At 42.4% G+C, this 72,089-nt stretch overlaps 1 protein-coding gene across 1 annotated transcript; it reads left to right on the top strand.

The window, feature by feature from the left end:
• The first annotated feature begins 30,494 nt into the window (after positions 1 to 30,494).
• On the top strand, positions 30,495 to 49,512 carry LOC127055392 (keratin, type I cytoskeletal 42-like). Its single transcript, XM_050962289.1, is given in 6 exon segments — positions 30,495 to 30,713; positions 46,030 to 46,112; positions 47,189 to 47,345; positions 47,697 to 47,858; positions 48,137 to 48,262; positions 49,435 to 49,512. Coding segments are annotated over 6 exon segments (825 nt in total).
• The last annotated feature ends 22,577 nt before the right edge of the window (positions 49,513 to 72,089 follow it).

The following is a 72,089-nucleotide window of genomic DNA, read 5'->3' as shown; positions in this document are numbered from 1 at the left end:
CCTGGAGAGATATACAGAAGCAAGCTCCGTGAATCTAAACAGAGGGACTCCACCCTCCCTGTTTCCAGTCCTGGAAAACAGAAGTACCGAGAGCTAATCTCTCTTCCCCCTTCACCCAGAGGGTATGCAAAGTTAGGCTTAGTAAATCTAACACAAAGAGATTTTCCCCCTGACTTCTTCCTCCCACCAATTCCCTGGTGAGCTGCAGACTCAATTCCCTGGAGTCCCCACTAAAGAAAAACTCCAACAGGTCTTAAAAAGAAAGCTTTATATAAAAAGAAAGAAAAGGACATAAAAATGGTCTCTCTGTATTAAGGTGACAAATACAGGGTCAATTGCTTAAAAGAAAAATGAATAAACAGCCTTATCCAAAAAGAATACAATTTAACACATTCCAGCAACTACACACATGTAAATACAAACGAAAACAATATAAACCTATGGTCTTCCTATCTTTGTACTTACAACTTGGAAACAGAAGATTAGAAAGCTAGAGATAGAAAAATCACTCTCATAGCCGAGAGGGTCAGACACAAGACAAAGACAAAGAACTCACACCCAAAACTTCCCTCCACCCAGATTTGAAAAAGTCTTGTTTCCTGATTGGTCCTCTGGTCAGGTGTTTCAGGTTACTCCTTTCCAGGTGAAAGAGACATTAACCCTTAGCTATCTGTTTATGACAGTCCAACTGGTCCCATCTGGTGTCCAATTCAAGTTGGCAGGGCTTTGGATGCCAAACACTACATTTTACAATTCATACTGTTGTTTTAACATCAATGGCTAGTGGCTATTCACATTTGTAACTTGAACTATGGTGAGGCATCTGATTTTGCATTCATTACTGCGACTGATACATGACACTGTAGGACCATTATACCAATTGTCTCTTGACAGGTACACAGTTCAGCATAACCTGATGAGGAAGAAAGGATACCCTGTAGCTGTGCATTGAACTCTACTATAGGCCTTTGAGGGTGACAGTTAAAATGGGAATTTTCACATTTGTGCCTCAAATTTCCTGAGTACATTTTTAATTAATCAATCTAACGTGAACATTACAAAGACTTATTGTTTCATGTTGTCTCAAACACCACATGGATAATAAAACTCTTCAATTGCTCATGATCCATTAGAAGCCATGACAATGATGTGACTATCCCAGCTGGATTCTGGGTCAATGCATAAAGCTGCTCACATCTTATTTTTGGTTTGGGGTTGTAGGTGGAATAAGAATAGTCTCTTTATATAGGCACCATACTATATCCTCCATTTTGAGGTCTATGCTCACGCTCTATTTTTATCATGACAGGGTTTCTATTTTATTGGTCAGCTTTAATGGGCTCCCACTGGCCGTGGTTCACTGCTCCAGGCATGTGTGGGAAGCAGCGCAGGCCAAGGGACATACTGGCTTATATTGGAAGCCGTGATCAGCCGGACCTGCAGACATGGCAGGTAAACAAACCGGCCTGGCCCGACAGGGGCTTTCCCTACACAAGCGGTGTCCCAAGTTTGGGAAACACTGGTTTATGCCACGCTTGTGACAAGTAATGGTTGAAAAACTCTAGGCATTACATATTTTTATTTACCACTACTGTTTCCTGTTTGTTCCAGTTTAGATTTTTAAAGACAGTATAGAATAGCTCTTTTGTGTTTCATTCAAAAGTTATTTTTCTATTGGTTCCAAGTTTTAAATAAAAGAATGAGACTTGAGTTGATAGCCCTTTTGACCAATAATGTTGACAATTTTCCACTTTTAAAAACACGCTTTTCTACTGTCGAAATAAATAATTTATTTCAATGGTAGGAAAATAACACCATTTATTTCCACTGGGAAGGTAAGCTTTCAGTGGTATAAATAACATATCTCTAGATTTCTAAATGAGTCAGAAAATAGATCTGCAGTAAAGCCCATCTAAACTTGGTAAATTTATTTGAAGAACACTTCATTTGGCCTAAAGCTGGAATCTTGGTAGCTCTATCAAACAAAGGTAAGCCTGGCTATAGCATATGCCGTCAGATTACCTTATTTTTAAATATTTTTTTCAGCAAAGAGTTATATAAGGCAGCCTGAAGGCAAAGCTTTCAGCAAATCTCTAGCCACCAGCATGTGCAGTCACATGTTCCCTTAATTGGAGTAGACCACATTTTTTATTAATAGCCTCTAGTGCTTTACCAACATTATCTTTTGATCTAGGGCTTTGCAATCAACTTCCTGAAGATTATTTTATTTTGCAAGCAACATTTTTGTTATTTGTTACTGATTGTTTGCTTGTTAAAATATACTCATTTATATGTGAAATGTAAGAAGCTGAACTTCCCTTCTAGTAATATTTGGTTCATTTTTGATACACGTTGCACCATGATTGGATTTTAAACAATGCATTTTTTTTATCCCTTTGACATAACCCTTCTTCAATTTCTGGAATTCATACCATTTTGGGGGGAACATTCATTTAAACTAGTAGAACATTATACTCCATCAGGTGTATGGGAATTAATTTTTACATTGGCAAGAAACATTTGCTGGACGTAACTGGTAGAACTTAGCAATTCTGATTCCAAGCACTATAGAGTAGCGAGGCACTCACACACCAGACAGTTTAGTACAGTACATTCATCATAAGTACAAAAGTTATTAAAATCACATTTAGCTAGTTTTCAGGAAAAATGACATCTCCCTCCCCATATGGAAATATCACCAGTACTGGTGCATAAAGTGGGAAGTATCAAAGTAAGATAGAAATAAGTTGCTAAATTGAACAAGTTCATTCTAGTCTTCCTTCTAGACCAGGAGTCGGCGGGAAGCGCCATGGGCTGGGGGATGTGCTGGCCACGGCTTCCCGCCTTCTGCATTGGCCTGGAACGGCAAACCGCAGCCAGTGGGAGCTGCGGTCCATTGAACCTGCCGACACGGCAGATAAACAAACTGGCCCGGCCCGCCAGGGTGCTTACCCTGGTTTGCTGTGTGCCAGAGGTTGCCAACCCCTGTTCTAGACCAGCAATTTACTTACATTCAATATGGCCTGCATAGGCTAAACTATCCAAAGTCGGTTTTAATTTAGATGTCCACCATGGCTCACTTTGAAGCTTGCCCTGCTATAGATCATCTAGCCATCAAGTTCTTCCATTTAGGGGATATCCATTTCATCCACATATACCCAGAGTGGTTTCAGTACAGTTACAATGACATAAAAATGGTGGAGTGTAATTGTGAATCAGATCTTTGGAGTCTACTTAGGAAAAATATTAAACTATATTCAACACTTTTTATATATAGATAGATCTATTTCGGTCCTGTAGCTCTTTTGTCACATTTCTGTTTGGCCAGTGGTCCCACATGTCTCCACAACAGAAGTTGGTTTTTCAAGCCAAGTGTCTAGTTCAATAACAGAATAAACATTGCTTCAGCTATGCTATTAATACCCTGAGATGATTTAATTGATCCTTGGGATGCTTCAGAAGCAGTGCAGCTGATTAAATCAGTCCAACAACAATTAATTCATGTCAAAATGCTAGCATGATTAAGATACTAAAAGTAGGAAGTTCCTGTGTTCAAGCCCTGCATCTCTAACTCTAATGTGACTTTCTTTTTGTGTTGGATTCTCTTTAAATGCAGTTTATTACATTTGTGGGAGGAGGGGAAAAAGAGACACTGTTCGGAATTATGCAGTTTTTTTCTGACACCATCTCATCAGTCATTATGTCTTTGCATTTTTTCAGAAAGGATATACTCATTCTTCACACAGTTATCAGTGAGGGAATAGATATAATTAAACAGCAAACACTATTGTAAGAAAATATACATATACATGATATAATTAAAAGTAAAATGTGACTAAACTACATGGGGGTGGTGAGGGAGATAAGAAAACTGGAAAGAAGAATCTGAAGACTATCTGAGCAAATCTAATTAAAAAGGAAATGGTAAAAGGGAATGGTATTGTGTGGGCTGAGGTCTTGTTATGATAGATAATTAAAATCATGCCAGTGAATTCATCATTCGTAACCAAGGTGTCATATATGTTTTGGCTAAACAATACAACTGCATCTCTACCTTGATATAACGCTGTCCTCAGGAGCCAAAACATCTTACTGCGTTATAGGTGAAACCGCGTTATATTGAACTTGCTTGATCGGCAGGAGCGTGCAGTCCCCTCCCCCCCCCCCGCTCCCCCGGACATTGCTTTTCCACATTATATCAGAATTTGTGTTATATTGGGTCGTGTTATATTGGGGTAGAGGTATATATAGATGAATAGGGATTTAGAGTATACATGAATATAATGTAGAAACAGATATTTTAAAGTCATATGTAGTAACTAGCCAGTTTTCTTAAAAACAAAAACTTCTGTGAGAAAGTTTGTTTTTAAAGTAACTTAAATGCTGTGTTGAACAATCTCTCAGCCCTTTCCAAAGTTCCCAGACAGTTCAGACAAAACCATAATCAATGTGACTGTAAGCAGAGTTTGAATGAACTCTCCCTTGACATCTAGTGGTGAGCTGTAGAAAAGGACTTCAGCAGCTGATCTTGTTTGCATGGACACACCCATCCTGCCTAGGTGCTCAGCATGAGGGGATTGCTTGCCCAAATGATCACTTGTGGCTGGTGTTGGATCCCCAGTCTCCTTGTTATTGGGGCAGGAGTAATAAAGAGTTATCCCTGTTGTGTGAACCGAGGGCAGCAGAACTGTACCTGGCATACCCTGATGAAGGGATTCACTCTCAACTGCTCGAGCCGGTTTTGTATTCTATTGTTGAAGAGGAAACCCTAGATACTGAACCTGGCCCTTGTTGCTGCTGGTTCCATGTGGCAGAAGAATTACACAAGTAAACTAAACGTATAAGCAACAGTGTAACCTTTTAAAATATATTATAAAAACAAAAACTAAAATAATAGGACTAATACCTCTGGGACTAGTGTTTACAGAGGAGAGTAATATCTTTCCAATTTCTATGACTACCATTTCTCCAAGTGGTAGGGTAACTAGGCCCACCTTATCAGATCATAATTCACTCATACGTTTTTAACATGTTCATACCGTTTAACATCAGACATCCTTACAATCCTAATGTTTCCTCCCTTCCAGCACACTGAACTCTACCTTTTTAAAGAAACACACTTAAATTTATCTGTTTATTTCAACAATTTGATGCTAAATTATAACAAGAAAAAAATTATATGGCCAAGGTTTTCAAAAGTGGCTATCCATGCCTCAATGTTTAGGTGACTAACTGGAGACAGAACACACACACACATGCACAAGTATATACCTTTGACTGTGCCTGAGGGAGGTATGATAGTGTAGTTTTGGGTAAAGGTTTCACTAAGATGAATTTGGGAACACACAAAAGTAATAGAAATATTCATATTAACCATATAAGTGCCAATAAAAACCTTCTCAAATATGCCCTGAAAAGGGACACCTGATATACTACTTGGATTTAGCATGAAGGCAACAATTTTAGTTAATTAATGTTCCATCAATTTGGGCCATCTTGTTATGATTGTAAATTCTTTGAGGGTGAGATTGTCTGTTTGCTTCATGTCACTATCGTACTTATAACAATAGGCACAAGACTAGATGATCATAATGGTTCCTTCTGGATTTATAATCTATGAATTCTTGACTGAGACTTCCAGATGCTACTGCAATACTAAAACCACTAATAGTGATATTATTCTATTAATTATTATTTGTAATACCATAGTGCCTAAAAGCCCTCGTCTTGGACCAGGACCTCTATGATAGGCATTGTACCAACACAGAACAAAAAGATGGACCTTGCCCCGAGGATCTTATAGTCTAATGATAACAATTTGCCATAAAACAAAGTGTTTGGAGCATTGTAAACTTAGTGTAGAACATTTTGTGAGAAACAATAGTGAAACACACAGGCACACAGTAATCTTTTACTTTACACACAGTATACTGTGCAGTGAGTGAGAAGGGGGGCAGGAAGAGAGAAGGGTGTTGGTACTGGTCATAGTTTGTCTTAATTCTGCCAGATATTATTTTGTTTTAAGTCCTAGTGGTTCGGGGCAGACTGCACCAATGTCCTAAATACATTTTCAGCCACATTTAGACAATGTATTTCACTGTGAACTTAATGAGCATGAAGGAAGAGCATTTGAAGTTTCCACAGATGCTGGAATGCCTTGTTACCAGGATATCAAGGCTCCATTTTGTTCTTGAACAACAGTTCTGGTTTAAGAAACAGTCCCCAACCTGGCCTGATGCAGTTTGAACAGCACTCTCCCACTCCCATCCTACTAGATCTAACCCCTACACATTACCTCTTTCCCAGCACTACCTTACCTTAGCTTTGCTATCTTCTGGAAGCATGGGGGAAGTCAGCATACACTAACTGACTGCTTCTCAGTCTCCCAGCAACTACATGTTAAGCAAGAAAAGCTCTTTAGCCCCTACCTGGTTTTCAGAAATGCTTGCAGCGTTCAAACAGTTCTAGTAAATAAACGAGGGCTTTTTAAAGGATGTTGTGGGGGTACAGAGAACAGCTAGCCCAGTAGCAACAGAGAAGGATTCAAGGAATTCTTTATAAAATTGGAGATGTTCACCCATCAGAGTTCTTATCTCTTCTGAACAGGCCATTTCATCACTACTTAGTACACTGTCCATTTTTCTTCCTCAAGACCATTCAGCTCAAGTTCAATATAAATATCACTGCCATAAACCACTGAACATTATGTGTTACATGGAGTTCTATGAGGCCTGCAATCTCACCAATGGAAGATCATAAACCTTAAACCAAGATCTACAGTAGCATCTGAAAATATAACCTTATCCCAAGAGCTCAGGGCAGGAAGAAGCTAGAGAACATTTATTGATTAACAGAAAAACCAAAGAGATCACAAGCACAGCACTTTCAAAATGACCCTTGACTTCCAAATATTTTCAGAACTTTAGTTGCTATGACAGCTGGAAGCAACTCCCCATTGCCAGGATAACTTGAAAATAATATTTAATTCTTCCAGAAGTTGTGGTATAGTTGGTTAAACCTCAGGAAATAATCAGATAAAATGATGGAAAGAAATAATAATTAGTACAAGCTTCTTTTCTTGTTCTATTAGATACATTTGCTTTATGCTGCAGGCCACTATAATTATTAGTGTTTCCATAACAACATGAAACAAAGCATTGCTGCAGGCTGTTTGCCACATCATTGAATTTATCCTTAATACTAATGGGAGTCATTTTGGACTTTTAGGCAAACCTTGCCAAATGGGATAGCCCAGGTTGCATAAAATATTGCCTTCATCATTGCCTTTAGCAGGGGTCGGCAACCTTTGAGAAGTGCTGTGCCGAGTCTTCATTTATTCACTTTAAGGTTTCGCATGCTAGTAATACATTTTAACATTTTTAGAAGGTCTCTCTCTATAAGTCTATATATTATATAACTAAAGTATTTGAAAACAAGGTTTTCAAAATGTTTAAGAAGCTTCATTTAAAATTAAATTAAAATGCTGATCTTACGCCGCTGGTCTGCTCAGCCCGCTGCCAGCCTGGCAAAGGGTTCTTGGCTGGCAAGGGGCCCGGCAGCCAGAACTCCAGACTGGCAGCGGGCTGAGTGGGACCAGCGGCCAGGACCCCAGACTGGCTGTGGGCTGAGTGGCTCCGCCCACTGCCGCTGAGCCCATTGCCGGTCTAGGGTTCCGTCCACCTGCTCCTGCCAGCCTGGGTCCTGGCTGCTGGCCCCGCTCAGCCTGCTGTTGGTCTGGGGTCCCAGCCCTGCCCACATACAGTGGGTACCTACCTTCTCCCTGGTTTTAGCCCATTCTCTTCCTCTCTCTCTGCACTGAGGTGAGTGTGGGAGTGCACTGAGCACAGGGCCAGGGGTGAAGGAGCAAGCTGGTGGTTGGGGTGTAGGGTTTGCCAGGAGCTAGAATGAGGGAGAGGGCTCAGGGTTGGGGCAGGATGTTTGAATGTGGAGCGCTTACCTGGGCAGCTTTCATTTTGTGTGAAGAGTACAGATGGGAATGTGGAGTGTGTGTGCAGGAGTTTCTGTTTGGTGCTCAGGGTGGGGGTTGGGATGTGGGGGTGCAAGAATCAGGGCATGGGGGTGCTGGGTATGTGTGGGGGGTGCAGGAGTCAGGGCAGAGGGCCAGAAGCATGTGAGGGGGGTGCAGGAGTCAGGGCTGGAGTCTTAGGGGGGTGCAGGGATCAGGGCATGTGTGAGGGGGCTACAGGGCTCAGGGCAGAGGGCTGGGTGTGTGTGCGGAGTTCAGGAGTCAGGGCAGAGGGCTGAGGGTGTGAGCTGGAGTTATAGGCATGCTCCCAGCCCCCTGCCCTGAGTGGCTCACGGCAGGGGGCTGGAGAGGATATGCCCTGATTCCACCCTTCTTCCCCAAGGTCCTGTTATGGCTGCAGTTCCAGCTTCACTTCTCCCCCTCCCTCTCCAGGGCCATCCGCTGTCCGGCTGAAGGGAGGGAGAGGAGGAGGGGCAGGAACCCAGCACGCTGGGGGAAGAGGCTAGGGAGGAGGGAGCTTGGCTGCCAGCGGAGGCTGCCCTGCAGCAGCACCTGGCAGGACCAAGTTTCTGCCCCCTGCCCCCGCAGGAGAGAGCAGTGGGCGGGGGGCAAAGAAGAGCATGCTGGGCTGGGCAGAATTTTTAATGGCATGCTTCTGCCCACCGGGTCCCAGCTGCCAGCCCCGTCCAGGCCACTGCCGGCCTGGGTTTGGCAGCAGGCTAAGCGGGACCAGCGGCCGGGACCTCAGCAGGCAGCAGCGTGCCATTAAAAATTGGCTCGCATGCTGTCTTTGGCACGCATGCCATAGGTTGCCGACCCCTGGCCTATAATTTTCTCAGGTATATCTCCCAAACTAAATCTCTCTTCTAGAATTGCTGCATGTTCAATAGGTCATTTATATTCAACACACAATTTAACTTGTATACTTTTGTCTTAAGATGTAAAGAAAGATAAAAACAACAAATACCTCAACTTCAGGCTTTGGTCTGGATCTCTTTTATGCACTGTAAACAGACTTATAGTCTGAATCTTCCTTAATATTTTTTGCACCTTTTGGAGAATACAAATTTTACTGGTTCAACCTGGTAAAATAAGGAAAATGATTTGATTGTACTGTGGTGTACATTTGCAATTTTGTACTAGACACAAAGGGGCATTATAAATAATAAATAGATGAGTTATTCCCTTGACTTAATAAAACACACATAATTGTTGAAGTTACAACACGCAGAATGCTTACAAACACTAGTTTCATCAATACTGCAGATTCCAAGTAACTCCTGGTTGAAGCCACAATGCTATCAACATGGAGTAAACAATCTGAGACCTTGTCTACACTACAGAGAAAAGGTGATCTAAGCTACACAATTCGAGTTACGTGAATAGTGTAACTCAAGTCGACGTAGCTTGGATGTACTTAATGCGGGGTCACACTATGTGATGTCTATGGGAGATGCTCTCCCGTCGACTCCCCTTTCTCTTCTCAATCTGGTGGAGTACAGGATTTGATGGGAGAGTGATCTGTAGTTGACATAGCGGGTCTTCACTAGACTCACTAAATCGACTGCCGATGCATCGATCACTGTGTGTCAATCCCCAGGTAAGTGTAGACAAGCCCCGTCAATATATTTTGAAATGTCTTTCACATTCACTCAGTTTCTTTTCTAAAGTTCTTCCTCTATCTTGGTGGGTCCTACACTTACTGGCAGATTTGCTCACCTCGCAGATTCACCCTGTGGGTCAGGAAACAGCCCAGACACCTTCCCCTCTGGTGGAAGCAACAGTCCAGGTCAATTCCTCCTGTGTTTGATCAGGACTTGGGAGATTTGGGGGAAACCTGGGCCCGCCCTCTACTCCAGGTTCCAGCCTATGGTCCTGTGGACTGCAGCTGTCTAGACTGCGTCCTGTACAGTTGCGTGACAACTACAACTCCCTGGGCTACTTCCCCATGGCCTCCTCCCAACACCTTCTTTGGTCCTCACCACCGGACCTTCCTTTTGATGTCTGATAACACTTGTACTTCACAGTCCTCCAGCACTATGCCTACTCACTCTCAGCTTCTTGCATGCCTCTTGCTCCCAGTTCCTCACACACACTTCCTCTCCTCTGGCTTCCTGGGTCCTTTTGGCCTGACTGGCGTGAGCCCTTTTATAGCATCAGAGGGGCCTTAATTAGAGTCAGGTGCTTAACATCCTCACCTGACTCTTAACAGGTTAATTGGAGTCATGTGTTCTCATTAGCCTGGAGCAGCCCCTGCTCTGGTCACTCAGGGAACAGAAAACTGCTTATCCAGTGGCCAGTATATCTCCCTTCTACTACTCCGCTGTTCCCAACTGACCTTGGTCCAAGGTCGGCTTTAGGAAGTGCGGGGCCCAATTCGAACAGTTTCGGCGAGACCTTGGCAGGGATGACTTAAAAAAAAATGTAAAAAAAAAAACGTGGGTCTTGTACTCACCAGGCGGTGCTCCGAGTCTTCGGCGCCACTTCAGCAGCGGCTCCTTCACTTGCTCCAGGTATTCAGTGGCACTGAAGGATCCACCACCAAAGTGCCACCAAAGACCCAGAGCAAGCAAAGGACCCGCCGCCGAAGTGCTGCTGAAGACCCGGAGTGCCACCAGGTGAGTAAAAATTAAAAAGGCACCTCTAGCCAGGGAAGGGATTCTCACTGGGTGCGGGGCCCTCTTAGCCGCGGGGCCCGATTCAGGGGAATTGGTGGAATAGTCCTAAAGCTGGACCTGCCTGGGTCTATCACAATACACACACACACACACACACACACACACACACACACACAGAGTTTGCACAAACAATCAGTTCAGATGGAGTTTGGTCAGGATTCTGAAACATCTCATGCTTACAGCCCTGAAGCTATTACCTTAATTACTGTCCCACACATATTATCACTCCCTTAGTTCTAACATGTCCCATAAGGGCTACACAGAAACTATCTTTTTGTCCCCCTTTTGCTACTATACTTTAATTCTTCCAGGACAGAGCAAAATTTTAAAAGAATGCACAGTGCTCTTAATGTATAGCTGGTTGAGAAGGCATTTCAAAATCTGTTGACCAATTGCATGTTAACATAGTCATATATTATTTTAAAGCACAGCTCCTATGGACTTTGGCTCAGGACCCCGGGCTTCAGCCCCATGAGGTGGAGCTTCCACTTTCTGGCCAGGGCCTCAGTGAGACCCCCTGAAACCTGCTCATGGCCCAAAGGAGGCTACAGACCCCTGGCTGAGAACCACTGCTCTATCTTCCTCTAATCACTTGCCTCACTCAGTACATGCCTTCACCTTCTGAAACAAATTTTCCTACAGACAACAGTCTCACCTTGACTAGGCAACCCTGATTCAAACCCAGAGCAGGTCCAGACTCTCTACTGAGTGAGGCTGGGGTCATGTGGAAAAAATAGTATGTAATCATGTAATTAAAGACTTTATTTTAATCTATATATCAAGGGGGACAAATTAAGGTTACAAATGCCATCTTAATTGTGGCCTTTCCTAACTTTTGAGTGCTTGACTTTGCAACCTGCATAATATTTTTTTTCATTTTTATTTGTGTGTCTGCACGCACACACACACACACACACGTATAGAATTTCAGTGTTTTTTTAATGTAATCCTGCCTCCCCCCCCCAAAAAAAAACCACTCCATCATGTGGCATCACGTTGACATCCACATGGATTATCAGCCAGGTTGAAACCACAGCATGCCCAGTGCAGGGAGAATCTTCAGCTACTCTAGTCACTAAACTCTAACACATCTCTACTCAACCTGTGAAAACTGTGCTTATAACTTGATCAATTTTTTGCAGATTTTCATGAGCATAGCAAAAGGCACACCCTGACACAAAGGCCACCTCTCTTCCAAATGTCAAGTCCAATAAAAGAAATTCCCTCACCCTTTTGTCTCTTCAATAACCCTTGAGCAGTCTCTTCCAAACACTAGTTGTTTGATTATACTAAGTTGCTTTAATCAGCTGATTTAATAAATTGCTAACTTGTGTAGGGTATTTAAAGTATTTGATCCTTCCAGACCCACCTGGAGGATGAGGGCTATAGTCCCTTCCCCAAGAAATTTTCAGTATAAGTCTTAACTTTAAATGCTTCCTTCTGAATCTAAATACTTAATCAAAAAGGCAAAGCTCTTTTTAGAATTAGTGCTAAAAGTCAATTTGTTTGCATACAAAAACAAAGTTATTTTAAAAAAGCTATTTTAAAAAGTTATTTAAAAAAGAGAAACTTATTTACAGTGTTATTACAATATGTGTAGGTACTTTTTCTGGTCATATGTTCACTGGAGTGCTTGTTACACATCTCATCAATTAAAGGAATTAGTTCAGTTGCATGTCCTGCTCAGTTCATGACTAACGGGATCAGGTGATAGGTTCAGTTCATTTTGGTCAATGATGCTGTCATTCATTTATAAACCATCACTCTTAGGAATAAGACATTTATTTCTTCATGAGAAACATAATTTTGCTGAATTGCAATGCAGAGAACCAGAGTCTGTTACCAGCTACTTATACTTTCTTGTGCTGTAATATTGTGTTTACCCTTCCATGAGGATGAAGCACTGCAGTGAAATTGAAGCAATTATAACTAAACTTATGAATAGAGATTTTGCTGTTCTTCTCCCTCTACTTACACTTGACTAGTTCCACACTTACACTGTGAACAGCCACTTCATAGTCATAAAAGACCTTTAGAAGAAGCTTTTATTCTGCTTAAATATAGGAAATAGCTTTTCATGATGCAGTTGTACAGTGAAGCCTGATTTAGTCATTGGTGATAATCATGCCTAAATTACTATTATATATAAATCTTTGCAGCATTACTGATTTTCATAATGCGGGGGGGAACAACCCCCCTCCCAACAACTATGAAACATAGCAATCTGATTGAAGAACTGAATTGTCTTTGATGATTGGGAAACTGAAAAACGGGAATGCATCTGAGCAGCTTTCAGAAAATAAACTATTAATATTCACTTCACATATTGAAATCTACATTACTGTCTGATCCAGCAATGACTGAAGTCAGTGAATCCCAGTGGAAAGACTTTTAAGCAGAGACCTGCGAGATGTATTGAATCTTGTGTCACTCCAATCTAGAGAGAGCACAAGGTTTGCCAAAGTTATACTCTCAGATGTTAATTCATGTTTTATCTTATTTATTACTATTTGTATTACTGTAGTACCTAGAAGTCCCAGTCATAGGCCAAGACCCCATTGTGCAGAACAAAAAGGTGGTCCCTGCCCCCAAAGAGTTTACAATCAAAGCCTACTTGCCTTATGGAGAATTATTAATTTAGAGATATTCCCCCATTCTGAACACTAGATAAGTTTGGTGATAGGATAATTATATATTTATTACCACAATGTTATCATCTTGCAATAGCAAGACCATAGTTAAGACTGCATGAGAATTTTCTGTTTTATGGGATCTGTATCTCATCTAGTTTTGGAACCTTGCTTTGTAAATGTTTCAAAATCCCCATAGCATAAACTTCAGTCACTAATTAATATGTGCGGGGAATGTTCTCCAGTATTTATGATGTTTGTTGTTGGTTTTTTAAAGGAAATGTAGAGAAACAAACACCAGAAAAGCCTTTTTTTGCCCCCCATACAGTGTACATTTACTTCCTCTGCTGCTGCCTGAGCAGTAACATTGTGACATCAGAGAAAACCAGAAGTCACTCATCATCATTCGGTCTCTCCAGTTCACTTGCATACTCTGGGGGAGTCAGTATTGCCCTGGTTCTCATGGGAACGGCTTCCTTTGCTAATTGAATTACCTCAGATGACCATGATAGCATTACAAAGAAGGGCCCCACGAGGAGCTGTAATGAAAGCTGACTCGGTTTAGATAAGATCCTTCTGTGCTCTCATGGGTTTGTCCTGGGTAATTTACTATTTCTTTTCAAAAGGTAATTGATTATTACTTTCCTCAAAAAGTGTTACATGAAAATAAGATACAAAATTCCAACTCCTTTTCCTGTATATTGTCGGCTGTAAAAGTGAGAAATATACATGAGTCCAGACTCAGTTTTATGTTACACATTTTTAAATAAATAAATAAATAAATAATAATAATAATAATTAGTAATTTAGAAGTTGTAGTCTTTTTACGACATTAAAACTTTCCCCCCAAATAGAGGAAGATATATTGAATTCATGCTGACTTGTTTACATGATATGTCAACATTCTATAACTATTACTGTTACAACTTCATTAATGTCATATAAAACATTGTTGGACTACATTCTTTTATAACATATACATTCATATATAAAATATTTCTGTTACAAAACTAAGGAAATTGACAAAAAAAATAACCATCATTTAACAGTAGTTAAGTTTGTCTTCATCAATAAACTAAACCCTTAACAAAAATATGAAATACAAAGGTTTAAAAATTTACAAGCCAAGTATGCTCAAATGTTAGAAAGTGCCAGAATGAAATTTGCCCATACAACCTTAACTCAGCCCTCTTGTGTATATTCATTACCATCCAGCCTTTAACTACCTGCAGAAATGATTGCCTGTGAAAAGTTTGGTGTAAGTCACTTGCCCAGCATCACATAGGAACTCTGTGGTAGAGCCAGGGATAGAATCCAATGTCCAGAGCAGTGGTAATTAAAGACTACATCATAATGCATATTCACAAGGGGCCAGGCTCATCCTGCCTCTGGATTCCAGGCCACTGACCCTGTTATTAAATTGCAAAGACCTATTCCTTAAAAACCCTTGCTTCTTCCTACCTCCTCCATCCACATGTACCTTTTCCAGGACTACAACTTTCAATCCTCTCTCTCTGGAAGTCCGACTCCATGTGTGGCTTCCTACCAACCTGTTGCTGAGGAGCCTCCTTTTGGCAGTTCCCAGCCTTTCTGGTGACTGCCTAGAGCCCCTTCACTCCTGTTGTCCTTGCCCTGTAGGGCCAGTAAAAGATCCCTACTGGACAGCTCCTCTTTCAATCCTCTCCTATTGGCTCAGCAGTTGTTCCTTTACAGAACCCACCGTCTAGTTTTCCCCAGGTGGGTGTAATCCTTAATTAGCTGTCTCCCCTTTAAGTGTCAGAATGGGCTAATTGACTTCTCTGGCTTCCCTTAACCTTGTCCCTGCCATCATGGCTTTAGCCTAATATCCTTTTACTTTTCTCTTGATTCAGCTACTAATATAGCATCAAATCCAGTCACCCTCACTTAGACAAAGTAACAATTGATAATTCCTTTTTATGCTATCCTGAGGTTTTTAACACATCCAACTTTCATCTGAGGTTGTTATAAGCCCATTAATTATATCAATTCTAGCCACTTTATGTTATTATGTAATCATTCATTGGGTACCCTCTCTCCATTATGGTCTGATATTAAAAACATTTACGGCTTTTTAGCACTAAATGTTCACTTTGGATCAGCACAAAGCTATTTAGACAGGCGGCTTCTGTGATATTCCAGCATCCACTGGAAAAAAAAGTCACAAAGTTCCATCTGTGCAGTTTAGGGATTTAAGAACAAATTATTTCCTGTGCCAAGAAGAACACAGCACAAAGGTTGGTGAAGAGGACAGCAGTCCTGGCTCCAATTCTCATGATGTAGTTATTGTGATTCTGATCTCAGCGTAAATTATAGCATCCTAGAAGTTGCTTTCACTCATGACAACTATCTATGCTTTCTAAGGAACTATATGCCATGAGAATTGGCAGAGCCCCTCATGGCAGCTGAGACCCTTCAGCAGTTCAGTTCTTCTACTGTTGATACTTAAAGGAATAGTCTGTGTTCTGAGACAGAACTCAGAGCCTCTTTCACCAAAAAGTATAGACTGTACTCTCTGAGCTATGAGAAAAACTTGTATCTCATATCAGTATAGAGCCTATGGTACTAAACACAGCAGTTCTCATTCTATTCAACAGAGGGCAGTGATTCGCACACTAAACAGTTTGTTACAGCACATTTACTATAAAATTATCACCAACTTATTATGGATGTGTTACATCACTCAGAACATTCCATTATACACAAAGTTGTCTCTTTCATGATCTCAATGGGATGAAAGGGAAACATAGCCCATAAATATCTGTAAGCCTTTCATCAATAAAAGATAAAATAATTAAGTGAAGATATAGTAATCAATGTAGTAATTATTACTATATATATAGTATATAAATATAAATTCACCATGAACACCTGCATTCAGAGATAAAAACATTATGGCATCAGCATGATTAGATTTTCATTCAGTCACAGTCGCATAGTTTTCACCCGAACACTTGCAATTTACACCTAGGGAAAGATGCCAGCATTCATGGAAAAAAAGGGGGCACACTTTGGCTCAAACACTGTAGCTTTGTACAAATATACTGTGATGTATTTCATTCTAAATCCTCTTTTTCAAACCTTAGGAATACAACTAGATAAACCAAGGAACATGCATCATGAATACGCATAAGTGGGTCTTCTTGAGCCTGTATGCTAGGGTACATGTTTTGAATCATCACCCTGTATGTTAATTATCGACTGCTTCAACATAAAGGTAGAAGTGTCAGTCTGTGGTCCATTGAACACTGCTAATTTTCCTAATATATCACAATTACAGAAACACCTAGGCTAAGTAACTATGCTGATCATTGCTCAGAGAATGTACAATACTGAACAGCCTTCAAAAATCTCATTCCTTTTTAATTCAGGTCATTTTTTATGTCACACTTCCTGCAAGGCACAACAATGTTTCTTTATGTAGCTATGTTTACTTTTTAAAATTCATTTTTAGCTACTTATGAAAAAGCATAGTCATTGGTTCAAGTTATTTTCTTACATAAACATTGAAGAGAGGATAACAGATACAAGGGATAGGGATATGTAGCAGATTTCATGTAGTATAGGTTGGGGTTAGAGTAAATATACATATTATAAAAAGTTATATAAAGTATACTTTTAATCAGTACTCTAATTTGTAGTTAATTTTTTTAGTAATATTAGCAAAATATCAAATATTGAAAAACACAAAAAAACTTTGCAAACATCTGCATGATTTTTTTCTCCTTTTGTTGTCCAGCATTCTATCCATCTTTGTTTCATTGAATCAAATCAGTACATTCCCTAATAGAATTGGAATTTGAGGGAAACTGTCCCTGTTATCTTAAAATGTTATTTTAACATATTAAAAGGAGGAATTGTGTCTTGAAGAATCTACTATTCTAAGTGTTAAATCACGGTCAGTCCATTCTAAGTTCACTGGGATAGAAGGAATATGTGTGGACCTTCCTTTTACCCCATTTCAATTCTTCACCACATTCATTTGCTTGTATACCATCTTCCCATATCCTACACTTCCTCCATTTGAGTCTTTTAGATTGTAAAGTCTCCAGGGTAGTGACTCCATCTTCCATCAGTACAATGCTCAATGCAATCCCATTTGGAGTCTTTGGGCACTGCCATAATATAAATATTTATTATATCTTGTGCTCATCAAGGCAGGAAGAATGGTTCCACTAATTCTTATGAGTGCTTGAGAAAGGAAGTTTCGTTGGACAGCAATGCCAGTCTGAGCAGTGATACTCCACAGTACCCAACTGTGGGTATTTTGTGGGTATTCTCAGAGCCCTAATCTTTACCTCACTCCCAACACATATATGCCTCCTTACTAGCATCCAGCAAGAAGAAAAATGCACATTGTAACTTTTTAAGAGAGCAGTGTCATTGCTGAGCATTCTTTTCCAGTATCTCCATGATATCCTGCTCATTTATGCCCTCTGCAGGCAGAATACCTCAGAGTAACTTCACTTGTCTGCTACATCTCTGGCACCCTGTGCATTCCCATGATTCTGCCAGTAGAAATGCCAGGATATTCCCCTACGAGTGCACAGAACTCATGCCAGTCCCACACTGCAGCCAAATGATTAGCTGCATGGTTAATCAGCTCACACTGACAGTTCACACTGGTCTTTTTGAAGGGCATTAGAATAGTCACCCCTATACTTCTTTCTTGTATCTGCAGTACTGTATTTATAAAGCAATCTGTGGAACTTGCAAGCACTTGAATTCCATCTTACAACAAATTTAGTGGACGCTGTGGCAATATATAAATAAAGCACTCTCTCAGTTTCAACTTTTCTATTGTCATCATTTTTGGAACCACGTGTTACACAAAACAAAGTTAACAAATAAATAATTAGCAATTAGTGTTTTTCTTTGAGGTGTTTGAGGGTTAATGAAATACAAATACCTGTCTGTTTTCAGAATCATAGGCCAAATTTCAATCAAACTTTTGTGAAGTGCTGGTCAATACTATTGATATCCCTTGCTTTCATTTTATCTTTAGAGGACCAACCAATAACTTTAACTGATACGAATTAGATGTTAGGACTTGCTTGGGTTGCTTGAAGAATTGTCTCCTGTGTAGCAGTTCTGTAACATTACATTTGTTAAAGGTGATTAAGCCTAGCTAAGAGAAATCATTGTTATCATAGAGAAAGGTGTTTATTGAAAATTGTCCCAATAGGTACAGACTGGGAAAAGATATATTGTACTGAGAACTGTGCCTTCAAGGCCTGAACTTCCCAGACAGAGAGTTTGGGAGGAGCACTGTGAAGTTCCTGTTAAGAACAGCCAGTTGGATCTGGACACAGAATAAAGCAAATCTTCTGCAAGCACCTTAAGCATTGAACTGTCACTGGACACCACAGATACCAGACTTCATCTACTCATTGTTTTGTACTGTGTGTTCATTGTGTCATGATTTTGTGCCTTGTCTGGCCCTTTACACCTTGGCAAAGTGGGTCTAAATCGCGACCCTGATTTAATTAGATTTTACACCTACTTTGCAGAGGTGTATATGACTGCACAAAAAGAAAGATAAGCCTATTGGGATTCACATCACTTGAGCAAAAACATTTGGGAAAGATTTTCAAAGAAAAAAAAGGAGTTAGATGCCTAAATCCCATTGAAAGTCAATGGGAGCTGGGGGACTACCTTGGCCTTGTGCCTTTGAAAATCTCCCACCTTTCATTTTAATTGCAATTTTAAATAAGAAAAAAAAATATTAGCCTGCATGGTGACAAAAGCAATGTTTGATCTCAATACCAATCACAAAGAAATAAGTTAGACAGAATTTTAAAAAATCTCATCAAGAGGCATGCCATACTTATCACTGTAAGCAGCACTATGGAGAAATCAGCAAACATGTCAATGAAGGAATACAGATAAAAGAAAAGTGAGTTTGCTCATGAGATGAATGAACTACCTATACAAGTATGAATCAATAAAATGAAGCCCCCCCGCCCTTCCCCACACACGCACTCTCCTGTCACAGCACCCAATGGTAAAATAGGCATTTTGGGAGATCCTGATAGAGGTATATAGAAGAATAGAGTCTTTAAATGAGGAGATGAGTTCACAAATCTGGCATCCAGCATAGAAAATTTCTGTACAATTGTTGATAAGGGTAGAAAAATAAAGCAAATTTGCTTGATTATTCCTGTCTTTTAATGTAAAACTGCACTTAAGTGCTATTTAATAAAATAGTTTTTATAAACAAAGAGTATTACAAATAAAACCAAACCAGACTGCCTATTATATGAATTTCAGTAAAATCTGAGTGTTCTAAGAGCTTAGGTACAGAGAACACATCATTCTTTTTTCTTCCAACAACTTCTAATAAACTCTCCAGAGGTAAACAAATTCAATCATTCACCTCATCTAAGAGCTAAAACACACAGGGACAATTCAACCTGTCATTTCCATGGCTAGAAAGTTTAAAGTTTACAAAATTAGGGCAAAGTTCTGCTTCTCAGAACTGCATGGTGGCTTTCATCTCTGATATTTTGCTCACCCTATTGAAATCAGTAGGAGATCTGCCAGCGTAGGGAGAATATGTAAGAGTTCAGATACATCATGTGCATCTGAGAGGAAAATCTTGTCTTAAAGTTCTTCCTAATTATTTTTCCCCTCATACCCCAAGAATATATTGGATTTCTGCATAAAAGATTAAAGCTCCACACTCAGAACCCTCAGGGAAAAAAAATTCAGAACCTAATTCTCTCGTACAGTCTCTTTCAGTTCCTTGTTCTGAAGCTTACTCATTCAATTTGATTTAAATAGTTTGAGTCTCATTTACACTACTAGATACTTCACACTACTCTGATGACAGGATCCTTAAAATAGGTGTAAACATAATTTACACAGAACTAATGTCCCCTTTATGCTACCAATGTGGTATAAAGTGCCCTTACTCTCAATGAGAATATGTTCAAAATATTCATTATGAACTAAAACTGGAAATGACCCCAAATTGAAGGCAGCCCTTGGACAAGAAAGGCTGAGAGAACAAGGAGTACTTTAAAATAGAATCAAACAGTATAAACTGGTGATACAGAAAAAACAGACCCAGTGATACTATTGCCTTAAGATGAGTGTAAAATCAATAAAAATCCAATTTTTGTTGTGACTTTTTAAAAAAAATCTAATTAATCTCTCCAGTACTGATACATCTGACTTTTTGTTATTCCGTACCTGCACCAGGTTTTACACTATCAGAAACTAGCGTAGTAGCAATCGCTGAGCTGAATCTGGCTCCAATACTATGTTCAAAGAGTGCAATGTGGTTCACTGTTAATTGGTGTGAAATCTTGGGTTTTACTAGTAGAATTGGGTGAATAGGTGGCTTTTTGGTTTTGAAAAATACAAAAAAAATGTTTTAGGTCTAATTGAATCTGATTTTTTTCAGAATTTTCTTCAAATCAAATGTTTGTTTTGCGTCTAATTAAAACGTGTTTATAAGCATTTTTACCATGCTAGATTTACAGAATATTAGGAGGACGAGGAGATATTGTCCCATCTTACTTGAGAGACACAGTTTTGAATCCTCACTCCAGAACAGGGATCAGATCATAGGCCCTTTCAGTACCCTAACCAACAAGTTACGGAGGCTATTTCTCTCGCTGTACTAATATCTTTCAACTATTTGACACAAAAAGTGTTATAATTGCAACAAGAGAGACTGAAAGAATCTCACCACCCATAGAATAGCCCCAGGGCCTCAAACTCAAATGACCATGATTGCCACATGATGACTAATACATTGGCCCGAGAGCCACATTTTTGACACATCCCCACCCCCATCCTTGGCCACAACACCACACCACTCCTTCCTTGAGGCCTCGCCCCTGCCCCACCTCTTCCCACCCCTTCCCTGCCCCCACCCCAACTCCGCCCCCTCCCTGCGCCCAGGGGGTGTAGGAGAGGTGTGGGTTATGGCAGAGGCTCAGGGCAGGGATTTGGGGTGTGGAGTACCGGAGGGATGAGGGGTGTGTCAGGGGGCTCAGAGCAGGTGGTCAGGGTGCAGGGTATGGCAGGGGATCAGGATGCAGCAGTGGGTTGGGCTGCAGGAAGGGTGTGGCAGGGGGTTGGGGTTAAGGGTGCGGCAAGGGGCTCAGGGCAGAGAGTTTGACTGCAGGAGGCGGGTGGGCTCTGGCCCGGCAAGCACCAGGGGCAGGGCAGGCTCCCTGCTTATCTGCCCTGCCCCAGCATCACTCCAGGAAGTGGCAGGAACATGGGGGAGGAGAGGCGCAAGGGTGTGTGTTGCTGTTGCTTCAAGCACCGCCTCCAGCATTTCCCATTGGCCGGAAATGGGGAACTGCTGCCAATGGGAGCTGCTGGGGGAGGTGCCTGAAGCAACATCAACACACACCCCTGTGCCTCTCCTCCCCCAGGTTTTTTCCACTTCCTGGAGCGGCGCAGGGGCAGGGCGGGCAGGCAGGCAGGGAGTCTGCCGTGCCCCCGGTGCGCGTCAGGCCAGAGCCACTCTAGGTAAACACTGGGGGAGGGCGGAGGAGCCATGAGGAGCTCACAGGCCACAGAAAATAACCCTGCGGGCCGCGTGTTTGAGACCCCTGGAATAGCCCATAGCCTAGTGGTTAGGGAAACACCTGGGTTCAAGTCCACTTCCCAGGGATTTGAACCTTGGTCTCTGACATCCTGGGTGTGCGTGTGTGTTTCTTCCCCCAAAGCTGTTTGGCAACTTCATGTCAAATAGTGTCAGGTTGACCGACACTGCATTTTTTGGCAAATACACTATTTGCCTTAAAAAAAAATGCACCCAGTATTTACTACCAAGCTTTTAGACATTAGACTCAGTTATCATCAAGAATCATGTAGGAACCACGAGATACAGTATTGTCAGACATCTTTACTGCAGTTGCCCAGAGAAATGACAACAAATAAAAAAAGCACATCAAAATCAACATTTAGGGCCTTATTCTGTCTCCATACTTACAATGAGAAGTACAGTGGGAACCTCCACTTGTGTATGTGTTACTCACAGAAGCAAGGTCTGCAGAAATTAACCCTTACTGAATTTATTTAAAAATTAGCTGAATACTAACAATGGACATTAAACTGTTTAAATTTTCTACTTTGCAATATCTATATATATATTAAATATAACATTTGTAATGGACTAAAACTAGGAAATACTACAGTAATATCAACCTACTGCACATGAATAATCTCCAGTTTTAACGTCATGCATGATTAATTACAAAGAAGTAGCAGCAGAAAAAGTTCCACAATCTATTACACAGACCTGGAAACTGCTGTGAAAAATATGGCAATTTCCTTCAATATCTGTGGGTGATCTCGCTGTATTAACTGAATGTATCATTGTGGACCTGGGATTGTGTGTAATTCAACAAGGAAGCCACTCTAGGAATTAAGAAGAGTAGAGGTGATTAAGTAAATTCACTCAGGGGTAACACCTCCTGAGAGGTACCACCAGTTGGAGGGGTTTGCATATACTGGTTCAGACATGGATTCTCCAGAGACCAGCAAAGAAAGAATTTTTGGATGAACAGTCTGAATTTAAACTGACTCAAGACCTTCTTTCTGATCCAGCAAATGGACAGAACCTCCTGTCCAACAGGGGGAACCAGTGCTTCCTGGGAATGGTTAGAACTGTGGCTTACTAAGATTCAATAAGACTGATGGGTGACCTCCTGTAATCTTTTCACATGCATATGGGAACTTTTATTGTTTTAATAGGTTTTCTCTGTAATGCTTTCACCTTAAGAATAAATGGGCTGTGTGGTAAAAAGTGCTGGCAAATATGCTGTTCATAAGTCTTCAAAGAATTATCAAAACATAGACGCTTCCTGGTTAGGAATTACATAATGTAGGCTGGTTACTGTGCAGGCTGGAAAAATTGTGGTTAGGAGGCAGAAAGACTAGGTCTCTGTTGAAGAGTGAAGGTAGCTGGGGATCTAGAAACCTAAAAGTGCGTGCCTTTGCTGGACCACAGAAGGACAATACAGGACCAATTGTCCTGAACTGTGGCCTGGTCTACACTACGCGTTTATACCAAATTTAGCAGTGTTAAACCCATTTAACCCCTCCACCCATCCATACAACGAAGCCCTTTATATGATATAAAGGGCTCTTAAAACTGATTTCTGTACTCCTCCTCGACGAGGGGAGTAGCGCTCAAATCGGTATTGCCATGTCAGATTAGGGTTAGTGTGGCCGCAATTCGACAGTATTGGCCTCCGGGCAGTATCCCACAGTGTACCATTGTGACCGCTCTGTAAAGCCATCTGAACTCAGCTTCACTGGCCAGGTAGACAGGAAAAACCCCGCGAAATTTTGAATTTCATTTCCTGTTTGGCCAGCGTGGAGAGCTCACCAGCACAGATGACCACACAGAGCACATCAGCACAGGTAACAATGCAGTCTCCTGAGAATCAAAAAAGAGCTCCAGTATGGACTGCACGGGAGGTACTGGATCTGATCACTGTATGGGGAGAGGATTCCGTGCTAACAGAACTCCGTTCCAAAAGACGAAATGAAAAAACATTTGAAAAAATTTCCAAGGCCATGATGGAGATAGGCCGTAGCAGGGACTCAGTACAGTGCCTTGTGAAAGTTAAGGATCTCAGACAAGCCTACCAGAAAACCAAAGAAGCAAACGGAAGGTCTGGGGCAGGGCCGAAAACATGCCGCTTCTACGCTCAGCTGCTTGCTATTCTAGAGGGGTCCACCACCACTACCCCATCTCTGTCTGTGGATTCCGACGTGGGGGTGGTAATCTCAGCCATGCCTGAGGATTCTGCGGACAGGGAAGATGAGGAGGAAGAAGAGGAGGACGAACTTACAGAGAGCACACAGCACTTCATTCTGCCCAACAGCCAGGAGCTTTTTCTCACCCAGACGGAATTACCCTCCCAGCCCTCCCAAGCCACTATCCCAGACAACGAAGCCATGGAAGGGACCTTTGGTGAGTGTACCTTTGTAAATACAAAACATGGTTTAAAAGCAAACTTTTTTAACGATTAATTTGCCCTGAAGACTTCGGATGCATTCGCAGCCAGTAAAGTTACTGGAAAAGTCTGTTAATATGTCTGGGGATGGAGCGGAAATCTTCCAGGGACATCTCCATGAAGATCTCCTGGATGTACTCCAAAAGCCTTTGCAGAGGGTTTCTGGGCAGGGCAGCCTTATTCCGTCCTCCATGGTAGGACACTTGACCACACTATGCATGTAGCAAGTAATCTGGTATCATTGCATGACAAACCCTAGCTGCGTATGGTCCCAGTGTTTGCTGGCATTCAGGCAACATCCGTTCTTTATCTCACTGTGTTATCCTCAGGACAGTGATATCGTTCATGGTAACCTGGTTGAAATTTAATTAAGGGGACAGAGATGGTTGGGCTGTTTGCCTGTGGCTTAAAAGAAATCCTTCTCTGCATTTAGCCAAGTGGGAGGGTGGGGGTGATTGGCACTGAGCTTTTTCACGTTTGGCTAGCTGGAATCTTCCCTGCTACCAGCCACGCGGTGATGGGGAGGGTGGCTAGCAATGATCTTCCATGATACCAGACACGCGATGGGGGGAGGGGTAAAGCGATCATCCCCTAGAATTGGATGGGGGAAGTTCTGGTGCGGCACATTAACAGGAAAGAAGCAGCACTCAACAGACTTTGCTTGCTATTTGGGAAAGGAGGGCGCTGTATATATGAAGGCTGCAGAAGCCGAAAGACAATGTCTTACCATGGCCACATGCAAGTCGAATTCTGAGGCCCGTACCTGCATCTGTGATCTCTTAACACCAAAGCTGCAGGCACTCAATACTAAGATGCAAAATGCCACCTTGTAGCGAGATCACATGTGCTATGTAAGGTGAATAGTGTTGTTCACCGTGAAAGAGTATAAACATTGTTCTGTAAAATGTATCTTTTTAAATACTTCTCTCCCTTTTTTCCATCTCTCCTGCAGCTGCAAATTTTTCAAGTCTCCCTCCTCCATCCCGAACGCTATCTCAGATAAGACAGTGGGAAAAAAAGACGTGAGAAGAAATGTTCTCGTAAATCATGGAAGTGACCCGTAATGAAAGAGCTCATCTGAATGAGTGGAAAGACGTGGTATCAAAGTACAGGAAAGATGCCAGTGACCGTGAGGAAAGGAGGGACGAATGTGAGGAGAGGAGAGACGCTCGAGATGAGAGATGGTGGCAGGAAAATCTGAGGTGTCGGGATGCAACACTGGGGCTGCTGTGTGATCAAATGGACATGTTCTGGCATCTGGTGGAGCTTCAGGAATGGCAGCAGGATCACAGAGTGCCACTGCAGACCCTGTATAACTGCCCTCCCCCATCACCATGTTCCTTGGCCTCCTCACCCACTGGATGACAAAGAACGCATGGGGGGAGGCTCCGTGCACCTGCCCATTCCACCCCAGTGGACAGCGCAACCAAAAGGCTGTCATTATTTTGAAATTTTTTAGTGGCCTTTTCCTTCTCTCCTATCCTCCTCCCAAACCCAACCCGGGCTACTTTGTCAGTTCTCCCCCTCTTTTTATAATTAATTAATAAAGAATACATAACTTCTAAACAAGAGTGATTTTATTTCCTTAGGAAGCAAGCGGTAATCGAAGGGGGAGGGTGGGCGGCTTACAGGGAATGAGTCAATCAAGGGAGAGGGGAGTTTCATCAAGGGGAAACAAACACAGCAGTCAGACTGTACCCTGGCCCATGATGAAACTGGTTTTCCAAGCTTCTCTGGTATGCACTGCTTCCTGATGTGCTCTTCTAATTGCCCTGGTGTCTGGCTGCGCATAATCAGTGGCCAGGTGTTTTGCCTGAGCCTCCCACCCCGCCATAAAGGTCTCCCCCTTACTCTCACAGAGATTGTGGAGCACACAGCAAGCAGCAATAGCAATGGAGACATTGGTTTGGCTGAGATCTGAGTGAGTCAGTAATGTGCGCCAGCGCACCTTTAAATGGCCAAATGCACATTCTACCACCATTCTGCACTTGCTCAGCCTGTAGTTGAACAACTCCTGACTACTGTCCAGGCTGTCTGTGTATGGCTTCATGAGCCATGGCATCAAGGGGTAGGCTGGGTCCCACAGGATAACTACAGGCATTTCAACATCCCCAACTGTTAATTTCTGGTCTGGGAAGTAATTCCCTTGCTGCAGCTGTTTAAACAGAGTAGTGTTCCTGAATACGTGAGCGTCATGAACCCTTCCCGGCCATCGTACGTGGATGTTGGTGAAATGTCCCTTGTGATCCACCAGTGCTTGCAGCACCATGGAAAAGTACCCCTTTCAGTTTATGTACTGGGTGCCCTGGTGCTCGGGTGCCAAGATAGGGATATGGGTTCCATCTATCACCCCACCACAGTTAGGGAATCCCATTGCAGCAAAGCCTTCCATTACGACCTGGACATTTCCCAGAGTCACAACCTTTCGTAGCAGCAGCTTAATGATTACTTTGGCTATTTGCATCACAGCAGCCCCCACAGTAGATTTGCCCACTCCAAACTGATTCCCGACTGATTGGTAGCTGTCTGGCGTTGCAAGCTTCCAGAGGGCTATCACCACTCACTTCTCAACTGTGAGGGCTGCTCCCATCTTGGTATTCTGGCATTTCAAGGGGAAAGCAAGTCACAAAGTTCCATGGAAGTGCCCTTATGCATGCGAAAGTTTCGCAGCCACTGGGAATCATCCCACACCTGCAACACTATGTGGTCCCACCAGTCTGTGCTTTTTTCCCGGGCCCAAAATTGACGTTAAATGGCTAGAACCTGCCCCATTACCAGCATGATCTCCAAAGTGCAGGGGCTCGCGGTTTGAGAGAATTCTGTATCCATATCCTCATCATTCTCGTCGCCGCGCTGCCGTAGCTGCCTCCTCCTCGCCTGGTTTTGCAGGTCCTGGTTCAGCATTGACTGCACGAGAATGCGCTAGGTGTTTACAACGTCCACGATTGCTGTCTTGAGCTGAGCAGAGTCCATGCTTGCCATGCTATGGCGTCTGCACAGTTCACCCAGGGAAAAAGGTGCGAAACGGTTGTCTGCTACTTGCACGGAGGGAGGGGTGAGGCTGTACCCAGAACCACCCGTGACAATGTTTTTTGCCCCATCAGGCACTGGGATCTCAACCCAGAATTCCAATGGGCGGGGGAGACTGTGGGAACTATGGGATAGCTACCCACAGTGCAATGCTCTGGAAATCGACACTAGCCTTGGTATATGGATGCACACCGCCGAATTAATGTGCTTAGTGTGGCCGCGTGCACTCGACTTTATACAATCTGTTTTAAAAAACTGGTTTCTGTAAAATCAGAATAATCTCGTAGTGTAGACATACTCTGTGACAATTGCTATCAGAATTCAGAGAAATATCCAATCAAGTATAATATACTGTCTGTTTCTCACCTTCTTCTGTGTCTTCCTTTCTATTCCTTGTCAATTATTTGTATTATTATTATTGATTTAAATAAAGACCCCCCCACCCAAAGAGTCTAATGACTATAAATGTGAGCACAATAATATTTCATTGGTGATGGGTCCTGGCATAGAGAAAAGCTATTCTGTTTCACATCAAAGAGATTCTGATGAAGACTTTGTTCAATTTGAACAAACATGACTTTGTAGATCCCTCCCTGATTTTTGCTTTAATGAACATGAAATATCAAAATGTAATTAAGTCAATACAGCCATGTTTTGTCTGCTTTTGTGCCAAAACCAGAAGCAAATGTTAATTTCATATGAGTGATACACAAAACCCTCTCCACACAGACCTCAGCTGAAACAATCTGTGTAAATGTGTTATGGGAAACAAATCGAAAATAGGGCAATGACTAATACAGGCACAGAACAAACACAACACAACACACTAATTTATAGCAAAGGCACACATATTATTCAGGGAAACTAGATGAACAATGAGAAATCACTTCACTTGAGAGAGATCCTAGATCCGATCTACAACCACCTACCACTCTACTTGCTAGTGGCAAAAAGCCAGGACAACATAACTGACTTCAGTCTCTCACTTTCATACTAGCTGTTAGATGACACTTATCACCCTGACGGGGTCATTTCAAACCCTTGGTACAGTAGGGTTTGAAAGAGCCATATTTAATTCCAAGGACCATCCTTCCTGGGCCATTATATAGAAGGGAAAATACACCCATACCTAACAAAGGCTACAGTATACCTCTTCTATCACTAGGTATTTAGTCTTTCATCTGATGCAGTCTGTTCCTGCACTTACTTGTAGTCTTTTAAATCTTGGGTAAGTAAGCATGTACCTGAGATCAGAGGATATCTGTGCCCATGACAAAATACAGCTGATTGTAGAAATCCCAAAAGTACAATGAATACTCCTTAATTCCAAATCTCTCATTATAGGATATATTTTATATGTTTTCAAAAGTATCGTTTTTTCCCTACAACACAAGTATTCACACCAAGAAATAGAGAACCAGCTCAGACCCTGTACCCTCCAATCAATGTTGCCACTTCACAGCAGCCCTCCCATATAGGCTGTCTATCATTGGGCTGAGGCTCTTCTGTAACATTCAGTCTTGGTTGGTGGAGGCTTGTGAACCCTCAGATTACTGCCAGACCTATCATACATTTATAAGCATTGAACAAGGTCAAGCAGCATGTGAAGTACAGTATGGTACCTAACACTAAATGCCTATTTGGGAATTACTGATTTCACAAACATTACTTTGCATGAACTTGATAACAGCACACAGAGTTTAGGCCATGAGTTATAATGTAGTTTTGTTTATTTCAGGGGGCACATGCAGCGTCCAGATATAAAAAACTGTATGCAGGGCTAAAACTAGTATATTTTCAGTGAGAATGATGAAAATCTTTCAATCATTTTGTATTATTATGTGACAAAGCCCTCCGTTTAATACAACTATGGAGAAAGCTAAACGTTGGCAAGGAAGAATTTCCTTTTTACTATTATGTTCACAAAACGTATTCCAGAAATGATTTTGCTGATATTATTAATTATTATTATTAACTCTTATAAGGCCCTATTTATCTGTAATTATCTAATAGTCTTACATCATGGATTATGGCTAATTGGCAACATGACTAGTTTAGTAGAAAAATCTGTTCAGAAATAGATTTTATTTTACTTTTATATGTTGAGGATTTGCTGATCTGTGGGGAGGAGAGAGCTCTACAGTCTTGTCCCTGTGAAGATTGTTATGGCCTGTTCATCAGGAGAGATGGGAGGGTGCTGAAACACCATAAACCCTAATGTAACAACAGTGAAGGCTGAGACTTCAACACTCATATGTATCATCAGAAATGACAGCAATTCTTTTGTCTCATTACTGTTCTTAAACAAATAGAAAAAAACAAAGTCAGAAGGAGAAGGAATAGTAAGCAAACAGAAGAAAGATGATGATTTTACTAGCAGCTCAGTACAATGACCACAAAATCAGTGACAGAGAATAGTCCAGGATAATACAGACATTTCAAACACTATAAAAATTGTTGGAGGTGCATGAACCAGTCTGGGTAGACAATGACATTTGCAAGCTCTTTCCCCACCTAAACCTTCATCCAAAGCTCAAATCTTTATTAAGTTTCCAAAAAGTTTGCTTAACTTTTGAGTATTATTCATCTATGGCTTTTCTCTGAGATTGGGCTTTGGTCAGGATAAGTGCTGAAATATTTCAAGAAACAAGTTTCTGTGGTAGTTTTGGCCCAATAACAAGTAGGAAGTACTGGTATCTCACAAGTATGGTTAAAGGTTTGCAGCCCAGCTCTGCAGATCAGAAATTTAGAGAATCATCTCAGCTTCCAGAGCTTATCTGAACAGAACAAATCCTTTAAGTCTGCCAATAATTAGTTTATCTGTGACTTCTCTTTATGATATCACTTGCAAAATATTGCACGTCTGACTAAATTAGCATCCTGTAGAGTCAGAAAATTGCACAGGGGCCAGAAGTTAGATTCTAAACCAACTGGAAACAATTTAAACAGGATGATGGGCCTAAATTCTGGTTAAATTTTAAAGAAACATTTGGAGATTTTCAACAACCCAGTAGCCTAAGGGCCATATTTTAAAAAGTATTTAGGACCCTAACTCTCTATCTACCTTTAAATATCTAGCCCTGCATCTTGGAATAAGAGAGGATGCCTGACTTGTGACTCCCCACCCTGGGGTTCACAGTGGGGTTATCTTCTACCAACGATGTCTCCAGAATCCACCCCTTCAGATATTGGCTCCTCTTTCAGAAAGATCCACAGGACTTCATTTTCTTCCCCAAAAGGACCACCAGTCCTCTACACCTCTCACATACTTACAGAAAAACTTCAGTGCTCTTTGGAGTCTTCTCTGAAAGAATTTTATAGTCCACTTCTCATCTTCAAGTTTTTTGTGACCTGCAGTTATCTTGGTTTTCAAGAGGAGGTATCCAGAAGGTACTCCACAAATCTTCCAGGTAACAGCAACATTTCAGGAGCGGGCTAATGCCCCATCCCCTCAGTTGCGAGACACCGTTAGCTCAATCTAAAACAGGCAAAGGGTAACATGTACATTTATGGCTTGGGTCTGAGAAACACTACCAGGAGTCCTTTGATAATCATAGTGACAACACACTAGTGATTGTGATGAGCATCTCAGCTCCTAGCAGCAGAAACATGTTGTCTGTTGCCTCCTCTGGAATATGGTGTGAGAGCCAGAATCCTGTCCTACTCCCCTTCCAGATACACTTTTATGACTGAAGGTGGTGACTTTATGGGGAGAACCCTCTTGCAGATGAGCATCTAGTCTGAAGACCAGGGAGATGCAGAAAAGGTTACCATAACTTTAGGAGTGGAAGTAGGAATAGATGAACTGGGATGCCCAAAAGACATTGGAAATTAAGATGAACAAATCCAGAGAAAAAGGAGATGGAGATGGATTCTAGTCCCTTTAAAGGAGAAGGAGGGCAGGTATTGGAGGCTAGGAAAGGAGTGGCTATGGTGGAAGTAGATGAGGTTTCCCTTAGATAACTGAGTTTTCACTATGCGTAGATTCCCACTTATCAGGCAATGGATATAGCTGTGAGGCTTATATCTTATGAAATTCATGGTTATCACACTGTATGTATTGCTGAAAAATGTATACTGAAAGTCTGTAAATATATAACACATATGTAGGAAAGGAAAGAAGTTGGTAAAGTACAGATAGGCAACTGTGAGGAACAGTTAAACATAAAAGATTCTCATTTAAATATAACACAAAGGCAAGCAACTGAATATTGATAAAATGTACAAGTGCTTATATACAAATGCTAGAAAAATAAATATTTAGATGGGTGAACAGGAGTGCCTGATATTTAATGATATAACAGAAATCATGAAAACATGGAAGAATGGCAATAATCAATAGGATACCAAGGTACAAAATACCTAGGAATGACAGAGTAGGTCCTGCTTTTGCGGGAGTTGTACTACATGTGAAAGAAACCATACAGTCAAATAAAGCAATACTCTTAAATGAATCTGACTGTACCATAGAATTTCTATGGACAGAAATTCCATGCTTGAACAATAAAAGTATAGCGGTAGGAATATACTTCCAACCATTTGATAAGGATGGTGATGGTGATTGTGAAGTTTGCAATGAGATAAATAAGGCTGTAAAAGGCAGAAAATGCAACTGTAATGGGGGATTTCAACTTTTCTCATATTGAATGAGTGTACATCACCTCAAGAAGAGATGCAGAGAGAAAATTTCTACACCCAGTAAATGATTGCTTCTTGGATCAGCAAGTCCTGGAACCCAGAAGAGGAAAGGCAATTCTTGATTTTGTTCTAAGTGGAGCACAGGATCTGGTCCAAGAGGTGAATATAGCTGAGCTGCTCGGTAATAGCTGCCATAAAATAATGAAATTTAACATAGCTGTAAGCAGAAAAATGCCAAAGAATCCCACCACAGTAGCATTTAACTTCAAAAAGGGAACTACACACAAATGAGGAAATTACTTTAATGAGAATTAAAAGAAACAGTCACAATGCTGCAAACTGCATAGAGACTACCTTAAAACACCATAACAGAGGCTCAAACTAGAGGTATTATGCCCCCGCCCCCCAAAAAAAATCAGTAAGAAAACCAAAAAATGTAATTATGGCTAAACAGCAGAGTAAAAGAAAGTGGTAAGAAGCAAAAAATCATTCTTTAAACAATGGAGTCAAATCCTAGTGAGGAAAATAGAAACGAGCATTAACTCTGACAAATCAAGTGCAAAAGTATAATTAGGAAGGCCAAAAAGAATTTGAAGAGCAATTACCCAGAGACTCAAAAATGAAAGAACATTTTTTTAATTACTCAGACTCATAGACTCTAGGACTGGAAGGGACCTCGAGAGGTCATCGAGTCCAGTCCCCTGCCCTCATGGCAGGACCAAATACTGTCTAGACCATCCCTGATAGACATTTATCTAACCTACTCTTAAATATCTCCAGAGATGGAGATTCCACAACTTCCCTAGGCAATCTATTCCAGTGTTTAACTACCCTGACAGTTAGAAACTTTTTCCTAATGTCCAACCTAAATCTCCCTTGCTGCAGTTTAAGCCCATTGCTTCTTGTTCTATCATTGGAGGCTAAGGTGAACAAGTTTTCTAACTCCTCCTGATGACACCCTTTTAGATACCTGAAAACTGCTATCATGTCCCCTCTCAGTCTTCTCTTTTCCAAACTAAACAAACCCAATTCCTTCAGCCTTCCTTCATAGGTCATGTTCTCAAGACCTTTAATCATTCTCGTTGCTCTTCTCTGGACCCTCTCCAGTTTCTCCACATCTTTCTTGAAATGCAGTGCCCAGAACTGGACACAATACTCCAGTTGAGGCCTAACCAGCGCAGAGTAAAGCGGAAGAATGACTTCTCGTGTCTTGTTTACAACACACCTGTTAATGCATCCCAGAATCACATTTGCTTTTTTTGCAACGGTATCACACTGTTGACTCATATTAAGCTTGTGGTCCACTATGACCCCTAGATCTCTTTGTGCCATACTCCTTCCTAGACAGTCTCCTCCCATTCTGTATGTGTGAAACTGATTGTTCCTTCCTAAGTGGAGCACTTTGCATTTATCTTTACTGAACTTCATCCTGTTTACCTCAGACCATTTCTCCAATTTGTCCAGATCGTTTTGAATTTTGACCCTGTCCTCCAAAGCAGTTGCAATCCCTCCCAGTTTGGTATCATCCGCAAACTTAATAAGCGTACTTTCTATGTCAACATCTAAATCGTTGATGAAGATATTGAACAGAGCCGGTCCCAAAACAGACCCTGCGGAACCCCACTTGTTATACCTTTCCAGCAGGATTGGGAGCCATTAATAACTACTCTCTGAGTACGGTTATCCAGCCAGTTATGCACCCACCTTATAGTAGCCCCATCTAAATTGTACTTTCCTAGTTTATCTATAAGAATATCATGCGAGACCGTATCAAATGCCATACTAAAGTCTAGGTATATCACATCCACCGCTTCTCCCTTATCCACAAGGCTCGTTATCCTATCAAAGAACGATATCAGATTAGTTTGACACGATTTGTTCTTTACAAACCTATGCTGGCTATTCCCTATCAGCTTACCACCTTCCAAGTGTTTGCAGATGATTTCTTTAATTATCTGCTCCATTATCTTCCCTGGCACAGAAGTTAAACTAACTGGTCTGTAGTTTCCTGGGTTGTTTTTATTTCCCTTTTTATAGATGGGCACTATATTTGCTCCCTTCCAGTCTTCTGGAATCTCCCCCCGTCTCCCATGATTTCCCAAAGATAATAGCTAGAGGCTCAGATACCTCCTCTATTAACTCCTTGAGTATTCTAGGATGCATTTCATCAGGCCCTGGTGACTTGCAGGCATCTAACTTTTCTAAGTGATTTTTTACTTGTTCTTTTTTTATTTTATCTTCTAAACCTACCCTCTTCCCGTAAGCATTCACTATATTAGACATTCCTTCAGACTTCTCAGTGAAGACCGAAATAAAGAAGTCATTAAGCATCTCTGCCATTTCCAAGTCTCCCATTACTGTTTCTCCCTTCTCACTGAGCAGTGGTCCTACCTTGTCCTTGGTCTTCCTCTTGGTTCTAATGTATTGATAAAAAGTCTTCTTGTTTCCCTTTATTCCCATAGCTAGTTTGAGCTCATTTTGTGCCTTTGCCTTTCTAATCTTGCCTCTGCATTCCTGTGTTATTTGCCTATATTCATCCTTTGTAATCTGACCTAGTTTCCATTTTTTATATGACACCTTTTTATTTTGTAGGTCACGCAAGATCTCGTGGTTAAGCCAAGGTGGTCTTTTGCCACATTTTCTATCTTTCCTAACCATCGGAATAGCTTGCTTTTGGGCCCTTAATAGCGTCCCTTTGAAAAACTGCCAACTCTCCTCAGTTGTTTTTCCCCTCAGTCTTGATTCCCATGGGACCTTACCTATCAGCTCTCTGAGCTTACCAAAATCCGCCTTCCTGAAATCCATTGTCTCTATTTTGCTATACTCCCTTCTACCCTTCCTTAGAATTGCAAACTCTATTATTTCATGATCACTTTCACCCAAGCTTCCTTCTACTTTCAAATTCTCAACAAGTTCTTCCCTGTTTGTTAAAATCAAGTCTAGAACAGCTTCCCCCCTAGTAGCTTCTTCAACTTTCTGAAATAAAAAGTTGTCTGCAATGCAGTCCAGGAACTTATTGGAGAGTCTGTGCCTCGCGGTGTTATTTTCCCAGCATATATCTGGATAGTTGAAGTCCCCCATCACCACCAAATCTTGGGCTTTGGATGATTTTGTTAGTTGTTTGAAAAAAGCCTCATCCACCTCTTCCACCTGATTAGGTGGCCTGTAGTAGACTCCCAGCACGACATCATCCGTGTTTTTTACCCCTTTTAGCCTAACCCAGAGACTCTCAACACTCCCATCTCCTATGTCCATCTCTACCTCAGTCCAAGTGAGTACATTTTTAATATATAAGGCAACACCTCCTCCCTTTTTCCCCTGTCTATCCTTCCTGAGCAAACTATACCCATCCACACCAACATTCTAGTCGTGTGTATTATCCCACCAAGTTTCAGTAATGCCAACAATGTCATAGTTGTATTTATTTATTAGCACTTCCAATTCTTCCTGCTTATTACCCATACTTCTTGCATTTGTATATAGGCATCTAAGATACTGGTTTGATCTTGCCTCCCAGCGTTGCCCTGACCCTCCTTTCTCTCTGCCATTATAGCCCGTGCTCCCTCCTGTTTCCAACCCATCTCCCAGGTCTTGTTCCCCACTTACCTGTGGGCTTTGCTCACCTGTCCCCGTCGAACCTAGTTTAAAGCCCTCCTTACTAGGTTAGCCAGTCTGTGCGCAAATAAGGCCTTTCCCCTCCTCGAAAGGTGAACACCATCTGTGCCTAGCAGTCCTTCCTCGAATAGCATCCCGTGGTCGAGGAAGCCAAAGCCCTCCTGACGACACCATCTTCGCAGCCAGGCATTCAACTCCACGATGCATCTGTCTCTGCCCGGGTCCCTACCTTCGACAGGAAGAATCGAAGAGAATACCACCTGCGCTCCAAACTCCTTAACTCGTACTCCCAGAGCCCTGTAGTCACTCTTGATCTGCTCAGTGTCACACCTCACAGTATCATTTGTGCCCACATGGATGAGTAGCATGGGGTAGTAGTCAGAAGGCCGGATAATCTTCGACAATGCCTCTGTAACATCTCGGATACGGGCCCCTGGCAGGCAGCATATCTCCCAGGATGAACGGTCAGGGCGACAGATGGGTGTCTCCGTCCCCCATCAGAAGCAAGAAGCCTGCCAGTCAGTCATTGAAGCTACTGGATGCTGAAGGTGCTGAAGGAGCACTCAAGGAACACAAAGCCATTGCAGAAAAGCTAAAATGATTTTTTTGCATTGATCTTCACTGCAGAGGATGTGAGAGAGGTTCACATATCTGAGCCATTCTTTTAGGTGACAAATTTGAGGAACTGTCCCAGATTGAGGTGTCAATAAAGGAAGTTTTGGAATAAATTCATAAATTAAACAGTAATAAGTCACCAGGACCAGATGGAATTCAATTATGAAATTGCAGAACTACTATCTATGGTACATAATATATCAGCTGCTGTACCAGATGACTAGAGGGTAGCTACCATAACGCCTTAATTAATTAATTAACTAAAAACCAAGGCGCTCCAGAGGTGATCCTGGCAATTACAAGACAATAAGTCCAACTTCAGTACCATGCATATTGATTGAAACTATAGTAAAGAACAAAATTATCAAACACAGGCAAACATATGTTGGGAAAGAGTAAACATGGCTTTAGTAAAGGGAAATCATGCCTCACCAAACTGTTAGAATTCTTCGAGGGAGTCGACAAGCATGTGGACAAGGGTGATCCAGTCAATAAAGTGTACTTAGTCTTTCAGAAATCCTTTGACAAGGACGCTTAAGCTAACTACGCTGTAATAGGAAAAGAGGGAAGGTCCTCTCGTGGACTGGAAACTGGTTAAAAGATAGGAAACAAAGCGTAGGAAAAAATTATTAGTTTTCACAATACAGAGAGGTAAAATGTAGTGGCCCCCAAGGATCTGCACTGAGATCTGTACTGTTCTACTTATTCATAAATTATCAGGAAAAAGGCGTACTCAGGAAGTTGGCAGCATTTGCAGCCTATACAAAATTACTCAAGATAGTTAACTCCAAAGCCGACTGTGAAGAATTGTAAAGAACTCTCACAACACTGGGTCACTGGATGACAAAATGGCAGATGAAATTCAGTGTCGCTAAATACAAAGTAATGTAAATTGGAAAAAATAATCATACAAAATGGTGGTATAAATTAGATGTTACCACTCAAAAAAGAGATCTTCAGGGTTCATTGTGGACAGTTCTTTGAAAACATCTGCTCAATGTGAAATGAGAGTCAAAAAAGCTAACAGAATGTTAGGAACTGTTAGGAAGGGGATAGATAATAGGATAGAAAATAATGTCACTATATAAATCACAGGGTATGCGCACTCCATGAATAGTATAAGCAGTTCTGGTTGCCTCATCATAAAGAAAATATATTAGATGTGGAAAAGGTGCACAGAAGTGCAATAAACATGATTAGGGTTATGGAACAACTTCCATACAAAGAGAGATTAAAAGGACTGGGACTGTATAGCTTGGAAAAGTGATGACAAAGGGGGATATGACAGAGGTCTATAAACTCATGAATGGTACGACGTAAGTGTTATTTATCCCTTCACATAACACAAGAACAAGGGGTCATCCAATTAAACTAATAGGCAGAAAGTTTAAAACAAACAAAAGGCAGTACATCTTCACACAACATACAGTCAAACTGTGGAACTCATTGCCACAGGATGTTTTGAAATCCAAAATAACAACTGGACTCAAAAAAAAAAGAATTAGATAAGATCATGGAGGATATTTCATTCACATTGACTAATAACCATCATAGCCCAGGGTGCAACCCCATGCTCCAGATATCCCTAAACTTCCAATTGCCAGAAGCTGGAACTGGACAACAGGATATTGGGTTAGACGGTCCATTGGCCTGATGAAGTATGTACATTCTTACACTCTTATGTTCAGAATATGAAATTGCCAGGGGAAGTGAAATATTAATATGTTCAAATTGACATTTTCCAGTACTGCAGCCTGATGGTGAGAGTTGCTGATCCTTTGCAGATCCTGTTGGCTGCAATTGAAATTGGAAGTGTTCAGCAGTTTTCAGGATCAGGTCCTTGCTTTACTCAGACAGTGATCTTCAGAGAATAGAGGGTAAGGAAAAGGATAAAAATCTCTCTTTCATGAATACCTTTGCAAAAGATTGATGGCCAAAATTATGACCATCCACAGCCCTCAGTAACGTAAAACTTGTATCCATTAAAACGAAGGCTCTGTGAGGTGTTCTGTGTGGGCAGAGTGGTGTGTCTGCAAACAACATCTGGCAGGCTTGGAGCTTAAATAATTGCAATCCTCTATTTTCTGGAGTTCTAATATAGATACTGGCTGACTCGCTCATTCCCTTATTAAGCTTAGGTGGTTTAGGATGGGTTTTTATTATTGTGTTCCCTTTTTTACAGTTAAAGCATTTTCTGTGTCTATCTGTTATAGAATTTCCCAGGAGATTGTTCATTAGATTTTTTAGCTTTATCAGGTAAAGCAAGGACCTGATCCTGAAAACTGCTGAACACTTCCAATAACAAAAAATTGAATGGATGCGATTGAGGGTATCTTCTCTTCCTTTAATACTGCAAGTATATGTGACTCTTAGAAAATTGTGATCTATAATTACCTCCTTTACTTGTTTTAAAGGTTTTTTTATTTTGTTTTTTCTTCATGATCTTTATATTTTTGCATATTTATTATCATTGATTATATATAACAGAACTGTAGTCAACTCAAGTGCTCATATTCATTATTTGCAGTGTAATGACACAGTATCCTCAATGGCCAGTTATAATCACTTCTGCAAGTATGCCTTCCTTGCAAAATAATACCAAAGAAAAAGACACACACACAGGAACAGTGCCAGGGTTTCTGGCGCCATAGGCAGAATTCAGGGGTCGGCATTTTGTGCGCTCCCCATGGGGCGCGCGGGAGCTTCCCTCCACCGAAATGCTGCAGGCGACAGCGGCAGTCATTGAGCTGCTCAATTGCCTGCCACTGTTTTCCGTGGCACGTCGGCAGAAGGTCCTTCTTTGGTGGCACAACAGGAGCGGAACCAGAAGTTCCGTGCGCCCCGCGGGGAGCACACAAAATGCCGCTCCCCGAATCCTGGTGCCCTAGGCGACTGCATAGGGTCACCTAATGGAAACGCCGGCCCTGCACATACACAAAGTCTGTTAAAATATGGCAGAACAGTAATGTAAGAGACAAACAAGTACATTTTTAATTGAATGAGTACTCACAGTATTACCAAAGTTATTGGTTCATTACAAGATGTAAATGGTAGAATTATCAATTATAATGCAGAAAAGGTGGAAGTGTTCAATAAATATTTCTGTTCTGTAATTGGTGAAAAAACAGGTGATATAATCTCATCACATGGTAATGATAAGACTTTCCTTTCTATTACTATATCTCAGGAGAATGTAAAAACACAGCTACTAAAGTTAGTCATTTTTAATCAACAGTTCCAGAAAACTTGCATCCAAGGAGTTTTAAAAAGAACCACCTGAGGAGTTCGCTGGACCATTAATGCTGATTTTCAATAAGTCTTGGAGAACTGGGGAACTTCCAGAAGACTGTAAGGAAGCTAATGTTGTGTCTGTTTTTAACAAGGGTCAACAGGATGACCCAGGTAATTATAGGCCTGTCAGCCTAACATTGATCCCAGGCAAAATAATGGGGTGGCTGATATGGGACTCTATTAATAAAGAATTAAAATAGGGTAACATAATGGATTTATCAAAAATAGATCCTGTCAAACTAACTTGATATCTTTTTTATGAGATTACAAGTTTAGTTGATAAAGGTAACAGTGTTGATATAATATAATTAGATAGCTGTAAGGTATTTAGTTACATACCTCACAACATTTTGATTACAAAACTAGAATAATATAAAATTAACATGGCACATATTAAATTGATTAAAAACTAGCTCATTTGTAGTCTCACAATGTAGTTGTAAATGGGGAATCCTCATCAAATGGTGTGTTTCCTGCAGGGATCAGGTCTTGGCCCTACGCTATTTAACATTTTTATCAATGACCTAGAAGAAAGCATAAAATCATCACAGACAAAGACACAAACAATGAGGAGCGGTAAATGATGAGAACGATACTTCACTGATTCAAAGTGATCTGGATTGCTTAGTAAACTAGGAACAAACAATACCTCAATGCGGGTCACTGTCTGCTGGAGGATGTGGCACCACTGGGGATGGTTGGTGGCTTTCTCTTCCCAACTTGTGATGTCCACATCAGTTTTCTTAAGATATGCTTTCAGTGTGTCTATCGGACTCTCTTCTGCCTGGTCCACTGTTGAGGACTTGGGGGATTGGACCATTCTTTGTCTGGGACCTCTCCTCAGACCTGTTCACCTTGGGAGACCATATCAGGAACATAAAGCTCTTGACAACTTAGCTCTGAGTTCATTGGAGCACGCAAGCCCTTTCACCAAAACCAGGTGACGATCTCCAAAGAAGACATAGGGAACAAAATAATAATAATGGGCTTTTCAATCTAGCAGACAAAGGTATAACAAGATCCAGTGTATGGAAATTGAAACTGGACAGATTGACTAGAAATAAGGCACATATTTTTAACAGCGGGGGTAATTAACCATTAGAACAATTTATAAAGGGTGCTGGTGGATTTTCCATCACTGGACATTTTTAAATCAAGATTGGATTTTTCTTCTAAAAAACATGTTCTAGTGCAGACAGGACAGTATGCCTATAACCAGTGTTATGCAGGAAAGTTGACTAAATGATCACAGTTGTCTCTTCTGGCTTTATAATGTATAATCTTCCTTAGGAATAGTCTGCGCGGGACTATTTTTTTAATCCTGCCCCACAATACCCACTCCCACCCACTACCATATTGTTTCATGCATTTTTATCCCACTCCCACCTGCAAAACTTTAGATCCCGCAAATCCCACAAGAGAGACAGATTCCGCCATTCTACTAACCTCTCCCGCTGCCACACACACAATGGTTCATTAATATATTATATATACAAATGGAATTCAGACACAATTTTTACCACTAAACGAATAAAACAAATCTTGTTTCAACCATGTACAAAATATTTAACTCAAACAAAATAATTGGCAATTCTCTGAATAGTTACTATTGGTAAATTGCTGAGAGAGATTTAGTGTTTTCTCACAAATAACTGCAGTTTTGTTTTTTTGCACACTCAATCCCGCCTGCAACAAAGTACATTTTACCTGCTTCCATGATTATGGCAGTAGGTCCTGCAGGATCCCAGTCCCTGAGGAACACCTTCCTCTGAAGCTAGCACAGGGCCAATTCTTCGAGGTTCCTGAAAGAGTCAGGGGGCTCTGGATCTGCTGTGGAGACACACAACCTCCATCCAGATGGCCTGATATCTGTAGGCTAACTTGGAAGATCAAACAGGATACTTGGAATAGGGGGATGGGGCAAGAGAGGGGCAGGAAGGAGCCTCTAGCTTGGTTTTCAATAGAGCAAATCCTGCATCCCCAATGGAAGCTGCCATGGTAAATTAAATGTCCCACTAAAGTCTGGTGTAATTTAAATCTAGTGAAGGGAGAGCCAAATCCTGTTCCATCTCACCCACCCTGGTGTAAAAGACAAGAAAAATAGTGGGAGAGCTGCAGTTCTTCTGTATGTTGTAAAAGTCATGCAGAGAGACATATTCAATGCTGAACATTAAATTGTTCTTCATTATCTGGAAACCTATCGATTACTATTTCATAAAAAGCTGGTTCACTTAATGATGTGATCCATTATTTTCTGCTGCTTTAGGTTTTGAGACTAATGTATAGTGTTCTTTTTCTTTTATGCCGTCATAATACTGAAATGTAGCCATAGCAGACACACTTTAGGTAACATGTAGTTTAAACACATATTTAGTAAGTACAGTTCAATAATAAAAAAACATGGCCAGTTTTCACTAGTACCCACCCCACCCCCAGCCCCCAACCTCCAGCCAAACAGGGCTGTCAGTCCATCCATGGTATCCAGAAATCTGGAAACTGTCTCTGTTCTCAGGTCTGCCCAGAGGGTTGGTAAGGGAATTTAGGCCCACACACCACTGGATTCCAGCTCGAGGCCTTCAGCCTAAACAAGGAGAGACAGAGTTTACTGACTCTGACAGTGGCCTGAGCTCCTACTAGGGTTTAGGATTGGCCTGGAGTCTCCAGGAATTAAAGATTATGTCATGTGATGAAATCTCCAGGAATACAGCCAACCAAAATTGGCAACCCTAGCTCCTACCTACCTTCCCTCAGGCATCTGCAGGCTCTTCAGCCTGTTGGTCTGTTTGTCCCTTGTTTGGGTGTTGTCCCTTGGCGGCTCTCTAGCAATCTGTTGATAGGAGCACCTCTCTCCTGCCTGCTCACTCCTCTGTTAGACATCCAACCCTTTTGCTTCCCACTCCTTTTATCCGCCCAGCTTCTGTTAGACTGCCAATCAACAGGGGCTGGCAGGGCCTGTATTAACCCTTTTGTTGCTGGGCTAGAATGGAGTACATACACCCCATGACACACGCACATTTATTATTATTTATTACTATTATTTAAGCATACACACAAGCCTCTGGAATCTTAAGAAAAGTGGGGCTTATCTACTTACCTTTTGCTAATATGTAAAAAATCATGAAATCTTTATCTAAAATCTGTATTCTTCTGGATCAGTTCCATATGTATATATATATACATATATCATCTGTTCCACATGAATAAATATCATGACATCTGTTGAACTAAAAAAAAAATCACATGCCTTTTTTTTTCTATTTTAAGCATGAAAAATTAAGGTTCATTAATCATTGCTCATTTATCTGCCTTCCAGAACAGAATAATTCTGATCTACTTGAGCCATTCATTCATCTCTAAATACCCATGCCATCATGTTCACTGCATGCAAGTCATTAAAATGGCATGTATATGGAGGTTTATTGCTAGATAAGAAGCATTCAGAGACCATAGTACAAACATTTGAATGGCACTAAGCCATTTACTACAGAGCAAGTGCACATTTCTAATAGACAAAACTATGCTGTAATAAACAATTTAAGCTTTAGTCATTTATGGTTAATAGAAGTGTAGCCTTAAAAAGAAAACACTTTAAATAGTGATATAAAATGACCTGAAACAAATGACAGAATAGATACTCAGTTGGTGTAAATCAGTCTGCCCCTATTTAAGCAATGGAACTAGGTTGCTTTACACCAACTGGGGATCTACATTATTAAGTGTACTTGTTAGCGTCTCCTTATTACTAAGTTTCAAGAAACACTGTCATTGTAAAGAAAACTGATGCTACTCTTAGTCTCTGACTGTGGATATGCTTTTCAGATAAGATAAAGACCTCTGCAAGGTAAACTGCCCACCATTAAATTTATACTCTGGTTATTGCAAAAAGATACCTAGAGAAATGTTTCTATTCCCCATTGACCTTGTCCAATGTCCTCAATCCTTACACTCCACCAGCTTCTCTCTCAGCTTGAATTATTCCCTTGTGATCTTCTCTGCTATTCCTAATTGGTGGGGTGGGGGTAGCTTCGCTATGGGTGACATTCATCTAAAGACCTTTGAAGGAATCTTTATTATCTGTTGCGTGATTTCAAAGGCCCACATACGGGAAAGTATTACGCACATGCTTAATGGTAAGCATATACTCAAGTCTAACTGGCTTCTATGGAACCTAAGCATGTACTTAAAGTTAAGCACATATTAAGTGGTTTCATGAGTAAGAGGCAAAATGATTTTTTGCTTTGTTTTGCAATTTTGGTTGTCTTTTGTTTGGCTGGGGTTTTTTTTGTGAGGGGGAGGGTTGTTTTTTCTAACAAACCATATTTTATAGTTTTTCAAGAGCACTGACAAAAATGTATGTTATGTAACAAAATATGTTCCTCATTTGATTTTAGGAATATTTTTGTAGATTTTCTTAAGCAAGCACACACTTTGGCTCTTTATTATGCACTGTGACACAGACTAGTTGGCATTCACCATCCCTAAATTATGTTCATGTGCCTGAACCCATTCTCCTATGAAATTCATGAAGGGCCTAGGAATACATTATGCTAAGCAGTTCCTAGGAACTAATGGACATCCTCAACTCCTTAAATGAAAGTGTTGAGGGTGCTCACCACAGTTTGGACGCCATTTAGCATAGGTTTGAACCTCCTCCTATGTTTCTACATGACATAAGAGACAGAATGCGGAAAGGCTTCCACTGATTTGAGTGGGCATTGACTTGGACCTATGAAGGCAGTTCAGTTTCAGCAGCTACAGATTGTTGTGACAAAGGATATAGTTCTTTCCTGGTAAGTGTTAAGGAAACTCATGCAATCATGATGAAAGGGGCTGACTTCATGGTAGGCAAAAGTCCCACTGACTTAATCTACTCCATTTAAGAACTAGAATATTTGATTTTAGGGGGAAAAAACACACTAGCAATATATTAGGTTCATCCCATTTCTCACAAGAATTCAGGAATATAATTGGCACTTAGCTTTTTTAGAAAAACAACAGAAATGAGTGAATACAGGTTGAAGTGCAAAGACTAGAAACATTGATTTCAGTTGAGAATTAGCTATAGCTACTAAATATCAGGATCAACCTGGAAATAAATATGAGGGTGATCAGCAGGGTGAGAATAGTCAAATTAGTGACAGAGTAATGACTCAGCCACTGGACAATCTGATGGCAATCAGAGATTTTTGAATGGAGAAAAAAAATTTTCTGAGTAGCACCAAAAATTTATAATTAATTGTAGAAAGGTCAGAAAATAATGCAAAACTCTGAGTGAGTGAGACAGGAAATATAAATAGCATGAAAAGAAACAGCATAACAGAAAAAATATAAGCACAAAGGAAAATTTAGTAGAATAATTTAGTATATTATGAAAGGGATATATGGATAAGCAGAAAGGAACAATGGAACTTTACACATTCAGCTGATTTGCTGGTTCTCTGTGCGGTACACATAATGCCCTGCCTTGTAATATCAATTAATAAATACAGACAACTGACCAAACACACACACACACACATACACATACACACAGAGTAATGGGAGTGAATTTCCCAGACCTCAACTCATGTAGATGGAATATAAATGTCTTCAATCACACATAAGTTCAATGAAAGCCTCCCCCTATGAAAAAACAAACGAACAAACAAACAAAACCAGAATACCTTCCCATTAAACCAACCTGCTGTGATTTTATTCATTTAGTTACAACTGGCCATGTTTTGATCTAAAAAAAAAAGTTACAGAAAAGAACGATTGTGTTCACAGAATCACAGATTATTAGGGTTGGAAGGGACCTCCAGAGATCATCTAGTCCAACCCCCTGCTCAAAGCAGGACCAATCCCCAAATGGCCCCCTCAAGGATTGAACTCACAGCCCTGGGTTTAGCAGGCCAATGCTCAAAATTAGGAAGCTAATCTTCCCATTGTGACTCCGGTGTGGCTGGTGCAGAGACACCAGCCTGAGCCATGTTTGGCCTCAGCCAATAGCTCTGAGTGGTGTGAACTGTTGCTGTTTATCTCAGAGGGGTGTGGACTCTGAACCCTAATAATAGTAATTCAATGATCAGCAGCATTCACTATTTCTCTGCTGAAATAGGGACCAACATTTTGTACTAGTGTGAAAAATGAATGCAGCTCAGCAATAGAAAGCAGGAGCATTCAGATTGTCTGAATCCTTCCCTGACAGGGGTAGGGGTGTGTGTGTGTGTGTGTGTGTGTGTGTGTGCGCGCGTGTGTGCGCGCGCGCGCGCGCGTGTGTGTGTGTGTGTGTGTGAGGGGTTATGATGGCAGATGGTAATTTCTCCTCATTCTGATTCCCATCATGCTCATATTTCCACTTCAACTGCAATGGGATTTTAAGAGCCACTATTCTGAGATCTGCTGGGGCTGACAACCCGCCCTACAGCACTATACAGCTGAGAGCTGGAGTGTGGCACACATAACAGCAGAGGGTAGCCAACAGGCCACTGACTGGACCTGACCTACCCGGCTGTCATCCAGTAAAGCAACAGCAGCACCGTTCCCTCCTTCTGCAGCTCCAGGCAGCGTCAACGAGCAACGCCTAGCTGATCCTGCAGATTGATAACGCCACCCTAGCTGCTGATGACTTCAGAGTGAAGTAAGGGGTCGTCACTGGGCACCCTTCCTCCTCCTCCTCCGCCTTTTTCTTTAAGGACAAAATTTTCAGAGCAGCCTCTGAAATGGCCCCAGTGACATTTGCAAGCACGTCCTCAGCAGGCAAGACAGACATTTGCGCAAAGGAGGTCGGTGCACTGGCAGGTGTTATTTATTTAGGGTTGCTACCCGGCCAGGTTTTGGCTTCTATGTCCTGCCATGCCCCACCAGCCCCTAACCCCCACCAGCCCCTGCCTGCAGGTAGGAGGCAGCCCCGGCAGAGCAGAGGCTGGTGGGGTTGGCAACCTGGCTCCCCTCCCCTCTCCAGGCAACCAGGCCCCTGGTCAGGTACCATTTTGGGCTGCCAGGTTCTTGGTTTTCAACTGGAAAGTCTGGTCAAAAAGGGACCTTGGCAACCCTAAATGGCACCCGACCAAAAGCCCGGCCACCCGGAGCAGGGAGAGGAGCCAGGCCATCAACTCCCACCAACCCCTGCTCTGCCAGGGCCGCCTCCCACCTGCAGGCAGGCTCCTTGAGATGATCCAGTAAGTGACGGGGTGAGGGGGCAGAGGCGCAAGCGATGGGAGCGGGACCTGGGGGGAAAGGCGGAAAAGGGGTGGAGCCTCCAGGGAAGAGGTGGAGTGGGGGTTGGGCCATGAGAGAAGAGATGGGGCAGGGGTGTGGGGCCTTGGGGATCTGGTTACCAGCAACTCTCTATTTATGATGATTTGTTTTGTGCTAGTGTCTAAAGGCCTGAGTGTGGGTGGAGGCTGCATGGTGCTGGGAGCTGTACACACGTGCTCCCTGCCCCAAAGGGCTCACGATCATGACAGCTGCTTTGAAAACCCAGCTGAGGTGAATGTTTTCCTGGCTGCAGCCACCCATGCACTCTACTCAGCCCCAGGCACAGGGGCTGGCTGATGGCGTCTGCGTGAGGGTCCCAGAGCAGGGGCCATTGGGTCGGTAGCACTCCTAGGACAAACCTGGCCGGGTTTCCATGCTCAGCCAGCAGGGTCCCTGCGGGTGTCCAGGACCCACGTAGCGGGGACTGGGTCACTGAGACGCAGCTTCTCCATAAAGGTTTGACTCGGAGCTGGCCATCCGGCGGGGCAGGGAGAGCAACATCACCGCCTTGCGCAAGGTCCTGGACGAGCTGACCCTGAGCAAAGCCAGTCTGCCGGAGGAGCTGGAAAGCCTGGAGGAGGAGCTGGCTCAACTCCAGAAGAACCATGGGGAAGTGCGGTCACTCGGGGGCCTACAAAAGGAAGACTGAGAAGCTGTGTGTGATTCAGTAACAATTCCCCTCACTCCCCACACTCAGCGTCACAAACGCACCTCATGCCCGACCCGCAGCCCCTTCTCCTGTTCCAGCCCTGGGCCTCTCACGTACCCAGCTTGGTCTGCCAATCCTGCCATATGGGATGTTGCATCCATGACCTGGACAAACATCCTCTGGGGATTAACTAAACTCCTTCCTTCCCCTTCCCTTGGCTAAGTCACCCACCCACTGCGCTGTCTGGCTCCCCGCCGCCCACTGCCCAGCCTCCTGCTCCTTCTCACAGGGACTGGCTCCCATTACATCCTGCAGGAAACGGCTGCTCTCCGAGGTCACCTGGGAGGCTCGGTCAGTGTGGAGGTGGATTCTGCTCCCGGTGTCGACCTGGTGAAAACCCTGGCAGAGATCCGGGACCAATACGAGGACGTCATTGAGAGGAACCACAGAGAGGCTGTGGCCTGGCACAAGGAGCAGGTAGGGGCCTCTCAGCAACAAGCCACAAGATGGTCCGTGCCTGCCCTGTGGCGGATGGTTTGCTCTGCTACTGCTCATCTCTGGCACGTGGTCCCATTCCTGCGCATCGCGGGAGGTTTGGTGGTGGGTGGCTGCACTGACCCGGGTCACACATCCCCACGGTCCAGGTGTCTCTCTCCATCCCATGCCAGAGAGGATGCAAAATATCCCCTGAGCCATGGGATGGCACCTGCCATTGCTAGTGCCCCCAGCCCCTGAGGCTCTTCTCTTCTGTGCAGTGTGAGATGGTCGCCCAGGAGGTGGCCACCAGCGCAGAGGCCACCCAGGGAGCCAGGACGAAGATCACGGAGCTGAGGCGCGTAGTCCAGGGCCTGGAGATTGAGCTGCAGTCACTCCACAGCATGGTGGGTACACAGGCCTCTTGCCACCAAGGCTGGGGTCAGAGCGGCAATTCTTTCTTGTTTTTTCTTGTTATTTCTCAAGAAAAGGGGAAAATACCAGTCTAAATTCTATCTGTGAATCTTACGGGTCCAACTCTGCAACCCTTATTTATGCTGACTAGGACTTATGAGAATAATCTCATTGGACTCAGTGAGGCTAATTGCATGGAAAATGTAACGTACTGTTACCACATAATGTTTTGTTTCCTTGTATGGGTGTGCTATGTAGGCAGCAGTAATGCTTATGAACAAGAATTCACAGAGAGAGAGAGAGAGAGAGAGAGAGAGATTTGGGCACAACAGACTTTACTGATATACGGAGCATTTTAAAAAGACCTGGACTACAGCAGACAGTAAATACGTTCCTATAAGCCAACCACTTATGCATTCAGAAAAACCCGACAAGCAAGACCATTTAAAATAGTACCAACATACCAATTCCGAGTGATGTTATAAATAGAGCAGTGAGGAGCATAGAAGTCCATTTCACAAAAGATTTTGAGATTTCAAGATCTGGCTCCATTCAAAATGGAGCGAAAGAATAGGAATAAGTGCTTAATACTTTCCCCCCTGAGTCATATTGGCAGAGACCCTGAGGGATTTTTTGCTTTCCTCTGCAACATGGAGCATGGGTAACTTGCAGGTTTAAACTAGTGTAAATGGTGGATTCTCTGTAACTTGAAGTCTTTAAATCAATATGTGAGGACTTCAATAACCCAACCACAGCTTATGAATCTATTACAGGAGTGAGTTGGAGAGGATCTGTGCTCTGCAATGTGCAGGAGGTCAAACTAGAGGATCATGATGGTCTCTTCTGACCTTAGAATCTATGAGTATATGCTTAATTAGATACGTTTTTTAAATCTACAAATATTTGATGTATCTATTTGTTAATTGTGAAAGATCTGACTGTAAGCAAGTTTTTATGTAAATCTTTGAATCTTAAATGATATCAATAGAACATGCAAAAAGGAAGAGAAAATGAGGTCAGTAATAACTACATTATAAATAGATTATTATCCCTAAATATTGTGCACTGAAACCAGTCCAGGTGAAGCCAATAAAGACAAGATGTTCACTATTATTCAAGTGATGAGTAAAAATTACTTAGAAACTTCACTATGTTAATATTGCAGGTGCAGAACATATTTCTAACTGAAAAACACAGATCAGATAGATTCAGTGTTCCTCAGTATTACAGACAAGAATATTAGGATTATGGACTAGATTAAACTCCCAAGTCAAAGAGTTTTTCCATTCATGTTAGAGAAAGTTGGGTCAGACCACATACACCCCACAAAAATATATTATTTTACCCTTCTATTTTCCTTGCAGTAGACCAGCCATTATTACCACCTCCTCAGTCAAACTGAGCTTAAACTTACAGAGAAATCCCTTGGAAATAAGGGATACCCATACCATTTCTGTTGCAAAAATGATCATTTCAAAGCAAATAATTCCAGATATTACATATCTTGAATTTTATATATATATATATATATATATATATATATATATATATATATATATATATATATATATATATATATATATATATATATAGGCCAGATGGCTACAGTAAAGTACTGAGGAACAGGTATGTTAGCCCCAGGCTAAACAAATCCCTAGTACCATGGTAACCAAATGGCAGTTGCTCCAGGTAAATCAAGGCACCTGGGGCCAATTAAGATCTTTCCAGAAGACAGTGGAGATAGCTACTTTGATTAGAACACCTGCAGCCAATCAAGACAGGCTAATCAGGGCACCTGGGTTTAAAAAGGAGCTCACTCTAGTCAGGCAGGGAGGAGCCAGAGGAGAAGGAGTGCATGTGAGGAGCTGGGAGCAAGAGGCACAAGGAGCTGAGACTGAGAGGGTGTGCCACTGGAGGATTGAGGAATTATCAAACAATCAAGCATTATCAGAAAGCAGGAGGAAGGTCCTGTGGTGAGAATAAAGAAGATGTTTGGAGGAGGCCATGGGGAAGTAGCCCAGGGAGTTGTAGATGTCTTGCAGCTGTTACAGGAGACACTATAGACAGCTGCAATCCACAGGGCCCTCGGCTGGAACCCAGAGTAGAGGGCGGGCCCAGGTTCCCCGCAAAACCTCGCAATTCCTGATCAAACACAGGAGGAGTTGACCCAGACTGTGGGTTCCACGAGAGGGGAAGATCACTGAGGTGAGCAAATCCACCAATAAGCGCAGGACCCACCAAGATAGAGGAGGAACTTTGTCACAACTGGTGTCAAAGGTGGGATTTTTGGTGTGCACAGCGCGGCGGAAGACAGAGGGTGATTTAAAAAAAAAGAGAGAGGGTTAACTTTTTTTGTCACTACAATGGATGACATAGTGTGGGCACTGATACAAGCCACGGCGGCCCAGCAGGAGGCTACCCGCGTCCAGGCACCCGCCCAGCAAGAAGCAGTGCAGCTGCAGCAAGAGACTAATTGCCTGCTGATGGACCAAGCTGCTCAAGACCAAGCTATGTTGTGGGAACTGGTAAATGAGGTAAAGACCCTTACAGAGCTGAACCATGGCCATGATGGGATGCGGCTCATACGGGCTAGCCATTTGCTGCAGAAAATGACACGGGAGGATGATGTAGAGGCATACCTTCTGGTCTTTGAGAGGACAGCCCTACGGGAGGCCTGGCCTCGAGATCAGTGGTCTGGCATCCTTGCCCCATTCCTGTGTGGGGAGGCCCAGAAGGCCTACCATGATTTGCCTGAAGAGGCTGCAGCAGACTACTCCCAGCTGAAGGCAGAGATCCTCCCCCTCCCCGCCCAAGAGTTCATCCCGATGAGACTACTCACATGCTTAAAGTTCAGCATGTCCGTAAATGCTTTGCTAGATCAGGGCCTAAGGCTAGATCTCAGAACCTCTGACAACTTATGATTTCATAATGTGAAGCATATATTTTAAAACTTGCCCTCAGGCTGTTCAAAGTGGGTCACTGGCAAATCAAAGTACATATATCATTGTGGAGATGTATGAGACACTTTGACTGACATTTCAAGTCCTCTACACTCCAACAGTCTCAGAAGCACATCTCTACAGGTTTGAGCATTTTTGCAGCTCATCAGAAAATATCTAGTTACCACTATACACTAAGAACTGAACTATGTCAATTTTTTAAAAGTTGCTTATATGGACTTTCATGTCCAAAAATGTAACTAAAGTAAGATAATGGTTTTAGTTTACACTATTCAATAAAAATAAAATCCCACATCCAACCATCTTTATTCCAATTTTCAGCCCTTCATTAATCTGAAGATATCAAATCACATCTCAAAGAAAGAGTTTATAACAAAAAGCTTGCTGGGCCTTTAATGCTAGCATCGTGACCATGTCACTGTAATAAATTTACCTCACAAGTTCTGCTCTATTAGTCCACATCTAATACATTTTGCTTCTAGTGGACTATGTGTTAACTCATTTTGCAAGTGCGCTATGTCTTGTCATGACCTGAAAATTCTTTATTCTTCTCTGAATCATTAATCTCTGTCTTACTTTCTCAGAATACAGCAGATCATGTTTTATGCCTGTATTATGTAATATGCAACATTCCAGGTATATGTTACATACTCAGAAATGGTAGCACAGCAAAACAGAGTATCACTGGATTTACTCACCTCTCTCTTTTTCAGTATGCTAAAATCCCTATGCATGTCCTCTAGTCAATACACAGGAATTACTATCCTTTAATTTTGCAGAAATAGGAGGTGCTCAATTTATTGTTGGTTAGTGCTAGATGTTTAACTGTGAAGATACTTATTATAAATATTTATTAAATAACCAAAATGCCCCTCAGGATAAGTTCATTATGGATACTATCCAATGATCACATGCCTCTGCCTCATTTTTACCTAAGCATTACACATTGATAGAGGTGATTGAAAAATACATGGACAATTTCTGAAAATTTGGCTGATTTTCTTTCTTTCCTTTTAAAAATGTTGATATTTCATCCAAATTTCAAGAATTTTGGGGAAAAAAGTAAACTGCTCATTGACACATATTGCGACTGTGTTATGTGACATTGTATTTGTCTTTAATTGAAAATTCCTTCTTTTGTCCCTGCATGTGATAAACATACATGCTGAAGGGCTAAAGCTGGTTACTCTTTTAAGCTTATATGGCATACAAAAACTAGGTGGTTTTAATTGTCATAAAATTTGAGATCTTTTTTAAAAATCCAACCACATAGTATGAATCTTGATGACTTTCTATGGCAGTGAATTCAACAGGCTAAGTAAAAAGTAAAAGAAAAAGAAAGTAAGACTTACAGGTATGGAGGCCAACTCTGGCCCCGGGAAGAAGCGGGGTCTTGGGCGGAAAGGGTGGGGCCTCACATCAGCGTCTCCCAGCCAGCCCTTCCATGCTGCCTGGCCTACGCCACCTAGGGCTCCAGCAGCAATTTAAAGGGCCCGGGGCTCCAGCTGCCGCTACCACAGCAGCTGCTCCTTCTGCTCCTTCTCTGTCAGCAGCTGGGGGGGTGGAAATGGGCAAAGCCATTAAAGTGCTGCTGTGGAAGCACTTTAAGCAGGGTCCTTTGCTGCGGCAGTGCTTTAAAGTCAACTGGGTATGGGCCAGTACTGACTGCCACTTTTTACCGGTACTCTGTACCGGCCCGTACTGGCTTACTTTCACTCATGACTACACATAATAATATCACACTTTACTGGTTCTAAGTATATTGGCATTTAATTTCAATGTGTCTCTCCTTTCCTTGTATTATTAGATAGAGTGAAAAAGAGTGACTGAGTTTTCAGCAGGCCCTTCAGAATTTTGAATATCATAGTTGAGTAAATAATCCTGTTTTTTTGCAATCTCTCATCAGACCATATATAATTGAATGTGTCTATGCTATATTTTAATCTTCCTTTCTGTCCTTTACTATCTTTCTAATTCATCACTACACTTTTTTTTATTAGTATTATTTGGATTGCATTTTGATTGTTTCTAAATATTGTCAGAACAATCCCAAATTCTAAGAATCAGAGTAGGTTGCTGGGTTTTTTTGAAGTGCAGGTGAAGAATGTGATGTTTCTTTCAGCTATTAGACAGTGTCTAACTTATTTATGCAAAATTTCTATCACTTTAACTATACCAGTATAAGTAAAGTGGTACAATCACCCTGGTGTGGACTCATGGAACCTGGTATGGAACTACTTAAACTGATATAGCTTGTTCCAATATGGGAAGAGCGACCCCCCAGTATAAGCACTTGTATACAGCTGTTGTTGTTCATCCTTCGAGTTCAAAGATGATCATAACATCATTGTTTGGTTTTGTTTCTGTGAACATGTGAGGGACTGATCAGACTAACTTGAACTTTGAACTGTCTGTGGCACACTGAACAAGAGATACCACTATGGGTTATTGATTAAAAGTGGACATGCTACTTTTGCGAGATTTATGCTGCTGGTGGTTCTGCTCTGCCTCAGCAGTTCTCCTCTGCTCATACATTATAGCTCCTGTATGGATGAGGCTTCACCAGATAGAACAATCATGAGTGAGATCTTCCCAAAACCCTGGCTCAGTGTTGAAATGCCTAAAGGATAACTTGAAGGAGTACTTGAAACATTTCTTATGGCCTCCCTGAGAGTGCTTTTCCTCCTTTAGCTCTCCACAAAAGATCTTCTTCGGCAGTCACTTATCTGACATTCTGGTGACATGGCCTGTCCATCTCATCTGTGATTTCATCAACAGAATATGAATGCTTGGAATGCCTGCCCATATGAGAACCTCAGTATCTGGAATTTTGTCTTGACCTCTTTTCCACATCAGTTTCCTCAAACAGCGTGAAAATGATTCAGCTTCATAGCATGGTGTCTGTACATCATCCAGGTTTCAAATGCATACATCCAAGTTGGCAACACAATGGCCTTGTAGACCTTCAGTTTGTTTATTGAACCTCTATGCTCCCAAATATTTGCATGTAGTCTGCCAAAGACCACACTTGCTTTGGCAATTCTGGCATTGCTTTCACCATTGATGTGAACTGCAAGACAGTGTAATGCTGAAGTAGTGAACTTGTCCACTATCTGAAGTGTTTGGCTATTCACTGTGATAGTATGTTCTACGTAAGATTTTCCTGACGCAGTTACAGCTGTATACAGCTATAACTGCATCCATGCTAGGGGTTGTACCGGTGTAACTATTTCCATAAAAAAAAATCACCCTGTCATAAACAGATGGTTAAGAGTTAATGCCTCTTTTACCTGTAAAGAGTTAAAAAGTTCACCAAGCCTAGCTAACACCTGACCAGAGGAACCAATGGGAGAACAAGATGTTTCAAAAGGAAAGAGGGAAGTTTTTCCTTTGTTTAGAGTTTCAGTCGGAGTGAAAAAGATCAAGGAACCAGCCTCTGATCAGAGTAGTAAGTTTTAGAAAGGAATAAATAGGTTTATGTTTACTTCTTTGTGGTCTGTCTTATGCAAATTGAGGTAGAGTCAAATTAGGTATTTGAGTATTTTTTTTTGTGTAACTAAATTTGTGCCCAGGGGAACATCGTCTGTATTTTGAATCTGTTGTCTGTGAGAGTAGCTGGTATGCTAATCTCTCCCAGAGGATTTTCTTTTACCTTTCTTTTCTTTAATTAAAAGCCTTTTCTCTTAATACCTGATTGATTTTTTCCTTCTTTTTAGATCCAAAGGGATTGGATCTGGACTCACCAGGGATTGGTGGGGGGAAAGAAGGGGGGATGGTTAATTTCTCCTTTTTTTAAGATCCAAGGGATTTGTTTCTGTGTTCACCAGGGAATTGGTGAAGTCCCTCAAGACTACCCAGGGAAAAAGGGGGTTCTTGGGGGTGGTGGCAGCGATACCAGATCTAAGCTAGTAATTAAGCTTAGAAGTGTCCATGCAGGTCCCCACATCTGTGCCCTAAAGTTCAGAATGAGGAAGGAACCTTGACACCCCCTCACAAAATTACTTATACTGGTACAAACAAACATATGCTTGTTGACCAGACCTAAGTTTCTTCCAAATACAGTATACAATGCTTAGAATGTTGGGGTCTGATTCTCTATTGCTCTGAATGTTATGCAGCCATCTATACCAGAACAAACTGAACATAAAATGCTTCTAGATCAGAATGGCAGCATTTTATACCTACTTTGCTCATATGTAAATAACTACGTGGGGTATAGGGCAATGGAAAACGTGATATATGATCTACACTTTTTTTCAGGCAATTGCTAGAATATTTCAAGGATGATATTCTTCTTCATCAAGGCATGCTGGTGAAGAAAAATAATTATAGCTTGTTATTTGTGCGTGGCAGTTTCCACAATGGACCATGTGTCTACAAGTCACCAATTTAATCACTGTGTTCCAACAAACCATTTTACTGATGCCGGCTAAACTACTACCAGGACTTTCCCTACAGAAAACCACTTTTGCATTCCATATAAGAATCTCCATATACTGAAAATTATATTCTTTGTCTTTCTTGAGTCTTTTATAATATATCTTCTCACCCATGGGAGAGTATCTTGGAGATTCGACCAATCTGCTGAGTCAATAATATGCTTGCAGAGGTTTTATTCAGATGGAGGTGATGCAATGCAAAACAGATTGACCAATTATGCTTTCATTCATTATGGTGTCACATTGTACTTTATGGTGAATAACCAACTACATTTTGCAAGCAATTGGATTATAAAACACAAAGGCAGTTAATTGTAAAATCCTTACATATTCAAACCTCAGCTGATTTCAAGGGGAGTTTTGGACCTATAAAAAATGTAAGATCTGACTCAACTCCTTTCTCTCCCTTTTGAGGCCTAATCACTCCACCAGTGGGAGTTTTGCCAGTGACTTCAATGATGCCATAGGTGAATGTCTGTCAATGAAAGTTACACATCTAAATGGAGATCAGTACACAGTGATTGGAAAATTTTTAACACTATTCTATTAATGCTGAAAATGGATCTAACTACTGTACATCCTGGATACACTGTTGAACAAAGGTAATTATCTCCCAATTATTTTCCTAATAACATATTCATTTTTCAATAAATGCCAAGATGTTATACCATTAATTCATAGCTCAAATTCTGCTCACACTGTGGATATGGTTGGCTGTTACTTTTTTGTATTGCTACTTTTTATGCCTGATTTTTGTCCCCATTTTACAAAGGCTGATTTACATTAACTAAAAGGTTTACCAAAAATACACATCTTCGTTCAGAAAAATGTGATTTACCATATATTGGCAGTTCCTTTCTCTCTTCATCGTGTGACTCTCACAGGTCAAATTCACATAGCTGGCCAACACCCTCGATCTGATTATGTTTGATACCACTACAATGAACTACTAGAACTTTCCTACGTAACTGGCAGGCTTTATTATGAACATTGCCAAAAGCTCCTGAGTGCAAATAAATCTCAAAACATATTAAAAGACCAAGAATTCTCAGACAAGTCATTATGACATACCCTTGTGTGATAAACAGATAGTTAAGGGTTAATGTCTCTTTTACCTGTAAAGGGTTAAGAAACTCAGTAAACCTGTCTGACGCCTGACCAGAGGACCAATAGGGGGACAAGATATTTTCAAATCGTGGTGGAGGGAAGTCTTTGTTTGTGCTCTTTGTTTTGGGTGTTGTTTGCTCTTGGGACTAAGAGGACCAGACATACAACCAGGCTCTCCAAATCTTTCTGAATCAGTCTTTCATGTTTCAAAATTGTAAGTAATAGCCAGGCAAGGTGGAATAGTCTTATGTTTGTTTTCTCAACTTGTAAATGTTACTTTTTGCTGGAAGGATTTTACCTCTGTTTGCTGTAACTTTGAATCTAAGGCTAGAGGGGGTTTCCTCTGGGCTATATGAATCTGAGTACCCTATAAAGCATTCTCCATCCTGATTTTACAGAGATAATTTTTACCTTTCTTTAATTAAAAGCTTTCTTTTTAAGAACCGGATTGATTTCTCCTTGTTTTAAGATCCAAGGGGGTTTGCATCTGTGTTCCCCAGGGAATTTGTGAAGTCCCCCAAGGCAGCCCAGGGAGGGGAAAGTTTTGAGGGGACAGGTAGTGCCCCAGACACTGAAATTTCTGGGTGGTGGCAGTGTTACCAGATCTAAGCTAGTAATTAAGCTTAGAAGTATTCATGCAGGTCCCCACATTTGTACTCTAAAGTTCAAAGTGGGGGGAAAAAACCTTGACACCTTGTCATTGTCATCAGCAAAATGACCCAAACAACCCTTCCTCCTCCCCATTTGTATAGTTCTGTATGAGTATCAGAAGAAGAGACAGGGAGAGAAACTGGTGACAAACATGAAACCTATAAAGAATAGAATCACTCTTAGCATAAGCAGCAAAGAATCCTGTTACACCTTATAGTCTAACAGACTTTTAGGAACATGAACTTTCATGGGTGAATACCCACTTCATCAGATGCATGACTCTATAATGAATAACAGCCACCAAAACACACATGCTAAATGAACATAAGAGCTATTCAGGGTGATGAACTGTTTCTTCAGTCCAGACTGCCTGCAGTCCTCAGCAGACCTCAGCATTGCTAACTCAAGGAGTGAGTATCCTTTTTGGCTGAGAAGATAATTCATTCCTGGGAAAGCTTTTAAGGGTACCAAGAACCAGTAGCTGTGCATAGAGGTCCACTGTCTAGACACCTTCCTTACCCAAAATATGTTCTTTTTACACAACTAAAAGTTCTAGAAATATTGCACATTTCCTTCAATATCACCTGTGAAACAGGCCCCTGGCCCTTCTCACTGGAGAAAGAGCGTATATCTTATATTATTATTATTAATATTTATGTGTATTGCAGTAGAGTCTGGAGGCCACAGTCAGAGATCTGGGGCCTCTATTTGCTAGGTACTGAAAACACATATGATGAAAAGATAGTCCCTTTCCCAAAGAGATTACAATCTAACTCTAAGATTAGAGATAATAGATAGATACAATAGACAAGGAAAGCACAACATAAGAGTGACTTTTTAAAATCTGTATAAAGAACTTTGAAAATTTCTTTCAGCAATATACACTTTATACTGTGAAGTTCCAGAGAAGAACCATAGTTGATATAATTAATAAAGGATTAATTTAGAGTACATTAAGTAAACAGAATGACTATGCCTGTGCAGTACTTCTACCAGGATTAAGAATAACTAACAGTGTGTGCAAGTCCCAGAAGCATATTAATGCTCTTCTGGCAACCAGTAAATAAATCTTTTTTCTGCTACAGTGTTTATTCAGTGGGTTCTTCAGATTTCATAGGTATCCAAATGAGAGATAAAATAATCATCTCTCACCATTTTACAAATAAATCTTTGTGAGCATAAATAGCAAACATGGGGTCTGATCCAACCCTCATAATCAATGATATTCTTTCCACTGACTTTAATGAGGGCTAGATCAGGCCCATAATGAACAGTCTGTATTGGAACAATCTCAGGAATAGATGTATTCAGGACAAAAGTATACATATAGTCCTTGAGCTAGAAATGCTCTGGGCACTAGAGCTGGTTGGGATTTTTCCAGTTAAACTTTTTTTCATTGGAAAATGTAGCTATGTTGAAACAAACTTTTTTGCAGGAAATGGTCAGTTTTGACAATTTTTTTCTACTTGAAACAACATTGAGAATGTTTAGAAATTGTCAAAACAGTTCATTTCAACATTTTCTAACTGAAAAATTCTGATTTTCCATCTCAAAATGACTTTGTTTAACAAAATTCAGGTAATTGTATTAAAGATTTTTTGAAAAAACTGAAACCAAAAGAAAACATTTTGAAGTTTTCTGAATGAAATGTTTAAACTGACTCAAACTGCTCCCTCTCCATTATCCCCCACAATGTTTGGTTGGTGACTATTTTTGAGACAGTCTCCCTTGTAATATCTTGGCACTTGCATTTCCACTTGGCTGGAACCAGATAATGCAACCATATGGGGAAGTTTTGGGAGAAGCTTAGTCTGGATCAAAGTTCAGAGTGGTTGTTTACACTGGACTAGTTTGTCCACACATAGAATCATAGGACTGAAAGGGACTTTGAGAGGTCATTTAGTCCAGTCCCCTGCACTCAAGGCAGGAGTAAGTATTATGAAACTAGTGACAGCTCTGAAGGCCCCCTTCCACCTGCTTGACTTTGTAGGCCCTGCTTAGTTTATACCACCTACCAGTGTCCTTCCCTATCTCATTCCACTGCTGGTAACTTGTGGGCCTGATCTTGTGCCATTGAAGTTAATGGAAAAGCTCTCTTCAACTCCATTGTGTGCAGACTCAGGCTTCTGGTTAGAAAGATTTAAAACGTTAGTCTCAAGTAGAACATAGAATTTTTTGGGTTAATTTTTCTTTTAAACAGGAAAGTTACTACTCATGTATCAGTCATGAGAATGAATGCACATCTGAAGGAATAGACAATGAAAGTGCTGCCAGTGTTTTGTAACTGGAAATGACAAGAGCCATCTTATTATCCAAAACCTAGTACACATATTTTAGTAATTGTGCCACTAAAATATCAGAACTAAAATAGGAAAAGGTATGAATATTCTTTCCTAAAACAAAATATGGTCCCTGTTCTTCTCTGCTCGCTATTTTCATAATTTTTTTTACTAAATCATGGGAGTATTGGTATTCAACTCACTGCATGCTGAAATCATAAATGAATCACCTTAGGATGTCATCAAAGCATGTTTCTCAGAAGAATACTATTTGCCCCTGCCATGGGGTAACTGAAATAATTAGGTCCAGTCTCTGTGGAGATCATTGCTTCTCAGGGAGTAATACAAGTTTCTGATTTTTGTATTATACAGATATTCAGGTTATACATTACTGTTAGTCTCCTTCCCTACCCCTAGATTCAAATTTGCAGAAGGTCTTGTGATTGGCAAGTGATACTATAGGTTGGTCCCTTCCTCTGGAAGGGAAACATTTGTCCCTGGTTGGCCTTGCCACCTAAATATTTGAATCAAGAGACACTTTAAAATGGAAGGCTATATATATACTGACAAGAAGCTGAGTAAGGTAAATTTTCATTTCGGGATTAAATATAATGGGTTTTCAGGGTTCATACTAACACGAATGTAAATGGGAACTTACATAACAGAGAGAATATGATTCATTGATTGGAAGGTCAAAACGACCATTATGATCATCAACTTCGATCTGTGGCCTAACACATGCCATAGGACGTCACCAGTAGCTAACTGGAATGTAGGCATTAATTAGCAAATAGAAATTCCTTCATCAAGATTACTTCTGATGGAACCAAAACATATATTTTAGGAAGACATCCAGGTTAGATTTAAAGATTTCAAGGCATGGAGAACCCACCATATCCTTGGTAAGCTGTTCCAATGGTTAATTACCCTTATAGTTAAAAATCTGTGCAATACACCTCTACCTCGATATAACGCTGCCCTTGGGAGCCAAAAAATCTTACTGCATTATAGGTGAAACTGCATTATAACCGAACTTGCTTTGATCCACCAGAGTGCGCAGCTCCACCCCACCGAGCACTGCTTTACCACGTTATATCTGAATTTGTGTTATATCGGGTCGCGTTATATTGAGCTAGAGGTGTAATTCTATTTATGAATCTGTCTTGCTTCCACAACTTCTAGGCATTGGAGCTCCTTATGCCTTCACCACCTAGATTAAAGAACCTTGTAGTATATTGTGCCTTCTCCCTATGTAAAGTTCTTCTGTGATCAAATTGTCTCTTAATAAACTAATAATAAACAAGATAATTGGAATGCTTTTTGGGCACAAATATACTTTAAAAGTAGAAAAGGCCATGCCTTTCAAAGTAACCCAAAAGCATTTATGTGACATAGTAAACTCAACCCTGGAATTTCTCCAAATTATTCAAATTACCACTATCATTACTAGAACAAAATAGCACCTTAACATGCCAGTTGTGATCCAAGCAGCAGACCGAGGTAAGAAAAGGCTGGGACAAACAGAATTCTTAGCTAGGGTGACCAGACAGCAAGAATGAAAAAAATCGAGATGGGGTGGGGGTAATAGGCACCTATATAAGACAAAGCCCCAAATATGGGGACTGTCCCTATACAATCAGGACATCTGGTCACCCTATTCTTAGCACAGATGAGGATCAGGATGACACAGATCAGGGAAGCCTCAGAAAATTCAGCAAGAACTTGCTTTCATCCTTTAAGAAAACAAAATTTTTATGAACGATTGATACACTGCACTACTGGAGGAATGAGTTTGTTCAGGTAAGCAGAGGAAGTGCTCTGAGGAGCAAATGGTTTCCTTTTGATAGCTTGCAGATGCAGATCCAGCGATTATAGTTCAGTATTGTACTTTAGTTTATGATGTTTCAAGGGATGTGTACCTGAGCATACTACAGACAGCACTGTTGATAACAGTTAGAAATCCATCTCATTCACTGCTCATGTCACCATGGTCAGTAAAAGGAAACAGAGTCTTGGTCACTGTGCTACTCATCAAAAAATTTGTTTGTTTCTCCAGCATGGTGAAATAGACATTCTGCAGTTTATCTGGTAGGACCAAGGAGGGACTAGCTCCATGCCCAGTTAGCAGAATGGGATTATCTATTTAATTATTATTAGAACTGGTAGAAAGAAGGGGCACATTTTTCTTGAAAATATTCATCAAAAACGTATTCTCTTTTTGCTGAAAAATGCAACTATTTCTCATTATTTATATTACAATACCACTATTTATGCTAATCACTGCACTTAGACACAGCAAGAGACAGATCCTGTCCCATAATGCTTATAGTCTAAACAGATAAGATAAAAAAATTAGCTAACTGGAATGCAGGCATTAATTAGAAACTAGAAATGTAAAGATTTAAGATAAGATAGTAAAAGGTTACTTTCGTCTAGAGGTCCTGGAATTTGGGTGCATAGTCCATCATGAACATCAAAGAAAATCTGAACTGCAAATACACAGACATTCTTTCCTCATTTACACAAATGCAAGCACTGGAAGACCATGTTTGGAAAGTATCATATCAGTTTTCTGCACTATATATATATTTTTTTTTAAATAACGCAACTACATTGATTCAACCGCTGACCTACACCAGGATAATTTAAATCCCCAAAATCCAAACTTTTGAACTGAACAACTTGTAGCCTAGGACCTAATATGCAGAAGTTTACGTAACCCTATCCTCAGTTAACTGGATTCATTCAGTCCACACATTCATGATTATCCATATGGGAGGAACAATCTTAGACTTACCAAAGGAAACTAGATTTAGCCTTGAAGATGATGGCAGCAAAACCAGCCAGGTGTGCTCTGTTGCCTGAATGATTTAGAAGAAAACCTATTTATTGTTGACACTAGAAAGGTCGACATCCTTTCCCCCTTCCCTGCTTTCTAAAGCTACACAGCTTTTCCTGAGCATAAGACACAGGGAGCAAGCACTGCCCATCTTTTTCATGGGCCCTGATCCTGAAAATGAATTCATACAGGTAGGTTTCTGCCTCTGCCTGGAGTGCTACCAACATTCTTTTACTTAATGTAGATGATCTGTTCAGTCTTTAAAAAATGTGCATTGTTTTTAGTTTTGTGATATAGTTTCTGTTGGGAGGAGCTGTGGCAACCTGTGAGGAAGTTTGCTCTCTATCTAATCTCTCTAGCTATTCTTGGAGCAGAGCTGTTCCCTGGTAACCAACCACTGGTGTTTTGGCTGATAATCCAGAATACAGATTGCCTTTGTATGGAGTTCATCTCTGCCCAAGGACTAGTACATGCAGAGTAAAATAAAAAAGTTGCATTGAAAATACACCCAGATCCTGTGTCGCTGATTGGTCTACCTACAAGATCTTGACATCTTCTACCACTAATCAGCGGGGGCAATGATATTTTCACAGGTCAACTTTTGCTGTTACGCTATATTGGAGTTCGATTTGGCTCTGTGACCTAAAGAGCAGGCTATCAGCAGTACTGCTTGCCGTGTGAATATGATAAAGAGTGAATGTTCTGGAACACATGAACCTTTGACTCTAGTTTCTTAAAAGATTTTAAAAACATTTCAAAAGAGGTTTTATACACAAACTTCTATTAAGTCTTTTCCCCTGCAGGTGTGTGTGTGCAGGGAGAGCACTAAGGCAGTGGCTCTTAATCTTTCCAGATTACTGTCCCCCTTTCAGAAGGCTGATTTGTCTTGCCTACCCCCTAGTTTCACCTCATTTTAAAACTACTTGCTTACAAAATCAGACATGAAAACACAGAAGTGTATTACTGAAAATTGCTTCTCTCTCATTTTTACCATATAATTATAAAATAAATCAACTGGAATATAAATATTGTACTTACATTTCAGTGTACAGTATATAGAGCACTATAAACAAGTCATTATCTTTATGAAATTTTAGTTTGTACTGATTTTGCTAGTGCTTTTTCTGTAGCCTGTTGTAAAACTAGGGAAATATCTAGATGAGTTGATGTACCCCCAGGGGTTCGCGTACCCTTGGTTGAGAAGAACCATTGCACTAAGGATTCTTCTTACCCTTGGAGGGGAGTTTCCCCCACTTCCTGTGGAGAAGAGGGAAAGATGGTGGCTTACAGAGTTTTCTGTAGAAGAAGAGAAGTGTAAAATAAGGCACCGCTAGCTGAGAAATCGTCTCTTTCAATAGTTAATGGTGGTGCTGCTCTCGCTACTGGCAATAAAGGCTAGAAGCTCCAGGAACTCCCCAGAGAGACTAACTCCTCTTTCTTCTTCCAACTCTGAGGCCTGGTCTACACTCAGCATTTATACTGATTTTAGCAGCGTTAAACCGATTTAACGCTGCACCCGTCCACACAAAGACGGTATATCGATATAAAGAGCTCTTTAAACCGGTTTCTGTATTTCTCCCCTACCAGAGGAGTAGCGCTGAAATCAGTATTACCATATCGGATTAGTGTTAGTGTGGCTGCAAATCGACGATATTGACCTCTGGGTGGTATCCCACAGTGCACCACTGTGACTGCTCTGGAAAGCAATCTGAACTCGAATGCACTGGCCAGGTAGACAGGAAAAGCCCCGCGAACTTTTGAATTGCATTTCCTGTTTGCCCAGCTTGGAGCTCTGATCAGCACGGGTGGCGATGCAGTCACAAATCCAAAAAGAGCCCCAGCTTGGACCGTACGGGAGATACTGGATCTGATCGCTGTATGGGGAGACAAATCTGTTCTATCAGAGCTCCGTTACAGAAGACGAAATGAGAAAGCATTTGAAAAAAATCTCCAGGCTATGATAGACAGAGGCCACAGCACAGTGCTGTGTGACAAGCGTAACGGAAAGCCAAAGAATCAAATTTTTGTCTTTGTGCCCCGGGCCGACCTCAGCGAAGGTCAGCCAGGAGCACCCATGACAGCAGCAGACGGTACAGAACGACTGATAACTGTCATCTCATCGTCAATTTACAATGGCACAGCAGACGGTACAGAACAACTGGTAACCATCTCTGCTACCTTGCAAAGGCAAATGAATGGTGCTGTGTAGCGCTGCAGTACTGCCTCTGTTAGCGGCATCCAGTACACATATTGTGACAGTGACAAAAGACAAAACAGGCTCCATGCTTGCTATGCTACGGCATCTGCCAGTGCAAACCAGGGAAAAAGGGCGTGAAATGATTGTCTGCCATTGCTTTCACGGAGGAAGGAATGACTGATGACAATTACCCAGAATCACCCGCGACACTGTTTTTGCACCATCATGCATTGGGATCTCAACCCAGAATTCCAATGGGCGGGGGAAACTGCAGGAACTATGGGATAGCTACAGGATAGCTACCCACAGTGCAACGTTCCAGAAATCGACACTAGCCTTGGTACATGGACGCACACCACTGAATTATTGTGCTTTGTGTAGCCGCTTGCACTTGACTTTATACAATCTGTTTTACAAAACTGGTTAATGTAAAATCGGAATAATCCTGTATTGTAGACGTACCCTGATTCTCGCCTAATGACTCTTCCTTTTAACAAGAAGATAGGAGGGGGGATTCCACAGGGACAGGGAAAGTAGGGGAACTGTCCCTCTCTTTTCAATAGAGGAAAAGGAGCTGCACTGCTGCTTACTTTAACCCCTAATAAGGGCTGCATATTGATTCTTTACAGTGCTTTATTCTTTACAGATTCTTTATTGCATGACTCCGTGCTTCTTCCTGAGCTACTGAATGTTAAATCAGCAAATAAAGAGTAACCCGGAAAGAAAGTGTATGTCCAATGTCTTGAAATAAATGTTCTCACTTTTTATCACATTAAACACTTGGACTGCTTTTGTGGTATAATGAATTACTGAGAATTACACAAAACCTTAACAGATTGCTTAATAGTTTACCACCTTGATCACCCAATTCCACAGTGCTATAAGGAGTAAAACAAAGTTGCCTCAAAAACAAACTACTGAACCTGTTTACAAACTTCACATTCTTTCTTCAAGTATACATCCACTTCCAGGGAGATAAGTTTGACCTAGCTCTTGTTAAATTGCCTCTTAGGGTATGTCTACACTATGGGATTAGATGCTATGATAGTCCAGGCAGTACAGAATCTTTTCTTTAGACACTAAAGGAGGGGGCTGATGGAACTCAGCCCCCAGTTGCTATGATGAGGACAGTTACCAGCCGTTCTGTACCATCTGCTGGGAATGACCGGGAGTCATTCCTATTTTTACCCAGGCGCCCCTGGTCGACCTCACCTGAGGCCTGCCAGGAGCACTCACGAGCTGATGATGGCAATGGATAGCAATCATATTGTACCATCTGCCACCGGGGAGGGGAGAGGAGAGGATGCTTCTATTCATTGCCGCAGCACCGCGTCTACCAGAAGCATGCAGTAGACATAGGGTGATATATAAAAAAGTCAAGAAATGATTTTTTCCCCTTTTCTTTCACAGAGGGGCGGGGGGGGGGGGAAATTGACGAGATATACCCTGAAACACCCCGGACAATGTGTTTGACACTACAGGCATTGGGAGCTCAGCCAAGAATGCAAATGCTTTTTGGAGACTGTGGGGACTGTGGGATAGCTGGAATCCTCAGTCCTCCCTCCCTCCCTCCATAAGCGTCCATTTGATTCTTTGGTTTTCCGTTACGCTTGTCACACCGCACTGTGCTGTGGCCTCTGTCTATCATAGCCTGGAGATTTTTTTCAAATGCTTTCTCATTTTGTCTTCTGTAACGGAGCTCTGATAGAACAGATTTGTCTCCCTATACAGCGATCAGATCCAGTATCTCCCATACGGTCCATGCTGGAGCTCTTTTTGGATTTGGGACTGCATGGCCACCCGTGCTGATCAGAGCTCCAAGCTGGGCAAACAGGAAATGAAATTCAAAAGTTCGCGGGGCTTTTCCTGTCTACCTTGCCAATGCATCCAAGTTTGGATTGCTGTCCAGAGCAGTCACAATGGTGCACTGTGGGATACTGCCCGGAGGCCAATACCGTTGATTTGCATCCATACTAATCCTAATCCGATATGGTAATACCGATTTCAGCGCTACTCCTCTGGTCGGGGAGGAGTACAGAAACCAGTTTAAAGAGCCCTTTATATCGATATAAATGGCCTCGTTGTGTGGATGGGTGCAGCGTTAAATTGGTTTAATGGTGCTAAAATTGGTAAACTCGTAGTGTAGACCAGGCCTCTGTATCACCAGTTCCCTGTGCCATCACATGTAATGAAAAGCCTATTCCTCTTTGAGGAACATGCTTTATAAACTTTTCTCAGTTTGAGTTTTATGAAACCTTTATCTCCCACAGGAAATAACTGTTGTGGAGTCAGATTCTGTATATTTAAAAGCAGCTGTTGATTCTTCTTCAAGAGCTTGCTTATATCCATTCCAGTTAGGTGTGCGCGCGCCGCGTGCACGTTTGTTGGAAGATTTTTACCCTAGCAACATTCAGTGGGTCGGCTGGTCGCCCCCTGGAGTGGTGCCCCTATGGCACCGGATATATACCCCTGCTGACCCAACCTCCCCTCAGTTCCTTCTTACTGCCCGTGTCGGTCGTTGGAACAGTGGAGTGCGGTTGTACTGACCTCCACCTCCCTAGCTACTCGTAGTTCTCTAGTTATTTTTTTGTGTATATAGTTCAAAGTTATATAGTTTTAGTTAATTTTTATCGTTCATAGTTAGTGTATAGTTAAGAGGGGTTCGGTGATTAGCCCCTTCCCTGCATCCGGTTCCAGGGCCCATGCTCGGTTCACCGGGGTTTCAAACCGTGCTTGGCCTGTCAACGGCAAGGGATCTGATTGCCATGACAGAGTCGACGTTGCGTCAACCCCCAGCACCGCTGGTGCAGGTAATACAATCTATTGGCAAGCCTGCCTTGATAAGACCATCCTCTGTCGGCACAGCAGAGCGGCACCATTCACGATCATGGTCCCGTAGACGTTTCAGGTCCCATCAGCACTCCCACTCCCGACGCCGCTTGCAGTCCCGGTTCTGTTCTCCTCCATACCGGTCGCACTCGTGGCACCGGTCAGTATCCCGTTCGCCGACCCGCTACTCTCGGCACTGTTCCAGCTCCCGGCACTGCTCCAGGCACCGTGACTCCCATAGCCGCTCCTGACGTCGAGCCTCGAGATCTCGGTCGACCTCCTGGCACTGCTCCGGTCGCAGGTCCCGATCTCGTTCCCGGTACCGGTATGCCTCCCAGTACCGGTCCCCAGTGCCAAGTAGAGCAAGGTACACTAGAGACAGAGACTCTGCCGAGGGCTTTTCAGCACCTCCATGGCCATCCAGACATGCATCAGTGTCGTCCCACGCGGACAGCTCTTATGCTCAGGACCGCGATTCTGATGTGCCCATCAGAGTCTTCCAAGAGACTCAGGCCCAGGACCAAGGATCCCATTGGTGGTCTTTCTGGACACCTTAGGCATACCACCAGGCCTAAGGCGTACCAGTAGTTCCGTCCCGCTCTGTCTCATCAAAGCACTGAGTGCCAGAGGCAACGGTTAGCCGTACCCCTCCTACTGCTACGGAGGAAGCCCCAGTTCACCCACCAGACTCCCAGGTTCCACTGGAGCAGGCGGTCGTCCAAGATCAAGAGGCCACACAGGACCCGCTCGTCGCCGGCATCTCCTCTTCCTCTTCTCCAGATGAGGCGGTGGCAGGAACATCCTCCTCGGGCCCTCCTCCAATCGACCTGAGGACCCATCAGGACCTCCTAAGGAGGGTAGCACTCAATATGAACCTCCAGGTGGAGGAGGTTCCGGAGGTAGAGGACCCGGTAGTGGACATTCTATAGGCGGATGCCCCCGCTAGAGTGGCCCTACCGTTTATTCGGACCATCCAGGCGAATGCCGATACTATATAGCAGTCCCCAGCGTCTATCCCTCCTGTGGCCAGGGGAGTCGAGTGTAAATATATGGTGCCCTCTAAAGGGCACGAGTACTTGTATGTCCATCCTCCTCCCTGCTCACTAGTCATCCAGTCCGTTAATGAGAGCGAATGCCATGGCCAGCAGGCACCAGCCCCGAAATCGAAGGAGGCTAGGCCACAAGATGTACTTGGCAGGGGCCCTACAGCTCCGGGTGGCAAATCAACAAGCCTTGCTTAGCCGCCATAATTATAACACCTGGGTGGCGGTGGGTAAGTTTACGGAGCTTCTCCCTCAAGACTCCCGCCAAGAGTTTGCTGCCCTCTTGGTGGAAGGGAAAAAGGTGGCCAGAACTTCCCTCCAGGCCTCGTTGGATGCAGCAGACTCAGCAGCCAGGACTCTGGCCTCGGGTGCTGCCATGAGGCGCATCTCCTGGCTTCAGGTTTCAAGCCTCACACTGGAGCTGCAGTATAGCATTCAGGACTTGCCATTTGATGGTAAAGGCCTCTTCTCGGAAAAGACTGACCCCAGGCTGCAAAGCCTGAAGGACAACAGGGTCATAATGCGGTCTCTCAGCATGCATACGCCGGTGACCCAACACAGGCCTTTCCGTCCCCAGACTCACCGCCCATACACTGTGCCTAGATAAAGACAGGACTTTGGCAGGTGGCACGGCCGAGATGGTCACAGACGACCGTCATGACCCCAATGGGGCCAAAATCAAGGTCCCTTGAAACCACCACCGGGACCAAAGACGAACTTGTGAAGGTGCGCCCAAGGGTGGCGTACCAGTTACAAGCCAGGATCCCTCTCCTCCCTTCTCCAACCATCTCTCCTACTTCCTCCCGGCGTGGTCCCAGTTAACTTCAGATCGCTGGGTCCTACACACGGTGGAGTATGGGTACCACCTCCAATTTATTTCAACCCCGCCCTCCCACTCTCCATCCTTGTCCCTCTTCAGGGACCCCTCTCACGAGCAATTCCTCTTACAAGAGGTGTGGACACTCCTCACCATAGGAGCTATAGAGGAGGTACCAATGGATGAAAGGGGTTTTACTCCAGTTATTTCCTAATCCCCAAGTCGAAGAGAGGTCTCAGACCTATCCTAGACCTGCGAGGACTCAACCAGTTTATCATAAAGTTGAAGTTCCACATGGTATCCCTGGGGACCATTATCCCGTCCTTGGATCCTGGAGACTGGTATGCCGCCCTCGATATGAAGGATGTGTACTTTCACATCACCATCTTTCCTCCGCACAGGAGATACCTTCGCTTTGTAGCCAACAGTCAGCACTTCCAGTTTACAGTCCTGTCCTTTGGCCTTTCTACAGCCCCAAAAGTATTTACAAAGTGTATGGCCGATGTTGCTGCCTACCTCCGCAGACGTTGGATACAAGTTTTTCCGTATCTGGACGATTGGCTCATCCGTGGGGCCTCCAAGACACAAGTCACTCAGCATGTGGGAATCATCAAGGACCTATTCACACATCTAGGCCTGATGATCAATATAGAAAAGTCCACTCTGGTTCCCACGCAGAGGTTAGACTTCATAGGAGCTATCCTGGACTCCAATCTAGCCAGAGCCTGCTTACCACAGCCATGGTTTCAGGCGATGGCAACAATCATCCGAGGTCTACAGAATTTCCCGATGACCTTGGCTTGCACTTGTCTCGGTCTCCTGGGTCACATGGCTGCCTGCACGTTTGTAACCAAACACGCCAGGCTCTGCCTCCGTCCTCTCCAAGTTTGGCTCAACTCTGTATACCACCCAGGCAGGGACCCAATAGACACGATAGTCACCATTCCCCCAAGCATTCTAGGCTCCCTAGAATGGTGGCTAACTCCCTCCCTGGTGTGTGCAGGAATGCCGTTCCATCCGCCCCAACCCTCAATGTCCCTGATGACGGACGCGTCATCTCTCGGCTGAGGTGCTCACCTCAGTCACCTTCGTACTCAATGTCTTTGGTCATCTCAGGAGATGGCATTACACATAAATGTCAGAGAACTGAGAGCAGTCTGCCTGGTGTGCCAGGCATTCCAGCAACAGTTGCAAGGCCGTTGTGTCTCAGTGTTTACAGACAACACAACGGCCATGTACTACATAAACAGGGAGGGACACGATCCTCCCCCCTTTGTCAGGAGGCCATCCAACTCTGGGACTTTTGCATAGCCCACTCGATAGATCTGGTAGCGTCCTTTCTCCCAGGCGTTCGGAACACTCTGGCAGATCGGCTCAGCAGGACTTTCCTGTCTCACGAGTGGTCGATCCACCCGGACATTATTCATTCTGTTTTCCAGAACTGGGGATTTCCCCACATAGACCTGTTCGCTTCCCGCAAGAACAGGAAATGCCAGATGTTCTGCTCCTTCCAAGGTCTCTCCCCGGGATCGATCTTGGACGCTTTCCTGATGCCATGGAAAAGCCAGCTCCTTTATGCCTTCCCACAGTTCCTGCTGGTTCACAAGATCCCACTGAAGCTCCGCAGGGACAGAGCATGCATCATCATGATCGCTCCAGCGTGGCCCAGGCAGCACTGGTACATCACGTTGCTCGACCTGTCGATAGCCAACCCAATTACCCTGCCACTCCACCCAGACCTCCTAACTCAGGACCACGGCAGACTTCGCCACCCGGACCTGCAGGCTCTTCACCTCATGGCATGGCTGCTGCGTGGCTAAACCAGTCAGAGTTACGTTGCTCTGAATCAGTACGACAAGTTCTCCTGGGTAGCAGGAAACCTTCCACCTGGTCAACGTATCTGGCCAAGTGGAAGCGTTTCTCCTGCTGGTGAGAAATGCTTAATCTTACTCCCATTGAGGTCTCGATCCCCTCTATTTTGGACTACCTCTGGTCTCTCAAACAGCAGGGCCTAGCAGTATTATCACTGAGGGTGCACTTGGCAGCCATCTCTACCTTCCACCCAAGGGAAGGTGGCTGTTCCGTGTTCTCACACCCTATGGTTTTGAGGTTCCTCAAGGGCTTGGAGCGCTTATACCCTCAAGTACGTCAACCAGCCCCGAGCTGGGACCTCAACCTGGTTTTAACCAGACGTATGTCTCCCTCATTCGAGCCATTAGCAACCTTCTCGCTATTATACCTGTCTTGGAAGACAGCTTTCCTCATAACCATTACATCGGGCAGACAAGTCTCCAAGCTTAGGGCTCTTACGGTGGATCCGCCATACACTGTGTTCCACAAGGACAAGGTGCAGTTGCGACCACACCCAGCATTCCTCCCTAAGGTGGTTTCAGCCTTTCATGTTAACCAGACATCTTTCTCCCGGTCTTCTTCCGGAAGCCACACTCAACACGACGGGAGCAACAATTGCACTCCCTGGACATCCGTAGAGTGCTCGCATTTTATATTGAGCGGATGAAACCCTTTCGTAAAACACCCCAACTCTTTGTCATGGTAGCAGACCGAATGAAAGGCCTACCTGTTTCCTCTCAAAGGATCTCATCTTGGGTGATGGCATGCATCCGCACTTGTTATGATTTGGCTCATATTTCCCCAAGCC

Source organism: Gopherus flavomarginatus, chromosome 7 (assembly GCF_025201925.1).
Source record: "Gopherus flavomarginatus isolate rGopFla2 chromosome 7, rGopFla2.mat.asm, whole genome shotgun sequence".
NCBI lineage: Eukaryota > Metazoa > Chordata > Testudines > Testudinidae > Gopherus > Gopherus flavomarginatus.
This window is presented reverse-complemented; position numbering and strand designations above follow the sequence as displayed.